A 72,089-nucleotide genomic window follows, 5' to 3' on the forward strand; every position below is an offset into this window, starting at 1 on the left:
CTCGCCCCGATGTAATCATAGGTGCTTGCTCTTCCGCAAGTACCTGGGGCAATCACCCTGAGAGCCATTGCAACTTCCCTATCTCATGACTCCTGAATTCCTGGGTGTCTCCTCCCCTCCCTGAAATAATGTATAAAACTTGCTTGCTGAAGATTGTTAGTGGTTCTTGGCTACCTCCTTGCCTTGAGCCCACTTGTGAGTGTAATAAACTTTTTTTTCTTCTGTTTTACCTACACATTTGAGTCTAGAGTCTTAGTGGTGCGCCCTCGGTCAACATTTGGAGGTTCCACCGAGATTCCGCTTCCTCGCAGACCACGAGACGAATGCTTGATGCTTGGTGAGTGAAACTGGCGGTGGCTGTCAGGCAGGGACGTGAGTCCCTCCTGGCTGCGACCGACAGACGTGTCAGGGGGTCACAGGCCACGACTCCAGGGGACGCCCTGGAGTGTGAGGACGACCAAGGATGCTTGGAAGTCCATCTGCTGTCTCAGACAGAATCTGTAGATTTGTTGCCAGTTTCCAACCGAGCTCGTTGGTCCGGACCGTTAGATTTATTTTTAGTTTCATTTTGCCGATCACGGCGTAGCCGGCTTTGTTTGTCTGTTTTTGTCAGTGTTTTCTTTGTGACTTTTTTTCTGTCTTTCTTTCTCTTTGAAATTAAAATGGGACAAGGTCCTTCTACCCCATTGTCCCTGACATTGTCTCATTGGTCTGAGGTGGATGCCCGAGCCCATAATTTGTCTCTTCTTGTTAAAAAGCGCAAGTGGCAGACTTTCTGTGCCTCCGAGTGGCCCACCTTCGGAGTAGGTTGGCCGACCACTGGAACCTTTCACAAGGACACCATAAAGGCGGTTAAAGCAGTTGTCTTCAATCCAGGACCTCATGGCCATCCGGATCAACAGCCTTATATTTGGGTTTGGGAAGACCTGGCCGACGACCCTCCTCCTTGGGTCCGACCTTTCCTTCCTCCCCCTACACCCTCCCTTCCAATAACCCTCTCCACCACTCCGGGCCCTCCCAGACCTGCTCTAACTCATCCAGACATCTGCTCTATGCTTCCACTCAAACCTCCGGAACCAACGGCGCCTGCTTCATCCCTGTATCCCCCCCTTCCCTCCTCTGTTCTCCCTGAATCTCAAACTGACCTTATTCTTTTTGATTCGGGACTCCCGCCTCCCTATCCCAGGGATGTCCCTGCCAGCGCTGCAGGTCCCCAGCTTGGGGCCCCACATCAGGACGAATGGGGACCATCAGTGGAGGGTCCAGCCCAAGGTACATGGAGCCAGAGAGCACAAAACCCAGATGACATGGCCGTCACCCTGCCCCTTCGACCTTTCGGACCACCTCCCTGACGGCCAAGGGGGAACATGCCGGCACTTCAGTATTGGCCCTTCTCCTCCTCAGATCTATACAATTGGAAAAACAATAATCCGCCTTTTTCAGAGGACCCTGTCAAACTTACTGACCTTCTCGAGTCTCTTATGTTTTCCCATCAGCCCACTTGGGATGACTGCCAGCAGCTTTTAGGTATCCTCTTCACCTCAGAAGAAAGAGACTGAATTCTCCTCGAGGCCAGGAAATTGGTTCCTGGACCTGATGGTCGTCCTACTCAACTCCCCAACCTTATAGATGAGGCTTTTCCCCTGAGGCGGCCTAACTGGGACCCTAATATGCCTGAAGGTAGGCAGCGACTCTTACTCTATCGCCAGACTCTGATGATGGGTCTCCGAGTGGCGGCGAGATGCCCCACTAATTTGGCTAAGGTAAGAGAAGTAATTCAAGGGCCAGAGGAATCCCCATCCAGATTCCTAGAGAGACTAATAGAAGCCTATAGGAGGTACACCCCTTTCGACCCTGAGTCTGAAGAACAGAGAGGGGCACTGGCTATGGCTTTTATAGGACAGTCAGCTACTGATATTCAGAGGAAACTCCAGAGGATGGATGGGTTACAGGACATGGCTCTGAGAGATTTAGTCAAGGAAGCTGATAAGGTATACTATAAAAGAGAGACAGCAGAGGAAAAGGAGCAAAGATTAGAAAAAGAACGTGAGGAGCAGGAAAATAAGTGAGATAAACAGATAAATAAAGAGTTAACGAAGATTTTGGCTACCGTAGTAGGGAAACAAGATAGAAGAGGAAAGCATAGTACCTCGGGCCCAAAACAAAAACCAAAATTAGGACCTAATCAGTGTGCCTACTGTAAAGAAGAAGGACACTGGGTCAGGGATTGCCCTAAGAAGAAGAAAAAGAAAACTGAGGAAATACTTGCCCTAGGAGATTAGGGGCATCAGGGTTCGGACCCCCTCCCCGAACTCAGGGTAACATTCAATGTAGAGGGGACACCAATCGACTTTGAGGTAGATACTGTAGCGTTTACTCCCCCTTGCAGACCCGCTGGGTCCCCTCTCAAACAAAAAATCCTTGGTCCAGGGGCAAATGGATGTCAGCATAGGTCATGGACAACTAAAAGGACAATGGACCTGGGGAGGGGAAAAGTACAGCACTCCTTTCTGGTCATACCAGAATGCCCTGCCCCGCTGCTGGGGAGGGATTTGCTTACCACGTTGGGGACGAGTATTGATTTCAAACCTCAGGGACCAGAAGTAAGATTCAGTAACCCTCTTGTCAGTCAGCCTGTTGTGACCATGCTGACCTTGTCTGCTGAAGATGAGTATAAACTGTATGAGACCCCTGCCTCCGGACCCCATTCAGCAGAAGACAGGTGGCTTCAGAGCTTCCCAGAGGCCTGGGCAAAAACAGCAGGGCCAGGATTGGCAGTACAAAGGCCTCCGGTGGTAGTATACTTAAAACCTTCCGCCACCCCCAAAAGGGTCAAACAATACTACATGAGTAAAGAGGCCCGGGAAGGCATTAGACCTCACATCCAGAGGCTGCTAGGACAAGGAATCCTGAGGCCTTGTCAATCAGGGTGGAACACCCCCCACTACCAGTGAAGAAACCAGGGACAGGGGACTATAGACCAGTCCAGGATTTGAGAGAGGTTAACAGTAGTAATGGACATACATCCAACGGTCCCAAACCCTTACAACCTCCTCAGTACCCTCAGTCCTGACAGGAAGTGGTATACAGTACTGGACCTGAAAGATGCCTTCTTCTGCTTGCGCCTGCATGAGGACAGCCAACCCCTGTTTGATTTGAATGGACTGACCCTGAGAATGGACTCAGTGGACAGCTCACCTGGACGCGGCTACCCCAGGGCTTCAAGAACTCTCCCACCATCTTTGACGAAGCGCTGCACCAGGACTTGAGTGCCTACCGAGCCTCCACCCCTGAGGTAACTCTGTTGCAGTATGTTGATGATCTGTTACTTGCAGTCACCACCAGAGAGCAGTGCAAACAGGGAACTGAGAAACTGCTTGTCGAACTGGCCAAACTGGGATACCGGGCATCCGCCAAAAAGGCCCAGATCTGCCAACCCGAAGTCACCTTCCTGGGCTACTCTCTCCGAGATGGTAAGAGATGGCTAACTGAGGCCAGGAAAAAGACTGTTACTCAAATCCCGCCTCCGAAAAATCGGAAGGGCCTCAGGGAATTCTTAGGCACAGCAGGTTTTTGCAGACTATGGATACCTGGCTTTGTCACACTAGCCGCCCCTCTGTACCCCTTGTTAAAGGATGGAACTGAGTATACCTGGGGAGATGAACAGCAAAAGGCCTTTGACCAAATCAAGAGGGCACTGTTGTCAGCCCCGGCCTTAGCACTCCCCAACATAGAGAAGCCATTCACTCTCTATGTAGACGAGAAGGAAGGGATAGCTAAAGGAGTATTGACTCAGTCTCTGGGACCCTGGAAATGGCCAGTGGCTTATCTCTCTAAGAGGTTGGATGCAGTTGCAAAAGGGTGGCCGGGATGCCTACGGGTGATTGCCGCTGTGGCCCTCCTGGTCAAAGATGCTGACAAACTGACTCTGAGCCAAAAATTGACTGTTGTCACCCCCCATGCCCTGGAAAGCATAAAGACAACCTCCAGACCGCTGGCTAACCAATGCCCGCATTACTCATTACCAAAGCCTCCTGTTAGATAAAGACAGGATCACCTTTGGCTCTCCAACTGTTTTGAACCCAGCCACCCTGCTACCCAGGAAAGAGGGGGAAACTGTCCACCATCAGTGCAGGGATATCCTAGCCGAGGAGGCTGGGATCCAGAAATAGTTACGGGACACACCATTGCCACAATCTGACTTAATTTGGTACACTGATGGAAGCAGTTTTCTCTATGAAGGAGAACACAGAGCTGGGGCTGCAGTGGTAGACAAGGAAAAAGTAATCTGGTCAGAGAGACTTGCCCCAGGAACCTCAGCCCAAAAGGCAGAACTAATAGCTCTAACAAAGGCCTTAGAACTGGCTAGTGGTAAGTGGGCCACCGTCTACACGGACAGCAGGTATGCATTTGCCACTGCACATGTGCATGGGGCAATTTATAAAGAAAGAAGCCTGCATCAGCAGGTAAAGACATTAAGCACAAACCAGAAATCCTAGCCCTCTTAGATGCTGTCATGCTCCCACGGGAGCTGTCCATTGTCCATTGTTCTGGGCACCAGAAAGGGCAAGACCCAGTAGCCAAAGGCAACAGGAAGGCAGAGGAGGAGGCTCAAGCGGTAGCCATGAGGACTGCTTCCAACATCCTCACTATAGAAGCAGAGCCATCCACCACCCTGACCCACTTAAAGGAACCTGAGAATGCTCGGACATTTCTCCAGATGGCCCACTGTCTCACCCACCTTGGGACTGACAAACTGGTACAACTGCTTCAGGATGATAAACATTGACCACCCCCGAGAAGAGGCAAATGGCAAAGGAAGTAGTCAAAGCTTGTAAGGCCTGCCAGATGGTAAATGCCTACCCAGCCAAAGGAACCAGAGAAACCCGTCTCTGAGGCACCAGACCAGGCCAATATTGGGAAGTAGACTTCACTGAGGTAAAACCTGCCAAGTATGGACTAAGGTATCTCTTAGTTTTTGAAGACACCTTTTTAGGATGGGTAGAAGCCTTCCCTACCAAACATGAGATGGCGGTGGTGGTAATTAAGAAGATTATGGAAGAAATCTTTCCTAGATTTGGCCTTCCAAAGGTAATTGGGTCTGATAACAGACCAGCATTTGTGGCCCAGTTAAGCCAGTGGGTAGCCAAAATATTGGGAATTAATTGGAAACTACATTGTGCTCATAGACCCCAAAGTTCAGGACAGGTAGAGAGAATGAATAGAACAATTAAAGATACCTTAACTAAATTATTCATAGAGACTGGCCATAGAGATTGGGTAATGCTCCTACCATATGCTTTTTTCCGAGCTCGGAATACCCCTTCCGCTAAAACTAACCTAACTCCCTTTGAAATACTTTTTGAAACCCCTCCACCTATTCGAGATTTATCCCCCTCTGACATAAATATCCCAAATACCCCCTTGTCTGTTAGGTTACAGGCCCTGGCCAGAGTGCAACATTGCCTATGGAAGCAGTTGTCTGACCTTTACCAGCCAGCAGGAGACAGGACCCCACATCGCTACCAGGTTGGGGACTTCATCTATGTGCGGAGACACCAACACTGAACACTCGAACCCCACTGGAAGGGACCCTACCAGGTCCTCTTCATCACACCCACCACTGTAAAATTCAATGGCATCGCTGCTTGGATCCATACTTCACACCTCAAGCCTGCTCCTGCTCCTGATGACCAGTAGACAGTGGAGAAAACAGATAATCCCCTCAAGCTGTGTGTCTGCCGCTGCAACAAATCCCCACCAACAGATCCGGCAGACATGGCAGGTGATATCGGGGACAAGTGACATAGTATGGGAAGTGAATTCCAATGACCATCCCCCCTGGACTTGGTGGCCGTCCCTGTATCCAGATCTCTGTCAGCTTGCAGCAGGGCTGGAGACTTGGGACATCCCGACCACGGAACTTGATAGACCCCTTCCTTGTAATATGTCTAGGAACCCCGTCTGCCTCAGAGAAGGCCCGATGCCTGCAGACTATTTCAATTTCCTTAAACAGTTCTTATTTGATCCCTGAAAAAGGAACTCGGTGGGGCAAGTGCAGAATGGGCCTGATTCCTTTGTGTCCACTCAGGCCTTTAACAACTCTCAAGATTTTTGTGTAATGGTTAGGGTTTTCCCCCACCTTATATATCATGGAGATGAGGACTTTGAAGAAATGGTTGGGTGGTGGACCAGACATAAAAGAGAGCCTGTCACACTCACCGTAGCAGTACTGCTGGGAGCCGGGGTATTGGTAGGAGTAGGAACAGGAACCGCTGCCCTAGTTGAAGGACCCAGACAAATGGCCTTGCTAGAGTCTGCTATTAACCAGGACTTAAAGACCATAGAGCAGTCGATAGAAGCCTTAGAAATGTCACTAACCTCCCTCTCCGAGGTCGTGTTGCAAAATAGACGAGGCTTAGACTTGTTATTTCTGAAAGAGGGTGATTTGTGTGCTGCCTTAAAAGAAGAATTCTGTTTCTATGCCGACCACACTGGAGTAGTAAGATACACCATGAGCAAATTAAAAGAAAGGCTGAAGGCTAGAGAGAAGAGACTACAGGACCAGCAGGGATGGTTTGAAGGGTGGTATACCAAATCACCCTGGTTGACTCTCCTCATCTCCACCTTGGCAGGACCCCTTATAGTACTACTGCTTGTTGTCTCTATTGGACCGTGTGTCTTAAATAGACTAACCACCTTCCTGCAGGGGCAAATAGGGGCTGTAAAACTCATGATTGTAAAACAGCATTATGAAAGATTAAACCAGGGCTCAGATCTCTAGGATTAGAGATATGCAAGAGAAAGAGGAGGAAATGTAACCGTGAGTGGAAAAATTCTGCTTGATATTTTGACTAAAATTAAAGAAAGCAGGAATTGACCACTCCCTACCATAAACCACTGAGAAATTTGCTTAGAGCTAGTGTAACAGTAAAAATAGAAAATTCCATCTGTCCTTTGCTTGGCTAATCTTGGCTTGCAGAACAAGAACTGGCCTGCCTCGCCCTGATATAATCATAGGTGCTTGCTCTTCCACAAGCACCTGGGGCAATCACCCTGAGAGCCATTGCAACTTTCCTATCTCATGACTCCTGAATTCCTGGGTGTCTCCTCCCCTCCCTGAAATAATTATAAAACTTGCTTGCTGAAGATTGTTCGGGGCTCTTGGCTACCTCCTTGCCTTGAACCCACTTGTGAGTGTAATAAACTTTTTTTTCTTCTGTTTTACCCACACACTTGAGTCTAGAGTCTTAGTGGTGCACCCTCAGTCAACAATATGTTTGCAGTATACTCTCCAAGAGCAAGATGTCAGTGGGGAATTTCAGTGGTCCTGCTTTGGGTTTTGCTGGGGAACATCTGGTTATAATTTGGAGGGATTGGTTCCTGCTTCAGGCTCTTGGGTATATCTGCTGGTACCTTAGATGGACATTAATGAGAACCAAGTAGATCAGGTCCACCAGTTCTGCAGCAGGCCTTCAGAGACATCAGTTTCTCTAAGAGAGGTATTAGTAGGAACTTCATCTGGCCCAGGACTTTTGGAGGTATCTAGTAGGTCTCTCAGTTAAGTGCCAGAAGTGGGGACAACTATTTCTCTCTGTAGGAGGACATGGTGGAGGTTGAGTCCATCTGGGATTAGTCAGTCTCACATTGCCCTGAATAAGTGGAGGTTGAGCTAACCTGGATTAATCTCGCCCTAAACTTCCAGAGACTTCTCTGTGTTTGTTGAGATCTCAGTACTTCTTTTCTTACTTTTCTCTAAAATTCCTGAGTTTAAGTCTAAAGTCCTTGAAGGGATGCAGCCTGGGTACACCTGAGAGGCCATGAGGGGGAGCCCTTCCCTTGTTTATGAAGGTGCACTCATGTGAGTGTGTGTGTGTGTAAGTCTTTTGTCTAAAGTCTAAATGTATATGTTTTAAGGCCTGTCTTAAGTCTTTTGTGTCAAAATTGGAAGCTTCTGACAAAAAAAGCAATCTTAAGTGGGAAATTGTTGTTCTCTTTTTCTTCTCAAATGAGCTTCAGATCACCCTGTTAGCTTTCTCCTCTGAAGGAAATAATTCTCTTCTGTTGGCTTCTTCCCCTTGTTTTGTATAATAATTAATACCTTTATAGTCCAACACCTTTTATTCTGGGTGCTTGTTAATTATCAGTCTTACCTTTCTTGCTTTACTGTTGCACTTATTTCTGGACTCTTCTGAACTAGTTTTAATTCTATAATTGGTGGCCAAGGCCAACAATTAAATAAGGGAGGAGGGTGTACTTTACAAAAGACCCTGTTAGATTTTCTTTGAAAGCACTTTCAAGAAGCTTATGAAGACAACCATGAATATAAAATTAAATGGTCCAAAAAAAGGCTTTGCACTCTCTGTGAATCAGAATGGCCTAGTTTCAAGGTTGAGTGGCTACTAATTGGAACCTTTAATCCCCAGATAGTAAGGGCAGTCTGAAATATAGTAACTGGGTATCCAGGCTGTTTTATTAGTTTCCATATATTGATCAATGGCTAAATTTAAAAATAAATCCACCTCAATGGCTTAGAGCTTGCTCCATACAAAGAGGGTGCCACATCTTTCTAGTCAGGCCAGCTTTGAGTTTGAAACAGAATAAAAGAATAACTAAGGGAATAGTAGCAGCACTTCAACAAACTTTTGAAGGGTGAGGGATCACCAAAGGAGAAAAATAGAGAAGAAAAAATTGAGAAAAAAAATAGGACTCAGCAAGAAAAGAATCAATGCGCTTATTGTAAGGAAGAGGGCCATTGGAAAAATAAATGTCCCATATTACAAGCAGCCACGGGGAAGAAAGAAAAGAGAAGCCCACAAATTGAAAATGTTTATCCAGACTCTAGAGCTGAAAGACTAGCAAATAGGCAGTTTGAAGAATAGAAAACCCAAGCAGGGACATGCGGTGTGCAGAATGATGGAGTTGGGCTGAGGCTGTGGAGAGGCAAATGTGGACATGCCTTTTCCTAGTGGCGCTCCTGCCCTCACCACTACAGTGCACTTAGGCAGAAGGCAAGCCCCACTGCTGCCTCCAAACGCATGGTTAGGCTAGGGTTCAGATTGCTCTGTGCAGAGTGACGGGGAAAGGCAATAAAGTAAGGGAAAGGTGACTAAAAATATAGAAGTGAGACTAGTTTCAAATATCCACCTACAAAACAAAAGAGGTTTTTCCCATTTGAAAAAAAACAGGGTACGAATAGTATTAAAAATTAAAACTTTGCTTTTGAAAATGTTAAAGGAAAGAAAAAGCATTTAGAAGTTAAACCATAGGTGTAAACCTTGCTAGTTTATTGGCAGTTTCTGAAATTAAATTGCAGCTCCAAAAGAAGTAATACAATCATGAGTAATACAATTATAGGGAATAAAATTATTAGAAATAACCCCTCTGTAGGTTGGGATTGTAGCTTGTTGCCCTCCACTGGGGTAAAAAATTATAGAAAAATTTCAACACTCTCCCGCAGGGCCAAGGAAATTTTAAAGTCTCTCCAAGTCTCTCAGTTGTGTAGAGGCATGCAGTTCAAAATGGAGACCCTTTGCATTAGCCAAAATAGTAAAAATTATAAAAAGAATTTTTAGGGAATTGAGGAAAAAATTGGAAAACTCATATAGGCTAAAGCAGCCCACTGTTAGAAAGGTAAATTTATAAAAATTGTATTTTTAATTGCTGCTTTTTTGGTAAGAAATAAAGGAAAACCACTGCTTGGGGGAGGAAAAGAAAGTTGGCTTGGTTTTTAGAAATGCTGGTTCCAAACGCCCGCCCATCCATGCCACCTCTCACATGGAAATCATGTCCCTAATCCGGATGTGAAGGAGAAGGGAATGGGAGCCCTGAGAAAGATGGGCGCCACTTTGGAAATGAGCTCGGAGCCTCGCCGCTGCTGCCATGCTGTGCTTGGCCAGGCTTGGGTTCAGACAGCCCTCAGGTTGTGCAAAGAGAAGCAGGCATGTCGGATGCCTCTTACTTTCCTCCTCTCCTAAGAACCCTGGTTGGCAAACTGCCATTCTCAAAGAGCTTGCAGGCCACATAGAACTTTTAGTCCTCTTAGGTATAGCACTCAAATGAAGAGCCAAGTGTGGGCGCTGCCTCAATAGGGAAGGTGCCTACATATATAATTCTAATTTAAAACTTGGCTCTTAAAAGAAAATTTAGCTATTGTACTGTTAGTAATTGGCTCTATTAACTAATAGGTTTTCCAACCACTAGGTTATGAGTGGTGACTTATTGTTCCCCCACTATTTTTTTAAAAGTATTTCCATGTTAAAAGTATATGTTATTTCAAAGGCCTTTTCTAATTTTTATTTGCTGTTTTATAGCCTTGTGATACTGAAATCTTAGTTTAAATATTAGAAGTTGTTAATAATGTCTTTTTATGTAATATTTAGTTTATTATCATTTTGCAACAATATTGTTCAATGTTAAGTAATATAAGGAGAGGAGTCATATCCTGGAACTCCAGTGAATCTATTTTATCATGCTCTTTGTTTGAAAATTTCTTTTGAATGCAAATGTAAGGAGTTATTTAGCAGCAAAGAGACTCTGGAATCCTAAATGAGACACCAAAATCTGTTTCTCCTGATTTCATCCAGCTAATAAGCCTGCTTTTGTCTTTTTTCAAGAGTTTATATAGAGAGAAAAGGGCCCTCAAATCTCTCAGCAAGATCTTCTGAGCATGGCTTTTAAGGTCTATAATGACCAATAAAGGAGACAGAAAAGGCAAGTGGAGCCCAAAAGAGATCGGGAAAATACCAGCTTCTGGCATATATCCTTAAAGGCTTCAATGCTAAAAAAGGGGCTTCATAGGATTTTAGCAGGGCCCTGCTTCAAAAGTGGAAAGAAAGGTCATTGAGCTGAGGCCTGCCAAGCTTCTCATTCCCACCACAGTATATACCTCTGCTGAGAGAAAAGGGGACATGAGAAGGTAAGCTGCCCCATTGCTCCATGGTGGGAGGGTTCAGTCTCTTCCAACCCTAATCCAGCTACCTGTGACCTGACCTTGCCCAGCCTACTTGGACTTACCATTGAAGGCTAAAAGGTGCCCAAGGCTATTGTCCCCATCTCACAACACCGTTTATGAGCATAAGGTATTTCTTCCAAGTAGCAGGTAAAACTGATCTCATTTCTTGTAAACACAAGGGCCATTTATTATGCCTTGAATGAATAGTTGTTTTATCCCTTGAATATCTCTAATGTGGGTATTAACAGTCTAATTCCTGTCACTTTGTTTAACCTATAGTGTCTCCTATATTCCTCTTTTCTCAATGCCTCATGCCTATTGTAGGCTGGGACCTGCTCCTAATTCCAGCTAGAAACAATTATTAGGGCTTAGTTTCTAGCTGCAAAGTGTAGAAATGTGACCACAGTTCCAGTGCCTTGCATACTTTTCCTGAATATGTATGACTCATGCTATTTAAGACATTTCTCAGACTAAAATAGAAATTAGGTTCACTTGTAAATAATATAAACAGCAATGGTGTCAACATAGATTCAGTGAAATTACATTAACATGTTAAGAACATTTGTGACTGTAACAATTTTATTTTGGATCCTGTTATATTAGTTAGGACTTAGTTTTTTTTTAATTATCTAATAGGCTTTAGTCATTTTATTGTATTAAGATGCTTGTTATATATTTATTAACATTACCTAATTAAATTTTATTGTTTATTTTATATTTTTTTAGTCTGCCTTAAAATCTGGACATAGGAATTCAAATAGATAGAAAGATGCAACCCGGGAGTGACATCATGGAAATGGCGCCATGAGCAGCGCGTCAGACAGCTCTCCCCTAAATCACAACAAATTTATCAACTAGAAACAGAAAAATTTATCCTCGGAGCATTCCGGAGTTCCACACAAACTGATAGTGAAAGGACTGTTATCACTTGAATCTGACAGACGAGGGTGTGGAGGAATCTACCACAGGGACGTTCTTTCAAACCGCAAGGAAGTGCGCCTGTGGTGAGTCAGCCCATATACTTGGGAACCGCGAGCCACCGCGAGCGGCCGACGTGAGCCGCCACCGCGAGCCGCCACCGCGAGCCGCCGTGAGCCACCGCGAGCCACCGCGAGCCCCCACGAGCCGCCACCGCGAGCGGCCGCCGCGACCTGCCACGAGCCGCCGCGAGCAGCCGCGCGTGCGCCCGGTCCGGTTGAGCACCGTTGACGTTCCCAGCGGCCCGCACACAGCGAGTGGGGGTCGCCGGCCACCGGTGCCCGGAGCACCCCATTTGCGCGTGTGCCTTAAGCATTCCATGCGCCCACGGTGCCCTGCTGGCCCGCACACCCAGGGGGCTTCATTATCCTGCGCCTGGTGTGGTCCAGCCGCCAGCGGTGGGGCGAGCGGGAGAGGCTTGGCAGATTCTCTCCGTGGGCGGGGCATCTCACTCAGCCATTCAAGCTAACAATCAAGCGTTGGGGGAGGGGTGCATGCAGGCAGCCTAAAATACCTTCGGAAACACAGCTGCGAACCAATCACTGAAATTAGCTTAACTCATGAAATCTGCGCACCCTCGGTTCTAATTGATAAGATCTCTCTCAGTTCAGCGATCCAAAACAAGAGGCGTGATGTTTTTTAGTGCCTCTCCCTAAAGGGGCGGGGGCAACTTCTGATTGATAGAGCCTCCATATTCAGGGATAAACGCTAACAAGAAGGACTTGGCAGATAATAAGGTCTATACTACACTAGTCGTAAGCAGAGACTAGTGCCTCTTCTTCCCTGCAAAAACAGGCTACAAAGTGTGGAAAGCCTGGGTTGAGAGGTCCAAATAAATGATAGGCGCTGAACAGTCACCTTGACAACAATTGACTCCCACCCCCGCCTGATTACACTGGAGGCCCTGACTGTCAGAGCCTTTTCCAAAGCCTTGCACTGAGTGGGGATAGAGTGGGGATTTCCCAGCTCTTTGAGCCTCTTACTCCCCAGGCAGAAGCAGTTGCAACCTTATAGCTGGATCACCAGGCTGCTAATTCAGAAAGGGGGGACTAGGAGAGAGAATCCAGGAAAGCAAACTCTCTCATCGTTGGACCCTGCAAACGCCAACAAGCCTTTACTTCCAGCAAGACTAAAGCCAATTATATGACATTGCCATAGAATCCCATCAACTGCAAATCCCTACCTAAGAGTGACATAGGGGCAGAGCCTGGGGTACAGAGTCACCGACCAGGAAGAGGGAGAGAAAAGAAAAAGGAAGAAGTTAACCTCTCAAAATCAAGAAAAACCCACAGACTTTACAACTTGATCACCTAATTTTTTGTTGTTGTTGTTGTTTGTTTCTTCTATCTTTTTGCCTTTATTTCCTCCACCTCGGTCCTTCTATTCTCTGCCCATCTTATGCTTCCCCTTTCTTGAACTACACTACCCATGAGTGTTGCATTTTATTTTTCTTCTTCATCCTCACCCTTCTCTAAGGTTATACTCCAAAACACTTAACTCTCACTCTCTCCTCTTTTGTTTTTTTTTTGTCTTGCTTTATTTTGTTTTTTTCTCTTCCTATTTTATTTCTTCCTTCGTTTTTCTCTTTTTCTTATTTTTTCCTTTCTATTCGTTTGTTCTTTTCTCATTTTACTTTCCTCCCATATAATCCTCAATCACGAACAAATTAGTTAATTTGGGACTCAAGGCTTTTTTTGGCTTTATTTCTCTTTTTTGCTTTTGTTTTTATTTTTTTTTCTTGTTTGTTTATTTTTATGGCATTTTGGGTCCTCCCAACCCAAGGTCTCCATTGTATTTAGTCTTCGCTCCACTTAATACAAGAGATTTTACTTATTATTTTTATTTTGTCTTCTTTATTATTCTTTTTTGGTCCTTCTTTCTGGTTACCTCTTATCCCTCTCATTATATCTCTTAGTTGACCATCACTTACAAGCAAATCATCTTATGCTTGTCTAAGATTTTCTTTTTTTTTTTTTTTTTTTGCATTTAGTAGGTCCCTACTCCCTTTTTTTTGCCCCTTGAACTCTTCACCCCAAATCAGGCCCTCCATTATAGGCACGATATTTCCCTGAGGAGGGGAGAGGAGGGAAAGAGAAGAGAGAAAAAGAAAGGGGGAAATAATAAATTATTACTTTTTTTTTTTTGTGGGGTGTTTTACCTTTTTTTTTTTTTTTACTTTTTACTCTTTATTAATTCTAATTAGTGCTATCAATAAGACCACCCTCAGATGCCGTTAAGAAAGAGGAAATCGAATATTATGGGTACAAAAGAAAGAGAGGTAACACAAATAGATGTGGAAAAATCTATGGACAAAAGACTTAACATATTGGAAGCCTTGGAGCTAAATGACAGAGAATTTAAAATAGAAATCTTAAAAATACTCAGAGATATACAAGAAAACACAGAAAGGCAATATAGGGAGATCAGAAAACAACTCAATGAACACAAAGAATATATTACCAAGGAAATTGAAACTATAAAAACAAATCAAACAGAAATGAAAAACTCAATTCACCAGCTGAAAAACGAGGTAACAAGCTTAGCTAACAGAACAGCCCAGATTGAAGATAGGATTAGTGAAATAGAAGACAAACAACTTGAGGCACAACAGAGAGAAGAAGAAAGAGACTCAAAAATAATAAAAAACGAGAAAGCCCTACAGGAATTGTCTGACTCCATCAGAAAGAATAACATAAAAATAATAGGTATATCAGAGGGAGAAGAGAGAGAAAATGGAATGGAGAATATACTCAAACAAATAATAGATGAGAACTTCCCAAGCTTGTGGAAAGAACTAAAGCCTCAAATTCAAGAAGCAAACAGAACACCAAGTTTTCTTAACCCCAACAAACCCACTCCAAGGCACATCATAATAAAGATGACACAAACCAATGACAAAGAAAAAATTCTCAAGGCAGCCAGGGAAAAGAAGAGTACAACATATAAAGGAAGGCGTATTAGATTATCATCAGATTTCTCAGCAGAAACTCTACAAGCTAGAAGAGAGTGGACCCAATATTTAAAGCCCTGAATGAGAGGAACTTTCAGCCAAGAATACTATACCCATCAAAGCTATCCTTCAAGTATGAAGGAGATATAAAAACATTCACAAATACAGAAAAGATGAGAGAATTTATCAACAGAAAGCCCCCACTCCAGGAAATACTAAAGGGGGTTTTCCAACCAGATTCAAAGAACAAAAGAAAACAACACCACAAGTAACAGCTCCACCAAGAACACAATAAAACCAAACTTAAACTGTGACAACAAAGGATAAAAAGGGGGGAGAGGATGGAGATTAACAGTAGCAAAGGATGATGAAGTGCAGAAATACTTATAAGATAGGGTACTACAATGAATATGGTAGGTACCCTTTTCATTACTTAATGGTAACCACCCTTAAAAAAACCACCACAAAAACACTTGACTTAAAAAAGGTAGCAACAGAGAAAAGAAGTATGAAACACAAACAAACAAAAACAAATGATAGAAAAACAAAAGAGAAGAATCAAACTAGATACAAAACTAACAGAAAGCAATTTATAAAATGGCAGTAGGGAACCCACAAGTGTCAATAATTACACTAAATGTAAATGGATTAAACTTACCAATAAAAAGACACAGAGTAGCAGAATGGATTAAAAAAGAAAATCCAACTATATGCTGCCTACAAGAAACACATCTAAGCAACAAGGATAAAAACAAATTCAAAGTGAAAGGCTGGAAAACAATACTCCAAGCAAACAACACCCAAAAAAAAAGCAGGCGTAGCAATACTCATATCTAATAATGCTGACTACAAGACAGAAAAAGTACTCAGAGACAAAAATGGTCATTTCATAATGATTAAGGGGAAGTTGAATCAAGAAGACATAACAATCCTTAATATATATGCACCAAACCAAGGAGCACCAAAATATATAAGACAGCTACTTATTGACCTTAAAACAAAAACTAACAAAAATACAATCATACTTGGAGACCTCAATACACCGCTGACGGCTCTAGATCGGTCATCCAAACAGAGAATCAATAAAGATACAGTGGCCTAAAACGAAATACTAGAACACCTGGATATGATAGACATCTACAGGACACTTCATCCCAAAGTGACAGAGTATACATTTTTCTCTAATGTACATGGAACATTCTCAAGAATTGACCATATGTTGGGCCACAAAGACAATATCAGCAAATTTAGAAAAATTGAAATTGTACCAAGCATATTTTCTGATCATAAAGCCTTGAAACTAGAATTCAACTGCAAAAAAGAGGGGGAAAAAACCCACAAAAATGTGGAAACTAAACAACATACTTCTAAAAAATGAATGGGTCAAAGAAGAAATAAGCGCAGAAATCAAAAGATATATACAGACAAATGAAAATGAAAATACGACATATCAGAATCTCTGGGATGCAGCAAAAGCAGTAATAAGAGGAAACTTCATATCACTTCAGGCCTATATGAACAAACAAGAGAGAGCTGAAGTAAACCACTTAACTTCACACCTTAAGGAACTAGAAAAAGAAGAACAAAGACAACCCAAAACCAGCCGAAGAAAGAAGATAATAAAAATCAGAGCAGAAATAAATGAAATAGAGAACAGAAAAACTATAGAAAAAATCAATAAAACAAGGACCTGGTTCTTTGAAAAGATCAACAAAATTAACAAACCCTTGGCAAGACTCACCAAGGAAAAAAGACACAGGACTCAAATAAATAAAATCCAAAATGAAAGAGGAGAGATCACCACAGACATCATAGATATACAAAGAATTATTGTAGAATACTATGAAAAATTATATGCCACCAAATACAACAATCTAGAAGAAATGGATAAATTCCTAGAACAATACAACCTTCCTAGACTGAGTCATGAAGAAGCAGAGAGCCTAAACAGACCAATAAGCAGGGAGGAAATAGAAAAAACTATTAAAAACCTCCCCAAAAATAAAAGTCCAGGCCCAGACGGTTATACTAGTAAATTCTATCAAACATTCAAAGAAGACTTGGTTCCTATTCTACTCAAAGTCTTCCAAAAAATTGAAGAAGAAGCAATACTTCCAAACACATTTTATGAGGCCAACATAACCCTCATACCAAAACCTGGCAAGGATGGCACAAAGAAAGAAAACTACAGACCAATATCTCTAATGAATACAGATGCTAAAATACTAAACAAAATACTGGCAAAGCGAATACAACAACATATTAAAAAAATAATACATCATGATCAAGTGGGATTCATCCCAGAATCTCAAGGATGGTTCAACATACGCAAAACGGTTAACGTAATACACCATATCAACAAAACAAAGAACAAAAACCACATGATCTTATCAATAGATGCAGAAAAGGCTTTTGATAAAATACAACACAATTTTATGTTTAAGACTCTCAACAAAATGGGTATAGAAGGAAAATATCTCAACATGATAAAGGCCATATATGATAAACCATCAGCCAACATCCTATTAAACGGTATAAAACTGAGGACTTTCTACCTTAAATCAGGAACAAGACAGGGTTGTCCACTCTCTCCACTCTTATTCAACGTGGTGCTAGAAGTTCTGGCCAGAGCAATCAGACAAGACAAAGAAATAAAAGGCATCCATATCGGAAAAGAAGAAGTAAAGCTATCACTTTTTTGCTGATGATATGATCCTATACATCGAAAATCCGAAGGACTCCACAAAAAGATTATTAGGCACAATAAACCAATACAGTAAGGTCGCAGGATACAAAATTAACATACAAAAGTCCATAGCCTTTCTTTATGCCAACAATGAAATATTAGAAAATGAACTCAAAAAAATAATCCCCTTCACGATTGCAACAAAAAAAATAAAATACCTAGGAATAAACATAACAAAGAACGTAAAGGACCTATATAATGAAAATTACAAAGCATTGTTAAGGGAAATCGAAAAAGATACAATGAGATGGAAAAATATTCCTTGTTCTTGGATAGGAAGAATAAATATAATCAAAATGGCCATATTACCCAAAGCAATATACAAATTTAATGCAATTCCCATCAAAATCCCTATGTGATTTTTAAAGAAATGGAACAAAAAATCATCAGATTTATATGGAACTATAAAAAACCCCGAATAGCCAAAACAATCCTAAGGAAAAAGAATGAAACTGGGGGCATTACAATACCTGACTTTAAACTATATTATAGGGCCACGATAATCAAAACAGCATGGTATTGGCAGAAAAATAGACACTCAGACCAATGGAATAGAATAGAAAGCCCAGAAATAAAACCACATATATATGGTCAAATAATCTTTGAAAAAGGGGCCAACAACACACAATGGAGAAAAGAAAGCCTCTTCAACAAATGGTGTTGGGAAAACTGGAAAGCCACATGCAAAAGAATGAAACTCGACTACAGCCTGTCCCCGTGTACTAAAATTAATTCAAAATGGATCAAAGACCTAAATATAAGACCTGAAACAATAAAGTACATAGAAGGAGACATAGGTACTAAAATCATGGACCTGGGTTTTAAAGAACATGTTATGAACTTGACTCCAATGGCAAGAGAAGTGAAGGCAAAGATAAATGAATGGGACTACATCAGAATTAAAAGTTTTTGCTCAGCAAGAGAAACTGATATCAAAATAATCAGACAGCCAACTATATGGAAACTGATATTTTCAAACGACAGCTCAGATAAGGGCCTAATATCCAAAATTTACAAAGAACTCATAAAACTCAACAACAAACAAACAAACAATCCAATAAAAAAATGGAAGAGGACATGAACAGACACTTCTTCCAGGAAGAGATACAAATGGCCAACAGATATATGAAAAGATGCTCAGCTTCATTAGTTATTAGAGAAATGAAAATCAAAACTACAATGAGATACCACCTCATCCCTGTTAGATTAGCTATTATCAACAAGACGGGTAATAGCAAATGTTGGAGAGGCTGTGGAGAAAAAGGAACCCTCATTCACTGTTGGTGGGACTGTAAAGTAGTACAACCATTATGGAGGAAAGTATGGTGGTTCCTCAAACAACTGCAAATAGAACTACCTTATGACCCAGCAATCCCTCTACTGGGTATATACCCCAAAACCTCAGAAACATTGATACGTGAAGACACATGTAGCCCCATGTTCATTGCAGCACTGTTCACAGTGGCCAAGACATGGAAACAACCAAAAAGCCCTTCAATAGAAGACTGGATAAAGAAGATGTGGCTCATATACACTATGGAATACTACTCAGCCATAAGAAATGATGACATCAGATCATTTACAGCAAAATGGTGGGATCTTGATAACATTATAAGGAGTGAAATAAGTAAATCAGAAAAAAACAAGAACTACATGATTCCATAAATTGGTGGAACATAAAAATGAGACTAAGAGACATGGACAAGAGTGTGGTGGTTACCAAGGGGGGGGGGAGGGAGGACATGGGAGGGAGGGAGGGAGAGAGTTAAGGGGAGTGGAAGGTACACAGAGAACTAGATAGAGGGTGACGGAGGACAATCTGACTTTGGGCGAGGGGTTTGCAACATAATTTGATGACAAAAAACCTAGACATGTCTTCTTTGAATATATGTACCCTGCTTTATTAATGTCATCCCATTACCATTAATAAAAATTTATTAAAAAAAAAAAAAAGAAAGATGCACCCCAAAACCAGTAGGTTCTTGGGATTCTTATTGACAAAGGTTTATTCAAAACCAATTAGAAAAAGATTTTACCAACAGAAAATGAATTTTCCCAGGTAAACATTTAGAAATTCATTTTAATAAAATAATTGACAATTGTTAGGAAATTGCTATATATAGTTCTTTTCAGATTTAGCTTGCCCATTCTAATATTGGACCTGCATTTGTGTCTACAGTCTCAAAGCTAGTAGAAAAGAAACCAAATATAAATTAGGAACTAATTTGAAGTTACATTGTGCCCACAGGTACCCAAAGGTTCAGGGCAAATAAAATGCATGAATCAAATAGTAAAAGAAATGTAACCACTCTTTCCCTAACTATTTGCAGGATTTACAGGTTACTCAGCAAACTGTTCAAAAGGCTGTTTAAGAGGTGCTTCCAGAATTACCAGGAGATCAAGTACATCACTCAAGGACTGACTTTCACGAGGATGGGCCCACACACCATGATCTTGACCACTCCCACTGCTGCTAAGGTGCAAGGATGGCATGCTCTACTTCAACCACAAACCAAATGCTGGATGGTTTATGTATGGTAAATGCATGAAAAAACTTACTAAGGACTTTCTTTTAATTAGACTTTGGGAAAAGGGAAACTAGGGTAAAAAAAGTCAACTTAATTGGCACTAAATATTAAAGAGTTCTGATAAAAAGTAAATTGTTATAAAAGCCAATTAATTTTATGTAAGTTGCAAAAATTTGTACAATTTTTTGAAAATCAATCAGTAATGTTTGTTTCTTTAGTGAATTGTATTGCTGTTTCTTAAGTATCTATTACATGTTATAAGTTAATATCTTCTACACAACAGCTTCATGCTCTTTAGTAAATTAAGTAAATGATTTGATTTAGGAAATAAAAACAGTAGGGATTGTTGTAAGGTACCAAAAGCTACAGAATTAATATTAATATTTTAAGGAGCTTAAAGAATACTTTATTAATTTGGGCTATGGATGCAGAGAGATTTTGTAAATGATCCTTGTACTTGTGTGATTAGCATCATAGTGGGATGACCAATAGCATATTATTGTAAATGCAGAGGGAAGGAAATTTGAATTCTCTGACCTCTCCTCACACCAATAAGTAAGCAAGTGAATAGCTATCCAGGTGTTGTAAGAAAAAATTAAAATAAACCTTATATTAATGAACCATTTACAGCCATTTGTCCCCATGGAAACTACCTCTCCCCTCCTGAAAAGTGTGTAGTTAATGTATGTATCTTTAGACAAAGGAATAGCAAATGAACACTAGAAAATACATTTTAATAAAATAATTGACAATTCTTAGGAAATTGCTATATATAGATCTTTCCAGGTTTAGCTTGCCCATTCTGATATTGGACCTACATTTGTGTCTACAGTCTCAAAGCTAGTAGAAAAGAAACCAAATATAAATTAGGAACTAATTTGAAGTTACATTGTGCCCACAGGTAGCCAAAGCTTCAGGGCAAATAAAATTCATGCATCAAATAGTAAAAGAAGTGTAACCACTCTTTCCCTAACTATTTGCAGGATTTACAGATTACTCAGCAAACTGTTCAAAAGGCTATTCAAGAGCTGTTTCCAGAATTACCAGGAGATCAAGTACATCACTCAAGGACTGACTTTCACGAGGATGGGCCCACACACCATGACCCTGACCACTCCCACTGCTATATATAGTAATGTCTTTTAATATGTAAAGTGACATTTTTTTGTATTTTTCTGAAGCTGGAAACTGGGAAAGACAATCAGACAGATTCCCCCATGCGCCAGACCGGGACCCACCCAGCATGCCCACCAGGGGTGATGCTCTGCCCACCAGGGGGCGATGCTCTGCCCCTCTGGGGCATCATTCTGTTGTGACCAGAACCACTCTAGTGCCTGGAGCAGAGGCCAAGGAGCCATCCCCAGCACCCGGGCCATCTTTGCTCCAATGAAGCCTCAGCTGTGGGAAGGGAAGGGAGAGACAGAGAGGAAGGAGAGGGGGAGAGGTGGAGAAGCAAATGGGCGCTTCTTCTGTGTGCCCTGGCTGGGAATCAAACCCGGGACTTCTGCATGCCAGGCCAATGCTCTACCACTGAGCCAACCGACCAGGGCTGTAAAGTGATATTTTTACCATTGTGTTGCCTTGTAAGTTTTAATGTGTAGAAGCTTGAATTATGAATCCTATAGACACAGATGTTATAAACTTGTTAATGAATTGTGTCCCATTCCCTCCCTCATCCTTTTCTCAAACCTGTATAGGAGAAAACGAAGGTTATAAGCTTATGCCGTGATGTCAGGATTTTTCCCCACCCACGTATAATTAAGTGTATATAACCAGCACCTATAATACTATAGATTCACATGATTTAAGCCTGCTGCCCTCTGTAAGCTATATGTGGCTGACATATGTGGCTCAAGCACGGGGTCACTCAGTCTGCTGAAGGCCTATGGTCAAGGCACATATGAGAAAGCAATCAATAAACAGCTAAGGTGTTGCAATGAGAAACTGATGATTGATGCTTCTCATCTCTCTCTGTTCCTGTCTGTCTTTATCTATCCCTCTCTTTGACTCTCTCTCTCTCTCTCTCTCTGTCCCTGTAAAAAAAAATCCTCTTTTTTGATGACGTCAGAGTAATGGTGGGGTAGGAAGCGATACTGATAAATTTCCCCCAAAACTCAACAAGATCTTCAACCAAAAACAGAAAAACCTATACTTGGAGCCTCCCGATGCTTCGCAATACACTCAAAGGTATGGTTGAGTGAAAAATTGGCTAAATATATAACCAAACCCCGAAGGAAATAGGAAGTAAAAAATGCTCTGCCTTCCTCACTAACCTAAACAGAGTGGCTTTCTATGGTAACTGTGAATATAGAAACTGAGGCAGGTAAAGGGGGTGAATAGATCCAGGCCATGGCACAAATGGCCAAACCAAGCTGTGGCATGAAGATCCAAGCCAAGGAAAAACTGATCCTGTGGCAACCCGGGCAATACAAGCTAACACTCGCGCCAAACCCAAACAAAGAAAGACAAGCGGGGCAGCCATTTTACCCGATCTCCTGGTCGGTGCGCAGTTAGTGGGCAAGAGATTTCTTCCTAAGCCCCGGATGTGGGTGCCCCTGTTACCCCACAGAGAGGCAGAGTCAGAGGCCTTTCTGTGGTCTGAAAGCAGAATCTCTGGGAAGCCTCAGTGCCCTGGGAAAGCCGCGCATGGGAGGGAGCGAGAACTAATTCCAAGGATGGAAATTTTCCATGCTGGTGGGAGTTTCACTCAGAGGGAAACGCGGCCGGCCTCATATCCTGGTCTGCGTGCGCAGATAGTGAATGAGAGATTCCTCTGAATGCCTCGGCAGTGCACGCCTGTGTTATAGCACAGAGGGGCAGAGTCATGGGCCTTTGTGTGGGCCAAAGCAGAATCTCGGGCCACCCCAGAACCTTGAAAAAGCCGCGCATGTGGACGGAGCGAGACTCAATTCCAACGCTGCAACTTTTCCATGCAGTTGGGGGTTTCACTCAGAGCGTGAGACTGCTGGCCGGATATCCTGGTCTGCACATGCAGATAGTGAATGAGAGTTTCCTCCAAGCGCCCTGGAAGTGGGCACCAGCCTGTGTTACCAGACAGAGTGGCAGAGCCAGAGGTCTTTGAGTGGGTGGAAAGCCCGCCTGATTATGCTAGCAGCTCTGACTGACTGAGCCTTACCCAGAGCCCTGTGCTGAGTGGAAATAGAGTGGGGAGTTGCCAGCTCTTTGAGCCTCTTACTATCCAGGCAGAGGCAGCAGCAACCCCATAGCTGGATTATCAGGCTACTAATTGAGGAAGAAAAGATTAGGAGAAAGGCTCCAGGAACATGGATTCTCTCACTGTCAGAGCCTATAAATGCTAATGAGCCTCGACTGCCAATGAGACTAAAGCACAATACATGGCATTGCCATAGATACTTATCAACTGCAAACATCTACCTGAGCGTGCCAAAGGGGCAGAACCCGGGGTACAGAGTCACCGACCAGAAAGAGGTAGAGAAAAGAAAAAGCAAGAAGATAACCTCTCAAAATCAAGAATAATCTTCAGACTTTATAACCTATCCCATTTTATTATATTTGTTCATTTGTTTCTCTTATCTTCATTCTTGATACTTTTTTTTCTCCTCCAATTTGGCCAATTAACTCTCTGCCAGTCTTACTCTCTCCTCTCCTTGAACTACACTACCCATAAGTGTTACATCTCCCATTATCTTTTCTCTCCACTTCCTTTCTCTCTATGAGGGTTGCACTCCAAAACCCTTAACTCTCTCTCTCTCTCCTTTCTTTTTCCTTCTTTTAGTGGTTCCCTCTTTTTTTCTCTCTGTCTCTTTCTTTTCTCTCTCTATATTAGTTTCTTCCTTTCTCCTTTACATCTCTTTCATTCAAACCTCAATAACAAACAAAGTATCTTATCTGGGACTCAAACTTATGTTTGTGGCATTTTGGGGGTTTTTACTTCACCTTTTTAACTCACTAGCAGTGCTCCCATCACTGGCTCTCCATTTTATCTAGTTCTTGTTCCACTAAATACAATAGTAATTTTTTAATTTGTCCCCCTATTTTTCTGTTTTCCTCTTATTCCTCTCATCATAACTCTTAGACAACCAACACCTAAAAGCAAATCATTTTATTCTTGACTCAAATTTTTTCCTTATTTGCTTTTTGTGGGTCCATACCCTCTTTTTTTTTCTTTTTTCTTTTTTTTGCCCCTTTATTACTGTTCCCCAATTCAGGCCCTCCATCACAGGCATTGTTTGTTATAATTCACAGTTAACCACAAGATTTTCTCAAGAAAAAGGGGAGAGGAGAGGAGAGGGAAAAAGGAGGGGGGAATAATTTCCTTTACTTAAAAATTTTTATTTTATTTTATTTTTCTTTATTTCATTATTAATTTTTTTAAAACAACAAGTTTTTTTTTTAATAAATTTTTATTAATGGTAATGGGATGACATTAATAAATCAGGGTACATATATTCAAAGAAAACATGTCTAGGTTATTTTGTCATCAAATTATGTTGCAAATCCCTCGCCCAAAGTCAGATTGTCCTCTGTCACCCTCTATCTGGATCTCTGTGCCCCTTCCCCTCCCCCTAACTCTCTCCCTCCCTCCCTCCCATGTCCTCCCTCCCCCCATATGTAGACATGACCCCATGGTCACTGGCTTGAAGCCAAAGGATGCTGGCTTGAGCCCAAGGTTGCTGGTTTGAGCAAGAGGTCACTGACTCAGCTAGAGTCCCCTAGTCAGGGCACATAGGAGAAAGCAATCAATGAACAACTAAGATGCTGCAACTATAACTTGATGCTTCTCATCCCTCTCCCTTCCTGTCTGCCTGTCACTCTACTTAAAAAAAAAGAAAAAAGAAAGAATAATTAAGCACTAAATGCATAAATCAGTGGAACAACAAATCAATATTACTCTTTCACTCTCTTCCCTTCTCTCTCTCTGTATTGGGGCTGCTCCATCAAGTGCATAGCTTCAGAGAGAAATGAGAGAGAGAAAGAGAGAAGGTGGAGCCAGGCAGGAGCAAAAAGTGGCAACTTGTAGTAGTTGCTTCTTGTATGTACCTTGACCAGCAAAAAATGGGGTTATGAATTGTTGACCTTAGTGTCCAGGTCACTGCTTTACCCACTGTGTCACCACAGGTCATGCAAATTTTTTAAAAATTTACAAAAAGAAAACAGAAAGGAGAAAGTGTTATGTTAAAGAAATGGACTTTCTGCACAGTGAAGTGACTTTATTATATTTTTGACATGAATGGCTAATTCTCTTTCTTTTTTTTTCTTATTTTAGTGAGAGATAGAGAGAGGAAAGGACAGACAGGGACAGAATGACTGAGAGAAAGAGACATGACACGCATAAATTCTTCATTGCAGCTCCTTAGTTGTTCATTGATTGCTTTCTCATATGTGCCTTGAATGGGGGGCTTCAGCACAGTGAGTGTCCAATTGCTCAAGCCAGCTACCTTGGACTTGAGCCAGCAACCATTGGTCATGCCTGTGATCCCACGCACAAGCTGGTGACGCTGTGCTCGAGCTGGTGAGCATGCCAAAAGCAGGATTAGCCCGCACTGAAGCCAGCAGCCTCAGGGTTTCAAACCTGGGTTTCAAGCATCACAGTCCATCCTGGAGAAGCAAGACCCTCTGGACAACACTCTAGATGAAAATTGGATAAGAGAAAATCATTTGTAAATTTCAGTTCCTCTGAGTCCTCTAGAAAGGCTAATAAGTATGGCCTAGGTATGTGGGGTGGACTTTGGATAGGCCTGGATTTAAGCTCTACTAAACTGAGTGAATTTAGCACTGGAGCTTTAGGCAAATCTTACAAATTCTCTGAGCTCTTGAATGCTAATGTGTAAGGTGAAGATATGTGCATATATTCTTTGACAGTATTCAATTCAATTTATTTCTTTGTGTATGTATGTATTTATTTTTTAGGTAAGACAAGGGGAGATAGTGAGGCTGACTCCCATATGCACTCTTACCAAGATCTACCTGGCAACCCCAATTCTCGAGTACTGAGCTGTCTTTTAGCACCTCAGGGTGATGTGCTCTGGCAAACCAAGCCATACTCAGTGCCCAGGGCCAATGCTCGAACCAATTGAGCTACTGGCTGCAGGAAAGAGGGAGCAAAGGGGGAGAAGGAAGGGTGGAGAAGGAGATGATCATTTCTCCTATGTACACTGACTAGAATCAAACCCAGGACATACACCAGGCCAACAGCTCTATCCACTGAGCCACTGGCTAGGGCTTAAATTCTATGTAAAAGAACTGACACATACATGTTGTCCAATAAATACATCTCTCATAGTAGCAACTGTATGCTGTTGGTGTGGTATACCAGGCCTTTCCTCAATACCTTACATATACTGTGCCCTTAATAAATATTTTATGAATAACTAAAATTTGAGAATTAAACTTCATAATGGGAAGATCTACAAACAAAAATAGAATTGACCATCAGTGTAAAGGCTTACTATTACAGAGGCTCTCTGAGCCAATAGTTGAAAAAGGGAAATACCAGAGTACATAGAAGGACAGGTGATAATTTGATGGGAGGAGTCTGTGTGTTTTCTGACAAAGTAGGGACTAACACTCCAGACTCCACCAAACTCACTCTTCTCCAACTTAGAACTCAGGAGAAAGGAGACTGAAGTAAAGATGTATAGCCTACGACAAAGAAAAGGCCATGTGTACCAGAAAGTCAGCGAGCCCCAGGATGATGACCACCTCTGTAAGTTACTCTCACAAAGAAGCGTGTTATGCCTTCATATAATAATTTTATCTGGTCATTTGGCTGTTAGAGAATTCCATTCTCTTATGGACCTGCACTACAGAATTGGGTTCAATGATGTGAGTTCCTGGGCTCTCTCTGAAGCTCTATATGTCCAGGAACATGCACTATACCTTCCCTAATCCCTGTTGCTCTCACCGCCAGATTGTGAGAAGTGTCAGAACTTCTTCATTGACAGTTGTGATGTGCATGGACCCCCTACATTTGTAAAAGACAGTGCAGTAGATAAGGGGCATCCAAACCACACAGCCCTCACTATGCCCCCTGGGTTGAGAATCAGACCATTGGGCATCCCTGAAGTTGGGCTTGGCATGTGGAATGAGGCATCTGCTCTGCCAGTGGGTCTGCACTTTGGCCCTTATAAGGGCCAGATCACAGAAGATGAAGAGGCAGGCAACAATGGATACTCCTGGCAGGTGAGAAGTATTTACCTTGTCCTGTCTTGTGGCTTCCCACATTCCTCCCATGGCTTGGTGGGACCTGCCTTTCTACATACTAGGACATGGATGGAAACAATATGATTAGCTCTGGGTACTTAGTGGACTTGGCAGAGTATTGAACTCTTGTTGAGGATCACAGGTTAAGTGGGAGCACAGTGGTACAGACACAAAGTAATGCCTTCTCCCATCTCTGAGTGAACAGGTCAACTCAGATGTGATGAGGAAGAAAAATATCATGTAGTCCAGAGTAGCAATGCATGCAAGCTGAAAGAGCTTTCTTGACAGTAAGGTAAAAAATTCTTCTATTACCTCCTCATCCAAAAACAGCCTTTATATTTTCTTCCTGAAATGCAGATCACCAAGGGGAGAAACTGCCATGAGTATGCGGATGGGAAGGATGAATCTTGGGCCAACCGGATGAGGTAAGGCCAAGAAGTTTTGGGGAGTCATGAAGAACACTCATCCCTCTCAGGCCCATACATCTTTCCATCTCATCATGCCTCCCTCAGTGGTCTCCCTCAATCCTCTCTTTCTCTTTTTTATCTCTATTTAGTGCTCTTTCAAGGAAAGAGGTATTTACAGAAAAAAAGGCAATAAAAATATAGCGTTATGTCCTCAAAATATAAATCTCTTTCCTAGAAAAAATTTAGTCACTGGAAAAAAACTTTCTTTGAGGGCCTGGGTTACACTTTAATTGATCTAATGAACATTATTTAAGCCCTTTCTATATTCAAGTTTAGTTGAAGGTATTTATTACTTAAGCAGATCATATAACCCATCTTCTTATGGAGTAGTAATTGAAGACAGAGTGAAACAATTGATTTTAGAAATATTTAAATATATTTTTTCATTTTTTGAGAAGTGCACAGTGCCAGGATACCTAAACCAAGGATAGCCTAAACTACTGCTTACCAAACTGCAGCTTGCAAGCCACATGTATCTTTGGCCCCTTTAGTGTGGCTCTTTTACAAAATACCATGTGTGGGTGCTACCTTGGTAAGAAATGTACCTACCTATATAGTTTAAGTTTAGAAAATTTGGCTCTCAAAAGAAATTTTAATCATTGTACTGTTGATATTTCACTCTGTTGACTAATGAGTTTGTGACCACTGGCCTAAACCTGTGAGAGCAGCAAGTTATCCCAGCCTCCCTTCTAACTAGAACTGAGTTCCTTTTTCTTTTTTAATAAATTTTTATTAATGGTAATGGGATGACATTAATAAAGCAGGGTACATATATTCAAAGAAAACATGTCTAGGTTATTTTGTCATTAAATTGTGTTGCATATCCCTCGCCCAAAGTCAGATTGTCCTCCACCAACCTCTATCTAGTTCTCTGAGCCCCACCCCCTCCCCATAACCCTCTCCCTCCCTCCCTCCCATGTCCTCCCTCCCCCCACCTCTGGTAACCACCACACTCTTGTCCATGTCTCTTAGTCTCATTTTTATGTTCCACCAATATATGGAATCATGTAGTTCTTGTTTTTTTCTGATTTACGTATTTCACTCCGTATAATGTTATCAAGATCCCACCATTTTGCTGTAAATAATCTGATGTCATCATTTCTTATGGCTGAGTAGTATTCCATAGTGTATATGTGTTAATCTTCTTTATCCAGTCTTCTATTGAAGGGCTTTTTGGTTGTTTCCATGTCTTGGCCACTGTGAACAGTGCTGCAATAAACATGGGGCTACATGTGTCTTTACGTATCAATGTTTCTGAGGTTTTGGAGTATATACCCAGTAGAGGGATTGCTGGGTCATAAGGTAGTTCTATTTGCAGTTGTTTGAGGAACCACCATACTTTCTTCCATAATGGTTGTACTACTTTACAGTCCTATCAACAGTGGATGAGAGTTCCCTTTTCTCCGCAGCCTCTCCAACATTTGCTATTACCTGTCTTGTTGATAATAGCTAATCTAACAGGGGTGAGGTGGTATCTCATTGTAGTTTTGATTTGCATTTCTCTAATAACTAATGAAGCTGAGCATCTTTTCATATATCTGTTGGCCATTTGTATCTCTTCCTGGAAGAAGTGTCTGTTCATGTCCTCTTCCCATTTTTTTATTGGATTGTTTGTTTGTTTGTTGTTGAGTTTTATGAGTTCTTTGTAAATTTTGGATATTAGGCCCTTATCTGAGCTGTTGTTTGAAAATATCATTTCCCATTTAGTTGGCTGTCTGTTTATTTTGATATCAGTTTCTCTTGCTGAGAAAAAACTTTTTATTCTGATGTAGTCCCATTCATTTATCTTTGCCTTCACTTCTCTTGCCATTGGAGTCAAGTTCATAAAATGTTCTTTAAAACCCAGGTTCATGATTTTAGTACCTATGTCTTCTTCCATGTACTTTATCATTTCAGATTTTATAGTTAGGTCTTTGATCCATTTTGAATTAATTTTAGTACACAGGGACAGGCTGTAGTCGAGTTTCATTCTTTTGCATGTGGCTTTCCAGTTTTCCCAACACCATTTGTTGAAGAGGCTTTCTTTTCTCCATTGTGTGTTGTTGGCCCCTTTATCAAAGATTATTTGACCATATATATGTGGTTTTATTTCTAGGCTTTCTATTCTGTTCCATTGGTCTGAGTGTCTACTTTTCTGCCAATACCATGCTCTTTTGATTATCGTGGCCCTATAATATAGTTTAAAGTCAGGTATTGTAATGCTCCAGCTTCATTCTTTTTCCTTAGGATTGTTTTGGCTATTCGGGGTTTTTTATATTTCCATATAAATCTGATGATTTTTTGTTCCATTTCTTTAAAAAATCTCATAGGAATTTTGATGGGAATTGCATTAAATTTATATATTGCTTTGGGTAATATGGCCAATTTAATTATATTTATTCTTCCTATCCAAGAACAAGGAATATTTTTTCATCTCATTGTGTCTTTTTCTATTTCTCTTAATAGTGCCTTGTAGTTTTCATTATATAGGTCCTTTACATTCTTTGTTATGTTTATTCCTAGGTATTTTTTTTTTTTTGTTGCAATCGTGAAGGGGATTATTTTTTTGAGTTCGTTTTCTAATATTTCATTGTTGGCATATAGAAAGGCTATGGACTTTTCTATGTTAATTTTGTATCCTGCAACCTTACTGTATTGGTTTCTAATAATCTTTTTGTGGAGTCCTTCGGGTTTTCGATGTATAGGATTATATCATCACCAAAAAGTGATACCTTTACTTCTTCTTTTTCGATGTGGATGCATTTTATTTTTTTGTCTTGTCTGATTGCTCTGGCCAGAACTTCTAGCACCACGTTAAATAAGAGTGGAGAGAGTGGACAACCCTGTCTTGTTCCTGATTTAAAGTAAAAAGTCCTCAGTTTTATGCCATTTAATATGATGTTGGCTGATGGTTTATCATATATGGCCTTTATCATGTTGAGATATTTTCCTTCTATACCCATTTTGTAGAGAGTCTTAAACATAAAATTGTGTTGTATTTTATCAAAAGTCTTTTCTGCATCTATTGATAAGATCATGTGGTTTTTGTTCTTTGTTTTGTTGATATGGTGTATTACGTTAACCGTTTTACGTATGTTGAAAAATCCTTGAGATTCTGGGATGAATCCCACTTGATCATGATGTATTATTTTTTTAATATGTTGTTGTATTCGGTTTGCCAGTATTTTGTTTAGTATTTTAGCATCTGTATTCATTAGAGATATTGGTCTGTAGTTTTCGTTCTTTGTGCCATCCTTGACAGGTTTTGGTATGAGGGTTATGTTGGCCTCATAAAATGTGTTTGGAAGTATTGCTTCTTCTTCAATTTTTTGGAAGACTTTGAGTAGAATAGGAACCAAGTCTTCTTTGAATGTTTGATAGAATTCACTAGTATAACCGTCTGGGCCTGGACTTTTATTTTTGGGGAGGTTTTTAATAGTTTTTTCTATTTCCTCCCTGCTGATTGGTCTGTTTAGGCTTTCTGCTTCTTCATGACTCAGTCTAGAAAGGTTGTATTGTTCTAGGAATTTATCCATTTCTTCTAGATTTTTGTATTTGGTGGCACATAATTTTTCATAGTATTCTATAATAATTCTTTGTATATCTATGATGTCTGTGGTGATCTCTCCTCTTTCATTTTGGATTTTATTTATTTGAGTCCTGTGCCTTTTTTCCTTGGTGAGTCTTGCCAAGGGTTTGTCAATTTTGTTGATCTTTTCAAAGAACCAGCTCCTTGTTTTATTGATTTTTTCTATAGTTTTTCTGTTCTCTATTTCATTTATTTCTGCTCTGATTTTTATTATCTCCTTTCTTCGGCTGGTTTTGGGTTGTCTTTGTTCTTCTTTTTCTAGTTCCTTAAGGTGTGAAGTTAAGTGGTTTACTTCGGCTCTCTCTTGTTTATTCATATAGGCCTGAAGTGATATGAAGTTTCCTCTTATTACTGCTTTTGCTGCATCCCAGAGATTCTGATATATCATATTTTCATTTTCATTTGTCTGTATATATCTTTTGATCTCTGCGCTTATTTCTTCTTTGACCCATTCATTTTTTAGAAGTATGTTGTTTAGTTTCCACATTTTTGTGGGTTTTTCCCCCTCTTTTTTGCAGTTGAATTCTAGTTTCAAGGCTTTATGATCAGAAAATATGCTTGGTACAATTTCAATTTTTCTAAATTTGCTGATATTGTCTTTGTGGCCCAACATATGGTCAATTCTTGAGAATGTTCCATGTACACTAGAGAAAAATATATACTCTGTCGCTTTGGGATGAAATGTCCTGTAGATGTCTGTCACATCCAGGTGTTCTAGAATTTCGTTTAAGGCCACTATATCTTTATTGATTCTCTGTTTGGATGACCGGTCTAGAGCTGTCAGTGGTGTATTGAGGTCTCCAAGTATGATTGTTTTTTTGTTAGTTTTTGTTTTAAGGTCAATAATTAGCTGTCATATATTTTGGTGCTCCTTGGTTTGGTGCATATATATTAAGGATTGTTATGTCTTCTTGATTCAACTTCCCCTTAATCATTATGAAATGACCATTTTTGTCTCTGAGTACTTTTCCTGTCTTGTAGTCAGCATTATTAGATATGAGTATTGCTACACCTGCTTTTTTTGGGGGTGTTGTTTGCTTGGAGTATTGTTTTCCAGCCTTTCACTTTGAATTTGTTTTTATCCTTGTTGCTTAGATGTGTTTCTATAGGCAGCATATAGTTGAATTTTCTTTTTTAATGCATTCTGCTACTCTGTGTCTTTTTATTGGTAAGTTTAATCCATTTACATTTAGTGTAATTATTGACACTTGTGGATTCCCTACTGCCATTTTGTAAATTGCTTTCTGTTAGTTTTGTATCTTGTTTGATTCTTCTCTTTTGTTTTTCTATCATTTGTTTTTGTTTGTTTGTGTTCCATATTTCTTTCCTCTGTTGCTACCTTTTTAAGTCAAGTGTTTTTGTAGTGGTTTTTTCAAGGATGGTTACCATTAAGAAATGAAAAGTGTACCTACCATATTCATTGTAGTACCCTATCTTATGAGTATTTCTGCACTTCATCATCCTTTGCTACTGTTAATCTCCATCCTCTCCCCCCTTTTTTTTCCTTTGTTGTCACAGTTTAAGTTTGGTTTTACTGTGTTCTTGGTGGAGCTGTTACTTGTGGTTTTGTTTTCTTTTGTTCTTTGAATCTGGTTGGAAAACCCCCTTTAGTATTTCCTGGAGTGGCGGCTTTCTGCTGAAAAATTCTCTCATCTTTTCTGTATTTGTGAATGTTTTTGTATCTCCTTCATACTTGAAGGATAGCTTTGATGTGTATAGTATAGAACTGAGTTCTAAAGCCTGCAGAGCAATGATCATGGGCCACTTCCCTGAGGGGCTCTTTTATCAAGGTTACAAAATGTGAATAAGCTATTATTGTTCTTTATGATTTTGCTAAGACAAAGAGACCTCCAAGTCTGGCCAGTTGGCTCAGTGGTAGAGCATCAGCCTGGCCTGTGGAAGTCCAGTGTTTAATTCCAAGCCAGGGCACACAGAAACACTCATCTTCTTCTCTACCTTTCTCCCTCTTCTTTTTCTCTATCTCTCTCTTCCCCTCCCACAGCCAAGGCTCTATTAAAGCAAAGTTGGCCCCAGCACTGAGAATGGCTCCATGGCCTCTGCTTCTGGCACTAGAATGGCTCCAGTTGCAATGGAGCAACACCCCAGATGGGAAGAGCATTGTCTCCAGGTGGGCATGCCAGGTGGATCCCGGTTGGGCACATGCAGAAGACTGTCTGTCTGACTCCCCGCTTCTCACTTTGGTGGGTGAGAAGAGACCTCCAGGTTTTATAAAAACCTGGGTGAGGCATCAAATGCTACCTAAATAAATTTTAAGGAGTATGGAGAAAATCCTTTCAAGAAAAGATGAACTTGGGCTGAGTATTGAATGATATGAACTAATTTAGACACTGATTTGAACATCAAGAAACCAGTTCTGTGATATAAAACAGGACTTGAGTTAGTTTGGAAAAGCTAGAGGTCACTGGGTTTTATGGCCAATTAGTGTGAACGTTATGTTTGGAATTGGCTTTGGAAAATGGTATTGGGCAGGATGAGCACCATAACCAGGACTTGTAGATAGGAAGTTGTATGACATCATGAGAGGCTCAGACATTGAAAAGAAGGTTCTCCAGGAGCACTGGGGGAGTGGTTGACATCAGAGCCTCAGTGTCAGGTGCAGAGCTGGACATAGATCTGAAGGTACTAGGAACTCATTGCCTGTGTGTTTATTTTCTTTCACCTGCCATAATCCCAGGTATGTGAACTGTGCCCAGGGATGATGAAGAGCAGAACCTGGTGGCATTTCAGTATTGCAGGCAGATTTTTTACAAAACCTGCTGAGTCATCAGGCCAGACTGTGAGCTGCTAGTCTGGTATGGTGACAAGTATGGCCAGATGCTGGGAATCAAGTGGGACAGCAAGTGAAAGAGTGACCTCGCAGCAGCTAGAGGTGAGCACAACCATTCTTCAAAATGGAAAGGAAGGAGAGAACTCACCTTAGAAATGTTCATGGTACACTCTAAAGTTAGTAAGATTTCTTATCAGATGCTTCAGAAATAAAGGATTCATTTTATATGCCTTTGGTTTTTAGGAAAAATCTTTATATTTTTTTACTTTTGATTTAAGTTTTTTTAAGTGAGAGAAGGGGAGATAGACAGGACAGATTCCTTCATGTGCCCCAACCAGGATCCACCCAGCAAGTCTGGTCTGAGGTCCATGCTCAGAGTACCTGAGCTATCCTCAGCCCCTGAGCTCAACACTTGTACCAACTGAGCTATTGGGCTGAAGCTAAAACCAATTGAGCCACTGGCTGTGAGAAGGAAAGAGAGAGGAGGGAGATGAAGGAAAAATGAAGCAGACAGTTGCTTTTCATGTGTGCCCTGACCAGAGATTGAACCTGGGACTTTCAAGTGCTGGAAGAACACTCTATCCACTGAGCAAACCAGCAAGGGCCTGTTTTCTGAGGGCCTCTCCTGTCTAGCATATAGGGTAAGAGCAGAGGTTGAATAGATACCCAGCAGCCTGAAAATGAAGTGCTGTCATCCAAGCTGAGACTCTGGAGACCTTCCTGAGTGAGGTGAGACAATGGTCCTGTTCTCTACTACAGGGTGGCTTATTCTCTAAGAGTTGCTTTGTTAATTTTTGAAAAATGTACTTTAGTGTGAAATCCTCTCAGAGATTACTTCATCTCCAAATGAGAGAGGATGGTGGAATAGCTGGAGAGAGATAGAAATCAGGCATGTAAGAAGTATGGTTGGGCCCTGGCCAGTTGGCTCAGTGGTAGAGTGTCAGCCTGGCATGTGGAAGTCCCAGGTTCAATTCCCAGCCAGGGCACACAGGAGAGGCACCCATCTGCTTCTCCACCCCTCCCCCTCTCCTTCCTCTCTGTCTCTCTCTTCCCCTCTTGCAGCCAAGGCTCCATTGGAGCAAAAGATGGCCCGGGCGCTGGGGATGGCTCCTTGGCCTCTGCCCCAGGTGCTAGAGTGGCTCTGGTCATGACAGAGTAACACCCTGGATAGGCAGAGCATCGCCCCCTGGTGGGCATGCCGGGTGGATCCCGGTCAGCGCATGCGGGAGTCTGTCTGACTGCCTCCCCATTTCCAGCTTCAGAAAAATACACACACACACACACACACACACACACACACACGAAGTATAATTGGAGGCCCGGCTGGTTAACTCAGTTGGTTAGAGCACCATCCTGTAATACCAAGGTTGAGCCCAAGTCAGGGCACATATAAGAAATGACCAATGACTGCATGTCTAGGTAAAACAACAAATAAATGCTGCTCTCTCTTTCTCTTTCTTCTTTTTCCTTCTCCTCTTTCTCCTCCTCCTCCATTTCTTTCTCCTCCTATCTTTGTCTTTCTAAAATCAATCAATTTTTAAAAAGTACGGTTGGGGAAATATTTTGAAACAGGGCTTTCCATTGTCTATGAAATGCACTGATACCAAATAAAATCAAGCATATATATTTAATGTGATATTTGAGAAAGGGCATATTTTCAGTTTATCATCTGTGGGAAACTATGAGGGAAGCAATTCCTAGTTGGGGCCAGTGGTCATTCTAAGAAACTGTGTTAAAAGCTACATGTATATAGAAAAGGTCAGCATTGTTCCACCTATACAAGGGGTGAAAGTGCCCCTGATGCTACTCACAGTCTCTCATCTGGCAGTGCATAGAAAGTACCCTAGATATGGGCTTTCTGGATTTCCAAAGAAGATATAGTACATAAAAAATAAAGAGAAACAGACTGTAAAAAAACACATTGTGGGAGACAAAGATTACGCTTTCAACCTTTTAAGAATGACTCATGGGACAGGTCTTAACAGCAGACAAAACATATAACCCAGCAGCCTTGTCAACATTTGCCTTATCAATATTTTCTCTTTCAGCAAAACCACAACCAGATATAAACCCATATCACTACTGCTCTCTGACCTTCTCCATTCTGAAATTCCTTAGTCAAAATGTGGGATGCAATCACCCCTCTCAGATTCTCCCAGGAATATCTGCAAGAAAACACCTCCATTCAGAGGATCCTTGCCCTGAGGATGCAAATTAGCAGCAGCAATATACTGATACACACAGCTGGGATGACAAAGCTGAAAGTAAAAAGGTAAAAAAAAAAGTCAAAACATTTGCTTAAAAGGACCAGGTTGAGGAAGATTTCAAGTGCCTTTTTAAACCTCCCAAAAGACACATGGGAAGCTCTAGTGACCAAGAGAGAATGATGCAGGATGCACCCAGCAGAGGCCAGAAAGTAAATTCGGTGGCCACAGAAAAATTATCTATAAGAATAACAATGTCAAGAATTGTAGCTGTCAATTATGGAGAGTGTGAGCAAGGCTTTGATGATGGATCACATCTCCTCAGACACCAGAGGACACACTCAGGGGAGAGGCCCTATGTTTGCAAGGAGTGTGAACAAGGCTTTTGACTGAAGTCAACTCTCCTCACACACCAGAGAACACACTCAGGGGAGAAGCCCTATGTTTGCAGGGCAGTGTGAGCGAGGCTGTACACATAAATCACATCTCCTCAGACACCAGAGGACACACTCAGAGGAGAGGCCCTATGTTTTCAGAGAGTGTGAGTGAGACTTTTCACGGAAGTCAACTCTCTTTACACACCAGAAGACACACTCCAAGGAGAAGCCCTATCTTTGCAGGGAATGTGAGTGAGGCTTTACATGGAGGTCATATCTCCTCAGACACCAGAGGACACACTCAAGGGAGAAGTCCTATGTTTGCAGGGAGTGTCAGAAAGGCTTTGTACAGAAGTTATCTTTTCTCAGACACCAAAGAACACACTCAAGGGAGAAGCAGGGAGAGTGAGTGAGGCTTTTCACTGAAGTCATCACTCCTCACACACCAGAGGACACACTCAGAGGACAGCCCTCTGTTTGCAAAGAGGGTGAGTGAGTCATTAGCATTAAATTGCATCTCCACAGCCATAGCTGTTAAACAGGTCATATCCCAGCTCTGAGGGTACTTTAGAAGGAGTCTACTGACCCCTTACCCTCCCAAGACTTATTAGTACAGAAGTAACTGGTTAAACAAGTTCTTCACTTTCAGGATAAGAGATGAACTAGACAAACAGTTTCTTAAGTGCTATGGGAATGCCAACACCAATTATTTCCATGGTCTCTTGGCCTCTGTTCTAATAAATCTTTCTCCATAAAACTAGGAATCCCACATACCTCATTCCCCCCTTCCCATCAATGAAAGCAGAGAATTCTCAGAGGGCCACAGAGAACTCACACTATCAGGCACAGAAGCTCAACCCCTGAAAACATGGAAGACTGAAGTCAATCTACTTAGCTTACTGCCCAGAGAGAGGGATTTGAGACATACTCACCAGGAAAAGGGATATTCTTTACTCCCGGGGAGTGGAGACGTCTCTCCTAGTAGCCTTACTAACCTCTTCCCTTGGCTATTCTTGGCTCCTGTCCTGGTTTCCTCTGACTTCTGTAGAATCAGAGGTGAAAGCCAGGGAGAAATAATTGCATGTGCATGTTTATGTGGCTGGCTAATTATGGGTACATAGTCTCCCTCACTCTCTACTCACTGCCCCTTCAGGGTGAGAATCTTATGGTGTACACCATATGGACTCCAGATAATTCCATGGGTTTAAATCTCAGCTCTGCCCTCACCAGCTGTGCAAACTAAGGCAACATTCTCAACTTCTCTGTGCCTGTTTTTTAATCTATAAAAAGGAAATGGTGCCAGATCAGGCAGTGGTGCAGTACATAGAGCATTGGACTGGGATGGAGATGACCCAGGTTCAAAACCCCAAGGTCGCTGGCTTGAGCACAGGCTCACCAGCTTAAATTCAGGGTTGCTGGCTTCAGTGTGGAATTATAGACATGACCCCATGGTCACTGGCTTGAAACCTAAGGTTGCTGGCTTGAGCAAGAAGTCACTCGCTCTGTTGTAGCCTCCTGGTAAAGGAACATATGAGAGAGCAATCAATGAACAACTAAGGTACCTCAAAAAATAATTGATGCTTCTCATATCACTCCCTTTCTGTCTGTCACTATCTGTCCCTCTGTCTCTCTCACAAAAAAAGAATTACTTTTCTTTCTCCACACTCTAACATGGATAAAGTAAATAAATAAAAAACCTGGACTCACCTGATTAATGCAGATGGGAGTTGATGGGTCCTGCTCCTCTCTCTTCTCTCATCTCTCTATCTCCACTATTCAGAATGAATTTTTAAAATAAATAAATAAAATAGAAATTGCTTCACTATCAGTCTGCAGGATTGGAGATCTTCATTCCAAATGTTTGGAGCCATTTTGCCTCAGATAAACCCTTAAAAACTCCCAGTTTTCATGTTTCTAATTTCAACAAGATCAAGTACCTAACCTTGTAAAAATAAGCTCTGCCTGATATATCGTTATTAAATGGCAAATTCACACTACTACAATATGGCATTCACATCTGTTAGAACTGCTAAACTCCAAATATGACAGTACTGTACCAATGTTCTCATGCATTCATTATTTCTTACATGTCCCCTGACTGAGGGTTGAGCCTATGACCATGGTGTATCAGAATGATGCTCTAACTAACTGAGCTACTGGGCCAGTGCATAACCATGGGTTTCATCCATCTCTCTCATTTAGGGATAAAAAACAACTTTTTCAGAACCAAGATTACCACAAAAAAAGAAAATCAGTAGAGATAGAAAACTTACTTAACATAAGCAGGTAAGTGGATCAACTGAGGAAGGAGGGGCATGTCCGCTCCTCCCTGAGGAGGAAGAAACAAAAAGAATGCAAGAGAAGAGAGCCTGCAGGGGTAACTGAGTCAGCCAGTTATAGATTAACTACTTTCTATAGTTCTCTGAAAGGGTGCCTGGGGCAACTTGCTACACAGAGCAAAAAAAGATAGAACTCATCTAAAAACCCCTTCCCCTTTTCTTTTCTCAAAAGATTTTTTTTACAGAGACAGAGTGAGAGTCAGAGGGATATATAGGGGCAGACAGACAGGAATGCAGATAAATGAGGTGCATCAACCATCAGTTTTTTGTTGTGGCAGTTTAGTTGTTCACTGATTGCTTTCTCATATGTGCCTTGACTGTGGGGCTACAGCAGACTGAGTAACCTCTTGTTCAAATCAGAGACCATGCATCCAACCTGGTGAGCTTTGCTCAAACCAGATGAGCCCACACTCAAGCTGACAACCTCGAGGTCCCAAATTTGGGTCTGCTGCATCCCATCAGATGCTCTATCCACTTCACCACCACCTGGTTAGAAGTTTAAGTCCTAGTGATCACTGCTTCTAGCTGGAATTTGCAGCAGTTCCTACCCTACAATAGACATGGGACATTGAAACAAGAGGAATAAAGGAGATACTATGCATTAAATAAAGCAATAAAATGAGTCTGTCAATTCTCCTCATTGATATAGTAGCCACACTTTTCCTGTAAAAAGAGACAGTCGAATATTGGAAATAAGAGCAAATCAGAGCAGAAGCCTGTTGCTGCAGCCAAAATCAAACTTTATTTAAGAACTTTCCAGTAGGTCCAACATAATGGCATATGTGGATGCTGGGCTTGCACCATCCCCAAAACCCATCCAATGTATCCCCTTTACTTAGAACAATTCCTCCTAAAAGACAACTGAGAAACAATTAAACAGCTTCAGCACAACAAGCTGGGGAGAGAGAGAGAGAGAGAGAGAGAGAGAGAGAGAGCACAGAGAAGGCTGAGGAAGTATGAGAGCTCTGCAGGAGGGGAAGGAAGAGCTCAGGACCAAAGAGACCAGTGAGTGCCACTGTGTACACCTCCTGGGCATGTGGATAAAATATGGGAGCTCCATGCAGGAGCTATGGCTATGCGCAGGGTGCTGCAGCACATCCCCAGCCAACCCTCCTGGAAATAAATACAACAGAATCATGAGGGCAGCATAGCTTGTGTAAAGAGAGCTCCTCTTCCCAGATATCAACCCAGCAGGAAGGTATGGCAGGGAAACACTTTGCCCACTGAGCTGCCTGTGCATGTGGGGCTCCCCCACCTAGAGAGAGTGCAGAGCTAGCAAAACACTCCTGTACCAGCTGCAGGACTATTCGACCCAGAGAAAGAGCAGAATTAGTGGGTCACTACTGGCATTACTGTAAGGTCAGTGGATAATGGGATATGGTCACTTGGGGAACTCAGACCCCAAGTGACCCAAACTTTGGCTAGGATCACTCACAGCCAAGTACGCCAAGGGAGGCTTCACAGGAACCCTTTGGAAAAAAGTGACTGTCTGCCAGCCAGTGAGATTTCACCACATCATATTAGCTCAACTTCCCTAGAGGGACCCCTTTAAATATCTCCCACATGGTTTAATCCCTGCAACTTCCCTGGCCTCCATCTTATCTCAGGGCCAGGGAACTTTGCCAGGCGGGATTCATGCTCTATACTCAATAAAACCTTTTGTTATTCCACACTTTGTGGCTCTGAGCCCTCTTCCTTCCTTCTCGTTGGGGAAAAATACCTTACATTTTGGTGCCAAAAACCTGGAAGGAGTTAGAAGTCTGCAAGGACCTCTCCTCTTCCTCATCCCCTCTAAGAAAGAACCAGGATCTCCAACCTTCCACCCACTTTGGCGCACATTGTGGTAAGTCCCCTGCCTCCAGCCTTCCTCTCAGTTCTTTCCTCCGAGACTCCCTGTCCGAAACTGTAGCCACATCAGGGAAGTCTTTTCTGTCTGTCCAAGTGCATGTGCTGTGGAGAACTCCCCAAGCACATCCACTTTACCTTTTCCATTTGTGGCCAGACCTTGAGTTTTTAGGAGGTTAATACTCAAATCTGACCACTCCAAGGACTGAGGGCAGCTGTGGGGGCACAGAAATCTGCTTCCCTAAAGAAGAAGAAACTGTTCTTCTTCTCCACTGTGGCCAGGCCACAGAACCCACTGAATTAGCCTCCTGAAGGGACTTTCAGTGTTAACACCCTCACCAATTTAACTATCGCCAAAAAAGCTGGGAACTGATTGGAGATCTCTTACATACATGGCTTCTAATTATTTGCACACCCATCCTTAATCTTTGTGCTGCCTTTTCCATCACACAGGCACTTTTCTGGCCAGAGACCTCCCCTAAAACCTCCACTCCTGATCTTTCCTTCTCTGCAGACTCTCAACCCTCTCTCCCTCCTGTCTGACCCCTGGGGGCATCCCTCTCTCAGGACTTTTCTCTGGTCTCTCTGCAGATCTCTTTTGTGCTTGGGTCTTTTCCTCTTTTCCCTCTAAGAGCCCCTTCTCCTCCCTTCACAAAAACCTGTTTCTTATCCACCACTACCATCTCTTTCTCCTCCCCTGATGGCCAGGGGCCCCTCCCTTCACTGTGTTCTTAAGTCCCTCCTCTGTCAGGCCTTTCTCAGTCTGGCATTGGCTCTTACACTGGTTTTCAGGACATCCAACCCCAATTTTCTTGCAGAAAGTTCTGGCCCTGTCCTGCCTTTGGCTCCAGCATTTCCTGTGGGCTCTGGGTGCTGGGCTCCATACTAGCCCTCCTCCTTTTATTCTCAATCCCCTAAACCCCTATCCAGAACCTGTGAACATGGCATTTAAAGTTTTTAACAGTCCCAAGCAGTAGAAACAGGCCAAGGCTGTTTGCCAGGCCCACATGCAGCAGAAGGTAATGCTCTAAATCCAGACTCTTTTGGCAATCCTGAGACCAGAAGAGCCACCAGCAGCTTACTTTAATTGTGGCAGGCAGGATCATTGGTCCTGGCAGGGCCCCTGCCCGTGGCTGCCCATTGAGCCCTGCCCTGACTGCAAGCAGCCCAGTAACTGGTGGAGTGATTGCCCCTTTGGGCAACAGGTTTTTCCTCAGCACCTCTACATGAGAGACAAGCTGCCCAAATGGGAAGGCCAATCCAGTTAGGTGGGTGTATCACTCAAACTCCTAGGACATGGCCTGGACTTGGAGAACTCAGGGTATGCTGCAACAAGTGGGTAAGTCCATCTCATTTCTTGTGGACACAGGGGCTACTTTCTGTTTTGCCATCACACTCTGGACCTCTAGTTCCCTCACAGGTCTCAGTTATGGGAATGGATGGGACCCTCTTCCTTTCCCCTTTTATGCCACTCCTGACATGCAGTTTTGCCTCATTTTCCTCTTTACAGGACCACTGGCAGTCAGAACCACTGGACTCCATACATCTCCAGCTCATCAAAAGGCTGGACCCTACAAATCCCCCTATTACTCCTCTTTTTAAATCCTTACAGGACCACATTTGCAAAGTTTCTCAACTCAGGGCCACACAGATGTTCCTCCTGACACCCCTCCAAGCCACTACTTTCTGATTTCCCTCTCCCCACGATGCCCCTATTCAGCAGGAAATAGCCAGATGAATAAACGGTGCCCCTTTTTCTATTTAACACAAAAGGTCAGAATGTAAGGTCGGTGGATAATGGGGAATGATAACTTGGGTAACTCAGACCCGCAAACTTTGGCTGGGACTGCCCACAGCCAAGCACGCCAAGAGAGGCTTCACAAGAACCCTTTGGAAAAAAAGTGACCATCTGCCAGCCAGTGAGATTTCATCACGTCATATTAGCTCAACTTTCCTAGAGGGACCCCTTTAAATATCTCCCATGTGGTTTAATCCCTGCAACTTCCCTGGTCTCCATCTTACCTCAGGGCCAGGGAACCTTGCCGGGCAGGATGCGTGCTCTGTACTCAATAAAACCTTTTGTTATTCCACACTTTGCAGCTCCAAGCCCCTCTTCCTTCCTTCTTGGTGGGGAAAAATACCTTACAATTACCCCTCCTGGAAAATGGGGAGCCAGTAAATGGGCTATGGTTTGTACACCAGACTGCATAATCAGAGAAAGTGCAGAGAATGGGGGTGCTGCTGCTCACACTGGTTGGGCTGCTCTACTCAAAGAAAGCACAAAGCTAGCAAAACCTTGCTGCCCAGTGTGGAGTGAGGGATGCCACATCCACCCATGGGAGAAGGCTGTGCACCAGGGTTGTAGAGCTCCATCTGTGCGCAGAGGGAGACTCGAGGTCAGCAGGCAAAATGTAGAACAAGCCATTCTCAAAGAGACAGATCTGTGGGCTCCTTCTCATGAATTCCCTAGAGTGGTCAGCTTCCCTGAGACAGGGGACAATGGTGGCAACAGGGTCTGCAGTCAGTGGTGCCAGGAGGTCTGCATGACACAGGAGAAGACTAGTGTGTCATAGAAACAGCGGCAGTGCTACAACATGACAATGCCGAGAAAGGTTGACAACGATGGCTGCACAGAGTTCGGAGGGCCTCAGGGCTGCAGAACGCGATCTTCAGTGCATTACTACACGGCTCACCTCACATGCATCTGACCACTCAGAAGATACAGATTCCTGACTGTAAGGACATGAGTCCATCTAAGATGAAACATCCTGAGAACTGTAATGGACCAAGGACAGGGCATTCCTGCAAGACCACCTTCCATCCAAGGGCATTATGCTAATTGGATGCTCACCCCCCACATGTCACATGATATTCAACCAACTTAAAGGTCAGAAGAACTGGAAATGCCCCCAGTGACCCGTCCTTTGTTTCCCTGGAAGCTTCATCTCCTAAGGCAGAGAAGTTCCCTCACTGAGTGTTCTGAGGATCTGCTTATGGACCGGATGATCACAGCTGAATTTCAGGTAGGTTTCCTTAATATTGTCTTCCTTATTTTTATTTTTGGGATATTTCCTGTCACTTGGGTTTTTATAAAGTTCAAAGAGTAGGGAATGGAAAACTAGGGAGTGACAGGGCTTTAGGCAGAGGAGTGAGGATTCCTTAAGTTTCATAGTAAATCTGAGCACAGGGAAATTCATCATCTTCAAATGCTATTTAACCCCAAAGTAAATTTCAAATGAAATGGACTCATCACTGGGATGGTGGGAGCCTGTGGGCGCACTGTAATGGAGAGAGGGTGGACCAGCCTAAGAGCACGTAAAGCCAGGATGACTGATTTGTTCAGACTCAGTTCTAACATACTCATCTCACATTCATTGCAAACTGGTTAATTTTAGGCAGTGGAGATAGAAAGATAAAATAGAATAAATAGCCCAGACCCTGATCTGTGAAGCTCCGTGTCTAGGAGAGGAGAATATAACTTTGCCTCAGAGAAGATGTACTTGGAAGTTCTTGTACTTTCTGTTCCTGGGAGCTTCATATTTTAGAGGATAGCATACTTTAAATTTTCTCTTCTATATGAGGGGCTCCATATTCATGCAGCACTGAGGATGGTGTCAGTCTGGGGAAATACTGTCTTACTTTGTCCTGCTCTGATGGGTTGGGATGGACCTAATCAAACTCTCTTAAATGACTCATCAAAACTCACCAGGTTAGCCCCCAGTGTTTATGTTTAGGGTCCTGCCCAGGGGGCTGGTAATTATGGGAGCCTGGTCCAAAGTCTAAAAATGAGGTCTCTGAAAGAGAGACAGCAGTTTTTCTGTGATCATGCTGTCCCATCTTCCCTATGTGAAAGAGAGGGTCAACGAGGAACTGGTTTCTATGTGTGATTTGAAATGTGGAGTTTATTTATCTCTCTCTCTTTCCTCAGGAATTTCCTAATTCCATAGTTCAAAAATACAGAACTCAGATTTCAAGGTGGAGTTGGAGATGGTGGGTACTTTCCACAGTGTGGGCCCTGCAGACCCTTGATAGCCCAGAGAGGGAAGAAGCAACAGAGGGCCCCAGTGGCACACAAGAACTTATTGAGAAACCCTTCTTTATTAGGAAAACCTTATACAAATAGATATTATACAACTGTTGTTAAGATTTAGGGCAAAAATTATCACTACAAACAGTAGCACTTCTGTTTGGCAGATAAAATATATTATGCTCACTTTGTTAAAGATAACGCTGCCCACGTGGAGGCCATTGCCCAGGTGATATTAATGTATGTTGGGGGCAGGCAGGATTGTTATAGCCTGGGGCTTGGTTTTGGGATTAAGCCTTTCCCACCCTTTTTCATGTGGGGCAGTACAATCCAATCATGCCTTAGAGAAGTGACTTTGTAGTAGAGACTTCCCTATTTTGTATATTGGATTAAAGGTTATGGATCTACACTATAAAAGGGGGGCAGAACAGGAGCTTACTCTCTTGGTTCCTGGGATGATTAGCATGAGAGAGCAGAGGGAACAGAGCAGAGAGCAGAAAGAGGCCATGTGGCCAGGAGAAGCAGCCAAGATGGCGGAGTGCTGAGTGTGATGCCAGTTTGTTCAGAGTTTGTAACTGGGATAAGGAAGGAGATGGGGAACTGAGGAGAATAAGGCTGCTGTGATAGGAGCCCTGGCTGTGCCTCCTGGCTTTACATTTGGCATAGACGGCAGGATTTGGAGATCGGTATGGAGCTGTGACCTTTGAGCGGTGGAGTAAAGGACTGGCTGCTGTTAGGGTAACCCATGGCTGTCCTTTTGGGGATCGTAGGCTGGCTGACTTTTACAGCCATGTGTGAGAAAACCAAGAGCTCTGTGGAAGAGGTTGCCCAGGACCTGCAAACTGAGAAGTTGAAGGAGCTAGAGCAAATGCGGGAGAAATAGATGCTGACCCTGGAGCTGGAGGAAGTGCTGGAGGACAAGGCCAACCAGGTTTGTGAGATTCACCTGGAAATGGAGCAAACGCTGGAGGAGAATTAGAGGTTCATGAGTTTCAGCTTGCCCTGGATGTTGCAGAGAGCCAGCAGTGGCAGGAGGCCAGGGCTGAGGCTGGAGCTGCAAGGTCTGCAGAGCAGAAGGCTGCAGCAGCCCGGGGCTCTAGCCCAGCAGTGGGAGCTGATGTTTCCAGTTCCTCTTTAAACATTGAGGAGAATCGGGTTGGAGTTGCAATCCGCAGTCTCCATAAGATGAGAGCCCAGCTGGAAGGAGCATCTACTATGGCCCTGGTAGATCTGCAGTTTGGGGACATAGGGCTGGACATGCTTTCCAGAGCAGAGATGGAAATGCTGACTGCCATTGCCATGTGCCCCTCTTTGGGAGAGTGTAAGATCTGCCAGGACAGCAGGGATAAGGGGGGTGGCTGACGCCCCATGTGCACGGACTGATTTCCTGGACTACAACCGGAGTGGGCATTGGCTCCTTTGTTGGATGGATTTACGGATTATGGATTTTGGGCAATGTGAAATACCCTGATGGGGTTGGGGGGCGGCTTCACTGGAAGCACTCCCCTGCCCCAGGAAGATTTTCCCATGGCTAGAAAGAAGGCCGAGGACATTTTGCGCTTTGGGCAAAGTGCTCAGAGACTGGTGAAGTGTACCTTTGTGATTGTTGAAACTGTATGATTTGTGCTGTTGTAATTTGTATAATGTGCTAATTTCCTTGCACAGGGATGCCAGTGATGTAGGTTGTGGGTAGTAAAGTGAGCATAGGGGTGGATTTTTGGGCAGATAGAATATATTATGCTCACTTTGTTAAAGATAACGCTGCCCACGTGGAGGTCATTGCCCAGGTGATATTAATGTGTGTTGAGGGCAGGCAGGATTGTTATAGCCTGGGGCTTGGTTTTGGGATTAAGCCTTTCCCACCCTTTTTGATGTGGGGCAGTACAATCCAATCATGCCTCAGAGAAGTGACTTTGTAGTAGAGACTTCCCTATTTTGTATATTGGATTAAAGGTTATGGATCTACACTATAAAAGGGGGGCAGAACAGGAGCTTACTCTCTTGGTTCCTGGGATGATTAGCATGAGAGAGCAGAGGGAGCAGAGAAGAGAGCAGAAAGAGGCCATGTGGCCAGGAGAAGCAGCCAAGATGGCGGAGTGCTGACTGAGATGCCAGTTTGTTCAGAGTTTGTAACTGGGATAAGGAAGGAGATGGGGAACTGAGGAGAATAACGCTGCTGTGATAGTAGCCCTGGCCATGCCTCCTGGCTTTAAAATTTCCTATCAATAAGCTTTAGTCACTTGGTGATTCCAACTTTTCCTGTACTTAATATAAACTCAATAACATAAACTGCCACTTACATCACAGTTACAAAAAAAAAATTAAAACTATCATTGAAACATATTCAACACATCTCTCATTCAGAGACGGATCATCACTCCTTCAAAAGTGATAGCCTGCTTCAAAAAAATCAGTTTAAGGCCTGACCTGTGGTGGTACAGTGGATCAAGAATGGATCTGGAACACTGAGGTCGGTGGTTCAAAACCTTGGGCTTGCCTGACCTGCGGTGGCGCAGTAGATGAAGCGTCAACCTGGAAATGCTGAGGTTGCTGGTTCAAAATCCTGGGCTTGCCTGGTCAAGGCACATAAGGGAGTTGATGCTCCCCCCTTCTCTCTTTCTGTCTCTCTCCTCTAAAATAAATAAATAAATAAAAATTTAAAAAATTAGTAAGAGCCCTGGCCGGTTGGCTCAGCGGTAGAGCGTCAGCCTGGCGTGCGGGGGGGACCCGCATTTGATTCCCGACCAGGGCACATGGGAGAAGCGCCCATTTGCTTCTCTACCCCCACCCCCTCCTTCCTCTCTGTCTCTCCCTTCCCCTCCCACAACCAAGGCTCCATTGGAGCAAAGATGGCCCGGGCGCTGGGGATGGCTCCTTGGCCTCTGCCCCAGGTGCTAGAGTGACTCTGGTCATGGCAAAGCAATGCCCCAGAGGGGCAGAGCATCGCCCCCTGATGGGCAGAGCATCGCCCCCTGGTGGGCGTGCCGGGTGGATCCCGGTCGGGCACATGCGGGAGTCTGTCTGACTGTCTCTCCCTGTTTCCAGCTTCAGAAAAATACAGAAAAAAAATCAGTAAGGACAGAACAAACCTTATGTCAGTGCTCATCAACCTGGTGCCTTCCGCCCACTAGTGGGCATTCCAGCTTTCATGTTGGGCGGTAGTAAGTTGTTTTATAAAGATTTATTCTGCCAAACTTAGTGAAAATTCGACATAAAGTATTTGGTAAATAATTATTATTATATGCTTTAACTTGCTGTAACTCTGCTCTATAAATTTTATAAAGTAAAGTTACTTCCCTATTTTATAAATCACCATTACTGTGGAACCGGTGGGAGGTTAGAAAATTTTACTGCCAACAAAGATACAAAAGTCAGTAGTAGGTATAAAAATGTTGACTACCTCTGCCTTATGTGCACTCCGCCTTGGTAGACGGTACACTCTAGAGCGCACCTGCGCTACGATGTCATTCCCGAGATGCCCACACGAGGGCGCCAGGCTTTCGCGCTGACGGCATATTTGAGAAGAACTGCATTAGACTAGACACAGAGGTATCACCATAGAAATGGTTTATCTTCTTCTCCTAGCCTTCCTCTAGAAATTGCCAACAAAAAAGTAACTACAGAGCTCTTCTTGCTACAAGTTACCAAATGAAGTTCTCAAAATCACAAAATAAATTAAACTGGCAGTCACAATGCCACTGGAACTGAAACATAATAAAAAACACTGCGCACGACACACAGTCTTCACTGCACAGATGAGCAAGAAAAAAAAACCTGATGGTCCCCCACTTTCTCACTTTCCTTCAGAACCTATGTTACCACATCGAACGCACCTCATCTTCACGTCGCCTCGACGACCGCCTCCCTCAGAGCCCGAGTGGCTGTCGCCATGCCTCTTTCCACTGTGGGTCCGGGCTGCACTGTACTGAGCCCGCCCCGCACCTCTATTCTCGCTGCCACCTCCTGACATCTTTCCTCGTGCCTCGGGGACCCGCCACGCCCCTCTTGGTTCTTCTAGGTTTCAGGGACCCATCAAAATAGAAAAAAACAGGGACTTTATAAAATTAAAATCGCCTATTTTAAAAAAACTGTTCACATAATAAAAACACAAGCCAGAAATGGAAAGAACATCTTTACTCACCATGTACCTGATGAAACATTTCTGTTCCATAAACTGACAAAACCACAATGCATTTCTGATCTATATTCACATAGCACTCTAAAACAAATAACCCCACTGAAAATGAATTCGTATTTAAACAGACTCCAGGTGGAGGAACACAGTGTGGACCAGAAAGGGTTCAGTGGAATGGGACCTCCTCCTGATTCGATAGAAATTCATGAATTGAACAGGTCGAGGTGGGAACTCACAACCCTGGCAGATCACTTCTTTACCAAAAGACTTCTTTTTGCCATCACTGAGCTGTGTCTGGCCACTCTTTGCATCAATAGGATCCTATTTTTTACCTGCCCCTGACAGTCCCCTCCTGCAAAACGATGACAGCACAAACTCTTTTCTAATTGCTCATCCTGTTTGGCTCTGGCTCTCAGGTCCACGTGGAATCTTCTGTCCTTTCTTTTATTTCACATGCATTAAAGAAATTACCTCTCTCTCTACCCTCTAAAATAAATAAAACAAAAGAACAAACAAAAATAATTAAAATAAAAAGACTGGACTTGCCTGGTCAAAACACAAATGGGAATTAATGCTTTCTGCTCTTCCCCCCTTCTGTCTCTGTCTCTCTCTCTCCACTCTCCAAAATGTTTTTTTAAATAAAGAAACAAATTTAAAAAATTGTTACAATGAGAGCCTCTGCAAGATTGGAGATTTGTTGAAGTAATATAATGTTATAGTAATTAAATATATAAAAATGAAAAAATATGGAAGATATATGAAAGTAATTAAGATATAATATTTGAAATAAGAAAATTAAATAAAGTTATGCCATCTGGATAGGAATTGATATAGTGTGTGTAGATGTAATAAACAGACTCTGACTTTCAAGCAAGGCCCAGTTAGTGTGTGTATAAAGTTATACATAGATAAGAAGTGGCTTGATGTCATAACTTTGTAAGTTAACTGTTGTAGTAATATAATGTTATAGTAATTAAATATATAGAAATATAAAAAAACAAAAATATAGAAGATATATAAAAGTAATTAAAAATAATATTTAAAATAATTAAGAAAATTAAATAATTTTATTTAATTAATATAGTGGGTGAAAATGTGATAAACAGACTGACTTTCAAGCAGGGCCCAGTTAGTGTGTGTGTGAAGTCATAATTAGATAAGTGGCCTGGCGTCATACCTCTGTAATGTAATAAACAGACTCTAACTTTTTAGCAGGGCCCAGTTAGTGTGTGTGTGAACTTATACATAGATAAGAAGTGGCTTAGTATCACAACTTTGTAGGTTAATGTAAATAACATCTTAAAAAGTGGTTTGATGTAAACTTTTCAGATTAACATAAAAAGAGTTCCCTGCAAGGAACTCTCAAAATGGTGGTATGAGCTAATAATCCTGTAGATTGACACCTGTTAGAAGGCATTGGCCAGAAAAGGTAGTAAAGCTGAACGGACCCCTGCTGCAATAGTCGCCCAGACTCCAAGGTTGATATGGACTGTCTTCATGCCACTCTGAGCTCTCACCAAAGCCAGCCAAGAGGAGCACGTTGATGGGGCCCCCTTAAGCTGTACCCAGGCATGCCAAAAACATTTGTGAGTAATAAATTGCCTGTGTGATTATTGCAACTAACTCAGTATGGAGCTGTTTTCAGATCCCAAAGTGACAGCGCTGGGGCCACGCTCCACTGCCTGAGGGGGCAAAGGAAAGAGGGAGAGGAGAGGAAAGAGGAGAGAATTGGGGGGAGAAGCAAATGGTCCTTTCTCCCTGTGCCCTGACCCAGAATGGCACCTGGGTTGTCCATACTCCGGGCAGACAGTTTATCCATTGCGTGAACTGTCCAGGGCTATCTATGATTTTTGTTCATTAAACTTTAGGTCTGCAATTCTGGTTGGTCCTGGCACTTTGCAACTGGCTGTGTCCCTGAAAGATAATGAACACACGAGGGCTGTGAAGGTTGTGGAGGCCAGAGGTGCACGGGGAGGACTCGAGAGGCGGGGAGAGGCGAGGTGCAAGCAGGCGAACTCAGGAGCAGCGCAGTCCGGACGCGCGGTGAGAAAGGAGCCCCAGGACCACAGCTCGGGCTCCAGGTGTTGCCATTGTCTAGACCGCGTGAAGGTGAGGTTCCCTGGAGTTACTCAAGTAGGTGGTGAAGAAATGTGAAATAGTGATAAAGGATCAGGTTTTCTTCTTTGCTCATGGGTTTAGGTAAGACTTAGAATTTCCTGTACGTTTTGGTGAACGGTGTTAATTACGTTTCAGTTGCAATTATATTGTAAGTGCCCTTGTTATTAGTCTTGGGGTTTATTTAAAAGTATTTGACAACTTGCGAGTAGACGGACTGTGCAGTTACTTTTTGTTGCGGATTTCTAAAGGAACCTTAATGAGAGGAAGATACATAGTTTCTATGCATCACCGCAGGTGTGGAGCAGAACGCAGTCGTCTTTACAGCCACCGTCCGCGCGATGCCCTTGAGCCCTCGTGTGGGCGTCTCGGGGAATGACACCTTAGTGCAGGTGCGCAGAGAAGGTTCAGCAGAGTGGGTCCCCTACGAAGGAGGAATCCACTTTGCTGTTCACCTTAAGTGTTTTCTCTTCTTACAGATAATTTTGAAGGAGATGGGGGGAAGGTCCTCTCGTTTCTGAAAAAGAGAGGTGTGATTCATCTATTTTGATGATAAATTTTTGTTTTCTCTTGCAGTTCTGCTGTGTTTCATTGGGAGCTTTTGTTTCCGAGTTTGTGTGCAGTGCATGGAAGGCAGAAACTCCCACGTACATCCACCTCAGCGGTAGGAAGCGCTGGTCTTTGCAGCCATGGTTTTTGCCCTCTGCCATATTAAGTGTTGTATAATGTCCATTTGTATGACATTCGCATAACACAGGTGGGTTCCAGAGTAGGTTTACACAATGTGGAAATTGTCCTTTTCTATTTATTAAGTTACTATAATATTTTTCATAGAAAGCCCGTCAACCTTTATCCCCCCCCCCATAGAAATTTTCCCACTATTTCCCTTGGAATCTGAGTGTTCACTGAGGGTTTTTGCATTTCAGAATGTCTCCCTTGTGGTGGTACCAGTTATGATTTTGAAAAGGTGTCTTTTCTATTGTACTTTTAAATTTTATGAAGTGTAAATGAATTTATTTTGCTAAGGTAAACGTGGATGAGTGTCCCTGGTTCCTGAGTGTTTTTCATGTGAATGAGCCAGAAAAAACTAAAGTCAGGTGTGGGCGGGGGGCACCGCAGGGCAGTCGATTGCGATTATGGCAAGATGGGAGGTTTTGTGTTTGTTGTTGTTCAGGTTTAATTTTGAATATCTATAAAGATATTTAAAGAGAGAAATTGTATTTCAGAATTAGGATTTAAAATGACTTGCTTTTTGTATTCTTAGTTTATACTTCTTGTTGTTCAATGTAGATTAGGGTCTGTGTTTTGAGCATTGTGGATCTTTTGGGCTGAGTCCATCTTTGTTCAAGTGAAGGGCTGTGCAATGTAGGTGCTCATGTGCTTCTGGTTGTTCTAGTCAGTGCTTACAGATAACACCCAGCGCTCAGCATTCTTTACAATACACAATGGCACTATTGTGGTTGTGGTTTGCTTGGTTAAGAAACCTGCCATAAGTATCAAATTTCGGGGGAGCAGAATGATAGGAATGCAGCACTTTTCTTATTTCTGCATTGAAAGTATTTCCTAATTTTACCAGTGATTTAATGTTAGGGTTTGTGAGTGTTTGTGTGTGTGTTTAAAGATGTGTCTTCGAAAAAAATGTAAGCATGACAATGCTGTTATTATCTTTACTTACAGGTTTCTAGATGGGTGGTATGGTGAGCCATAAAGAGAGCATATGTAATTGAAGTGAATTGAAATGTCTAGAAAGGTGGTATATTTTCAGTAGGATCAGTTTTTAAAGAGTTATAAGCATTCTTGGAAAGCATGTTAGATGTATTGTCTGAGATGTGAAATAGTTATGTATCTTTAATTTTATTAATAAATTAGAGGTTTTTCTTTATATCTTTACTAATTTTTTTGTGGGGGCTACATTGGTTTTGAGAGGTGTCCATATCCCTGAATGAGAGAGGTGTCTTAAGTCGTTTTCTGTAATTATGGATTTTCTCATTTTCATTTTAGGTCTGTGATTTATTATTCGAGTTTTATTATTCTAGATTGTTATGTATTGCATTGAAGTTATATATTTGCATTCATTGGAATGTATTAAAATGAATTTTGGTCCACAATATGTAAGACCACCTTTTGCTTTTCAATGTAGATCAGGGTATCCAAATATGTTTTGGTTTTGTTTCCATTTCTTTTTTTTCTACTCTGTCCTGGTGTAGGTGGCTCCAGCATTTTGTATTAGTTGTGCATGTCTGTTAACATCTACAGAAAGTGGTTTTTGCAAATAGTAGAATGTAGGGGTGTTCCTCTTTTTCTCACATAGCTGTTGGGACATCAGTTATTTATGAAGAAAACATTTTATATAATGTAAAGAGAAACCTTTATGGTATAAGAATAGAGACGAGTTTGCATCTGGTACTAAAGGTTCCATTCGAAGAAGTAGGCTATGTATGTCTATCAGTAAGGAAAAGGTATTTTATATTTTAAAAGTGATGTAGTGTACTTTGAACTAAACTGAGGATCAGGGTTCAGGAATATAGGTTTATTTGTTGTTTGTTTTGTATTGTAGAGGAACTGAAGCTATGTTAAACTGTTAGATAGCAGTGTTCTGTGGTCTCTTCAAAATTGTTTTGAGAAGAAGTGTATTTTTAGATAGAAATCCGTGTTTAATTTTACCAAAGCAAAAGAATATCAGTCTAGAAACAGAATGCTGGATTGTAGAAAAATAGAAAGAAAAATTGTTAGTGACATTCAGAAAAAGTTGTGAAAAATTGAATATCGGCGCTGGCAGGTTGGCTCAAAGGTAGAGCGTCGGCCTGGCGTGCGGGGACCCAGGTTCAATTCCCAGACAGGGCACATAGGAGAAGCACCCATTTGCTTCTCCACCCCCCCTCCTTTCTCTCTGTCTCTCTCTTCCCCTCCCGCAGCCAAGGCTCCATAGGAGCAAAGATGGCCCGGGCGCTGAGGATGGCTCCTTGGCCTCTGCCCCAGGCGCTAGAGTGGCTCTGGTCTCGGCAGAGCGACCGCCCCGGAGGGGCAGAGCATCGCCCCCTGTTGGGCAGAGCATCGCCCCTGGTGGGTGTTCCGGGTAGATCCCAGTCGGGCGCATGCGAGAGTCTGTCTGACTGTCTCTCCCCATTTCCAGCTTCAGAAAAATACAAAAAAAAGATTGAATATAGTTGAGTCATGAGGAGAAGTGGAGATCGTGATATTGCCAGTCTGGTTTGTCAAAGAGTGATTCAGTGTCGAAGTTGTGAGATGTTCCTTGCCTCTTGGATTATCTCGGGCATCATTGGAGGCTTAGATCCTATTCAGACATTTTTGAAGATGGTTTGGATTTTTTTTTTTCATCAGGTGTCTGCTTCCAGGTGGGTTGGTAAATCAAGAGAGTCAAAATTTGTGATCTATGATTCCAACTAACCTGCTGTTAGTGTTCTACATTTCATGAGGTGCCATATAGAGTAGGTCTGATTTCTGAGTAGCGTTGACCTTTGGGCTGGGTCATTCTTTGTCCTGAGGGAACATCCTCTGCACCATTGGTGTCAGGGGCACTTGTTCATTCTATGCACTGCTCACAAGTAATGCTCACTCACCTTCAACCCTCACCTCTAGTGGGGAATGTAAAACTCCATGCACTGCTCACAAGTAATGCTCACTCACCTTTAACCCCCACCCCCTAGTGGAGAGTGTGAAACTCCATGCACAGCTTACAAGTCATGCTCACTTTCCTTCAACCCCCATCCCTGGTGGAGAATGTGAAACTCCATGCACTGCTCACAAGTAATGCTCACTCACCTTCAACCCCCATCCCTGGTGGAGAATGTGAAACTCCATGCACTGCTCACAAATAATGCTCACTCACCTTCAACCCCCATCCCTGGTGGAGAATGTGAAACTCCATGCACTGCTCACAAGTAATGCTCACTCACCTTCAACCCCCATCCCTGGTGGAGAATGTGAAACTCCATGCACAGCTCACAAGTAATGCTCACTCACATTCAACCCCCATCCCTGGTGGAGAATGTGAAACTCCATGCACTGCTCACAAGTGATGCTCACTCATCTTCAACCCCCACCCCCGGTGGAGAATGTGAAACTCTGCAATCTTGGCCAAGTATGTCCTCAGGACAAATTCCCTTTTGGTCTAAAGAAAGCAGTGAAGCTGAAGCCTTTACTGTTTGTGGAATCAGAAACGTTCATGATGAAGCAATTTTGTTACCTTTCTGTTCAAAGTACTTTCTAACTGTAGTAGTGATTTATTTGAGGAGCTTATTTTAGACATTGATTTGAAAACACATTAGTATAATGATACTGTAATGACCTTTTCTTACAGGTTTGTAGGTTTAAGGTGATGAGAGACACCCAGAAAGTCCATGGAACTTCAGGGAACAAGTGTGGGTTGCATATGAGGAATGAGGAGCAGTAGAGGGAGCATAGGTGGAAAGCGTCATGAGATCGGAGGCAGCCAAGTGTCCCAGGGAGAGAAGTGATCCTGGGTGGTGTTGTTTTCACTGAAAGAAATGGAGGAGCCTTGTGAGACAAGGTGGGACAGCTAGAAGGGTGTGGTGGATGGTGACGAGGTAGGACATGGATTTGAAATTATAATCACATAGTTAATGGCTTTCTGGGACTACAGGAAAAATCTGTGTGATGGGTTGAATGGCTTTTGTGCCTGACAGGGAACTAGCTGGTAGCCTGTGAACACCTTGGCTCCCCTGAGAGAAAACAGTGAAGGAGCAGTGTCACAAGAAGGAGAGGGAAGGGGTCCATAAAATCAGTCAGTGGGGATCAGACTTACCACATCCTTCTGTCCGCTAGGGTTCAGAGGGGAAGGCTGAGTGTCTCCAGCAGAGAGGAAAGAGTTTTGTTACTTGTCATTTTAAATGAGGTGCATGATGGTGATCGTTCGTTGGACTATGTGCCTGACTCACAGGTCTCCTCACTGGTAGTAGGAGAGAGTGTAAGGAAAAGAAGTCTCTGGGATAGAAGTCCTCCAAGGATGCTGGCATGAAAAAGGTATGGGTTCCAGTGGGAGGGGGTAGAGTTAGTGTTGTGTTTTAGAAAGTTTACCAGGGTTTGGTAAGCTCTGTGTGTATTTGGAATGAAGAGGTTAGGAGAACTCTTTCTAAATGTTTTCTTTTTTTTGATGAAGGCATGGTTGTGAATTAAGGTAGATACTGAAAAGGCAGACAGGTTTCAGGCAATATTAGGCTTTTCAACTGTCAGATACCTTAATGTGAGGACGGAATATGCATTCATAGTGGTACAAGTGTATGGTATACTGGAAGGAAAAATGGGAAAGCATAGAAACCTGAGATTTGTCCTGTTATAAACACGTCAGTGTTGATATCTCATTTTCACCAGCTGAAAGAACATGCTTCAGGTCCTGGCAGAGCAGTTCGATATATATAAAGCATGAGTCCTATGAAAGTTCTGGATTGGATTCACATTCAGGGTATGAAAAAGAGGAGCCATGTGTTCCTCAACTGCTCCCTCTCCATGGTTCTGTTTGCAGCAGGTGGACAGTGGCTGTGCCCATTGGAGAGAAGGCAGTGAGCATACCTCAGATGATGCATGTGTCAGCAACAAGTGGGGAAAATAGGTCCTTGTAATTGAGCATCATTCTCAGGTGGGGTTGCCAGGAATCTCCTTGATGGTGTATGTATGTGGCATTCTGTGTCAGTGTTTTTTTCACCTGCCACTTAAGGATAACAGAGCCCATAGTCCAGGGCAAGTGTGATCACAGTGTGTTGCTATAGAACAGGAAGTGAGGCGATGGTACATGAACTCACCTGGTGACGGTGGATCATGGGGTCACTGAATAATAATCATGTCTGCTGGGTACAGTCCATGAAGGTGGTCCTTGGCTGGGTTACAGTTTCAGTGTTATCACGGAAAATGATGTAGTCAGGTGTGGTGGTGTGAGCCTGAATCCACTCATGCTCCGTAGGAGTGACAATGTGCAGGGTTCCTGCGACCTTGGGGTTGCAGTAGGATTGTCATTTACGTGAGCATTATTGGACGTGTGCGTGGGGGATGTGTCAGGCTGCGAGTGCAGGCATTGCACAGTCTCTATTCTTCACACTTGGGGTCAGAGGAAGAAGGGTTGTGGTTTAGGATCGAGGGATGATGAGAGTCTGGATGGGACAGCTGTGCCTTTCTGGGAAGTAAGTGAGAAGGGGGATGTGGAGTCCATTTTCTGTGAAAGGAAGGACGCTGTCCACCATGCGTGTGATGCATTTGGGTCCCAAGAGAGGAGAGGAACAGCTTTCAGGCTAAGTGGTAGTTAAAGAGGAGAGTGAGGTGGAATGAGGGAGAGAGAAGGGGAGGGAAGGAGCTACATCAGTTGGTCTTGATCGTGGATTGGGTTAGAAGCGACAGGACAGGGCCCCTCAGGTAATTTTCTTGTTGCCCATAGGATGGTTGTGTGGGCCAATGAGTCCTCTTCAGTAGGGTACAGCTCCATCATGAGGATGGGTGGAACAGGAAGGAAACTGGCAGCTGTTCCAAACCCTAATAGGGAATAGAGTGTGTTCTGAGCTGCAGGTTCTATTGTTATATTTTATGAAGAGTGTCACCTAGTGGCGCCCAGAGGAGGAGCAGGGAATGGAGGTCTGTTTTCCCAAAATGTCCCCGTGGCTTCCTCCGGGGTTAACTTTTTTTAGAAAGAATTTGTTTTAGCATAGCTGCGTTGAAAATATTTTAGAATATGCCTCTGTATCTGTTGTCAGGTTCTGAGGTTGTGGAATTATAAAGTGTAGTATAGATTTTGTGTGTTAAGAAGTGCTAGGAGGGGGTGTGGTTCCCATGAAGGTTCCATGAACAGTTGCTATAAGAATCGAGAAGGTGAGGATATATATTTGGAAGCACACAGAAACCTTAATTGTTTTTGTTGTGTTATCAGTGGCAAAGGAGAGAGGGAGAGGAAAGCTTACTTGTTTTGTCGCCATGTGGTTTCTGGTATCCAGTGATAGGGGATTGACACGGTGTCTCGTGAGCCTCATTCCTAAGGCGCAGGCACAGGCACTCATTGTGAGAAACCTGTAATGGAAGTTGGCAGATGGATCAGCCGACCTTGTTTCATGGCAGAGGAGTTGTGCAGTGGGAGGGAAAGAGAGGGTGAAGGCCACACTGGTGTAGTGTGTAATAGTGTACTAGTGGATGCTGTTTGAGATGTTCATTTATTAGGTTCAAAAGAACAACAGAAATGTCAATGAAAGTTCTGTTAAATTGTAGTGGAGAGGTGGAAAAGTTAAAGGGAAGTAACCATGTGGGAGGAGAGAGAGACAAAGAAGAAGAAGAAGAGGATGAGGAGGAAGAAGAGGAGGAGGAGGAGAAGGAGGAGGAGAAGCAAAGGGTCAAAGAGGAGGGTAGACGAGGTCATTGTGGCATACAGTGAAAGCAGAGCCAGGTCACCCAAGGACTGGGACTTTGTTTTCTGCAGTGCGGTCTGCTGTTTACCTAGAAGGCTCAGAAGGAGAGTTTGAGTAGGTATGGGAGCAGATTCTTCATATGTAGTTGAAGTGAGTTAAATAGGTCCAGTTTTTTTTTTAATTTTTTTTTTACATAGACAGAAATTCATAGAGAGGGATAGACACTGTAAGGTATTTTTCACCGCTAAGAAGGAAGGAAGAGGGCCGGAGCCGCAAAGTGTGGAATAAGTAAACTGCTTTATTGAATACAGAGCACACACCCCGTGTGCCAAGGTTCCCTGGCCCCAAGGAAAGAAAGAGAGATGGAGGTGCAAGATGGAGGCTAGAGAAGTTGCACGGATTAAACCGCATGGGAGATATTTAAAGGGTCCCTCTAGGGAAGTGGAGCTACTATGACGTGGTGAAATTTCACTGGCTGGTGGATAATCGCTTCTTTCCAAATGGTTCCTGGGAAATTTCCTTTGGCAGGCTTGATTGTGGGCAGTCCTAGCCAAAGTGGGCGGGTCTGAGTTACCCACGTGACCATCCCTCATCCACCGACCTTACATTCTGACCTTTTGTGTTAAATAGAAAAAGGGGCACCGTTTATTCATCTGGCTACTTCCTGCTGAATAGGGGTGTCATGGGGAGGGGGAGATCAGAAGGTGGTGGCTTTGAGGGGTGTTAAGAGGAACATCTATGTGGCTGTGACTGGAGAAACTTTGCAGATGCAGTCCTGTAAGGATTTAAAAAAAAAGAGAGGAGTAATAGGGGATTTTGCAGGGTCCAGCCTTTTGGTGAGCTGGAGATGGATGAAGTCCAGTGGTTCTGACTGCCAGTGGCCCTATAAGGAGGCAAAGTTGAGGCAGAACTGCATGTCAGGAGTGGCATAAAAAGAGGAAAGGAAGAGAGTCCCATCCATTCCCATAACCAAAACCTGTGAGGGAACTAGAGGTTCAGAGTATGAAGGCAAAAACAAGGAAGGCAGCCCCCAGGTCCACAAGAAATGGGATGGACTGACTTACCCACTTGTTGCAGAACCCTGGGTTCTCCGAGTCCAGGCCATGTCCTAGGAGTTTGAGCGATGCACCCACCTGGCTGGAATGGCCTTCCATTTGGGCGGCTTGTCCTCCACGTAGAGGCAATGAGGAAAAAACCTGTTGCCCAAAGGGGCAATCACTCTGGCAGTGACCGGGATGCTTGCAGTCAGGACAAATCTCAGTGGGAAGCCAACAGCAGGGGCCATGCCGGGGCCAGTGGTCCTGCTTGCCACACTTAAAGCAAGATGCTGGTGGCTCTATTGGTCTCAGGGTTGCCACAAGATCTGGGGTTTAGAGCATTACCTTCTGCTGCATGGGAGCCTGGCGGACAGGCCTGTTTCTACTAGTTGGGACTGTTAAAAACTTTAAATGCCATGTTCACAGGTTCCGGATAGCGGTTTGAGTGTTTGGGAATAAGAGGAGGGGGCTCATGTGGAGCCCGGCTCCCAGATCTTGCAGGAAAAACACTGGAGCCAAAGGCAGGACAGGGCAGGAACTTCCTGTAAGAAAATTGGTTTTGGACTTCCTGAAAACCGGTGTAAGAGCAAATGCCAGGCTGAGAAAGGCCTGACAGAGGCGGGACTAGATAACACAGTGAAGAGGGGGCCCTGGGAGCAGGGGAGGAGAAAGAGTTGGTAGTAGATGGCAAATAAAAAACAGGTTTTTGCGAAGGGAGGGGACGGGGCTCTCAGAGAAAAGAGAGACGCGAGCACAAAAGATGTCCACAGAGGGACCAGAGAAAAGTCCTGAGAGAGCAAGAAAGAGAGAGAAAGAGTGAGGGAGAGAGGCACCCCCGGGGGTCAGGCAGGAGGGAAAGAGAGTTTGGAGTCCATGGAGAAGAAAAGATTAGGAGTAGAGGTTTTAGGTGAGGTTTCTCTGGCCAGAAAAAGGCCTGCGTGGTGGAACATTCAGCTCAGAGATTAAGGACAGGTACACAAATAATTACAAGCCGTGAATGTAAGAGATCTCCAATCAGTTCCCAGCTTTTTTGGTGATAGTTAAATTGGTGAGGGTGTTAACACTGAAAGTCCCTTCAGGAGGCTAATTGAGTGGGTTCTGTGGCCTGGCTACAGTGGGGAAGAAGAACAGTTTATTCTTCCTTAGGAAGGAAAATTCCTGTGCCCTCACAGCCGCACTCAGTTCTCGTAGTGGTCAGACCTGAGCATTAGCGTCCTACAAACTCAATGTCCAGCCACGGATGAAAGTGGATGTGCTTGGGGAGGTCTCCACAAGCACACACTCACTCAGATGGACGGAAAAGACTTCCCTGATGTAGCTACAGTTTTGGACAGGGAGTCTCAGAAAGAATTGAGAGGAAGGCGGAGGCAGGGGACTTACCACACCATGCGCTGAAGTGGGTTGGAGATCGGAGATCCTGGTTCTTTCTCCTGGTTCTGTCTCGGAGGGGAGGAGAAAGGAGTGGTTTTTGCAGACTTCTCATGTCTTCTGGGTTTTTGGGACCAAAAATGTAAGGTATTTTTCCCCGCCAAGAAGAAAGGAACGGGGCCTGAGCCGCAAAATATGAAATAATTAACAGCTTTATTGAGTACAGAGCGCACATCCTGCCCAGCAAGATTCCCTGGCCCCGAGGAAAGAAAGATGGAGGAGAGATGGAGTTGCAAGATGGAGGCTAGGGAAGTTGCAAAAATTAAACTGCATGGGAGATATTTAAAGGGTCTCTCTAGGAAAGTGGAGCTACTATGACGTGGTAAAATTTCACTGGCTGGCAGACAATTGCTTCTTTCCAAATGGTTCCTGGGAAGCTTTCTTTGGTGGGCTTGATTTTGGGCAGTCCTAACCAAAGTGGGCGGGTCTGAGTTACCCACATGACCATCCCTCATCCACCAACCTTACAGACACAGAGAGACAGACAGGAATGGAAAGATGAGAAGCAACAATCATTAGTTTTTTGTTGTGCATTGCAACACCTTAGTTGTTCATTGATTGCTTTCTCATATGTGCCTTGACCGTGGGCCTTCAGCAGACCAAGTAGCCCATTGCTGGAGCCAGTGCCCTTGGGCTCAAGCTGGTGAGCTTTTGTTCAAACCAGATGATACCTCGCTCAAGTCGAAGTCTCGAACCTGAGTCTTCCACATCCCAGTGGGACGCTCTATCCACTGCGCCACTACCGGGTCAGGCTAGGTCCAGTTTTTATGGCTTCCAGTACAGAAACAGAAGGGAGCTGGCCACATTACTACCGGCATCTTAAGTAGAGAAGTGTAGAAAAAGGGGCCACAAATTTCATCTCATATTTTTGGAGGGATCATGCAGCACCGTGGGCAGAAGAGCGTTTGTGAGGAGGTCCCATTGGAGTCCCGCCTCCTTGTCTGCGAAGCCCTTGTGAAAGAACGGCATCTCTGCCGCTGACCTGGTGACAAGGATGGGTCCCTCATTTCTAGAAGTTGAAGTCCAGCGAAAGCCATGAGGGGTGTGGACAGTCGTTGGGGAAAGCAGCGGGAGGACTGCAAGCTGCGAAAGGGGGTCTGGGAGCGGGAAGGACCAAGGTGGTTTTGCTGAAAACGTTTGTGGAAGATTTTACCAGCTGTGGATTCGTGTAAACAGAACTGTCAGTAGAGGGGGTGCTGTAAAAGGGTGAGATGTTTTCTTTCGGAAGCATGTGTGGGCTGCGGTCACAAGAGCCACATCCCAGTCGGCTACCAGGGTAAGTCTCGGTCACCTGCCGTCCCAACTCGGCCTCCCTGGTGCCCGCCCGGTGCCCAACAGGTGCCCAGGAAAGAGCTCACCTTTGGGTGTGTTTCCCCAGGAGCGGGATGTCAGGGTGCAGGAAGTACAGAGCAGAGACGGCCTCTCCCGGGAAAGGTGCTCTCCACGACCCTCACTCTCGTGCGCGGCTGTCCCCGAGCGAGTGGGCTGGAGGCTGCGCTTCCTTTCCCTCGGCCTCCCCTATGAAGGGCTGACCTCCCCTAGTCGCAGCCGGGATTCCAGCTGAAATTTAGCCTGGGGGGTCGGTTAGAGGAAGGGAAGAGGAGGTCCCAGAGCTTTTCCTTCTTACTCAGTTGTGTTGAGGCTTGTGCTCCCCGATGTCCTGCCCATCACACCCAAAGTCGAGTCCTGCATGAGCCTGCATGCGTGGAGGGGTTGGAGAGCACTTGTACTTCACCATTTTCCCAGAGTAGGTCAATAAGCGTGAGGGGGATGAAGTAGGATGTACTTATGAACAGTATTTTGTTTTTTCTGTAGGAGTTTTGGGAAAAAGAGGGGTGGGGGAGGGTTTAGGTCCTAGATTTCAGTGACATGGCCATGTGTGACTTCTTTTAAAGTGTGGCATGAGAAAGGTGCATGATCTCACCCTTCAGTAGGAAGGTCAGTCAGGAACTGAAAGGTACCTCACTGGTCCCCATTGCAAAGGTAGTGAGGATTCTGTGCCAGCGCAGGGCAAACAGACTCAAGCCGAGTATTTGCAGGTGTAGCCCGCTCAGGAGTGTTGCGTGGCCTTCTCAATTGGAATTCATGGCCACTGAGTCACCTGGTCACCTCCCTTAAAAAAATAGCATCTTCATGTGGTGTCAGGAAGTGTAAACATTTAGGTTTCCTGTCTGTTTAGGTCTGCTCCGGGTGTGTGGTGTGTCTGAGTCTGGTGGAGTTCATATGGGAGATACTTAGTAGTTTGGATCCCAGAGATTCAGAGACAGTGTTCATTCCATGTAGGAGTGAACACTGAAGGAAGGCTTGGGACATGGGGAGGCATAGTGCCCAGGCCGAGAGGCTGAGTCTCTGAAGAGGAGCCCTGCAATGGCGATGGCATTGTAAATGGGGAGGAGTGAGGTGACCCGCAGCTTTGTCCAGACAGGGTCAGAAGGTAGGGCTGCATTGGCCTAGCAAGGCACCAGGTTTCCCGAATGCAAGGAAGGTGGTTATTGGCATGTGTGCTGAGTTTGGTTATCTCTGGAGAGAGGAGGACAGAGCAGCACATGGGGCAGCTGAGGTCACTCGAACAGGGAGCTGGGCTGCATCAGCGTCAAAGAAGGGAGAGGGTCAGAGTCATCTTGAAGTGAAGGGGCCGTTGGGTCCACACTGACCCGATGCCAGTCTGTAGAGTTCTGGAGTGTATTCTTGTGGGCGCATGGTTGGCTGTGAGGAGGTCTAAGTGGAGATGATATAGTTCCTGATGAGTGGCCTCTGTCTTGGAGCCTTATTTTCTTGGGTGATAGGAGGAAAGAGAGTGGAGTGAAGGGAGGTGAGGTTGATCTTAGGAAAGTAATCAGGTGAAGGAATGGGAATAGTGATTGGAGACAGAGCTGAGGGTTCCTTTTTACATATTTTTTGTTGTGTGTGTACTGGCTGCTTGGTATGTTAGAAAGAAGTGTTTTGAGAACAGCCTTTTCAGGCCTTTCTGTGACAGAAAATGTATTTCATGTCTCATGGCCATTGTGATGAAGAAGTAGAATTTCTGCCCTCAGTGAAATTGGAATGTAGAAATAGGGAATCCTTCAGTGGCAAAGACAGCTTATTTAAGAAAAAACATGCCCTGGATTAGGATGAGAAGGTTGTGAGGGGAGAGAAACGTCGCGTCGTTTACTTTCCGTTATTTTTCCGTTTTGGGTTTGACGTTTTCTGTCAGCTCTGGTCTGTGTTTGGTTGAAGCCCACCGGGTGGATGCTTTCCATGGCCCCCTGTCTGTGAGGGTGGACACTGTGCACATGAAGACAGAAATTTGTCATGTCCCAGGAGGTGCCCGTTGGTGTTCTTAGAACCGGTTCTTAGTCTAAATTGAGGTAAATAGCTCTGTGGGAATGAGGATGAGAGTATATTGGGCTCTGAAAAAACCTTATACATAAATAGGGGCTCTTACTTTTCATTATGAAGGTATGGAGTTTTCAGGAAGGTCGTTCATTTTTGTTTGGGGGAATGGCGCCCTTTTGGGGAGTCCTCAGTCATTAGCCTAGGGGGGGATGCGTTCTTGCAGGTCTGTCCGAGTGGGGCCTGCTGTTCCAGCTGGCGTCATAGACCCATCGCGGAAACTTTGCGGTGGAGTCAGGGTGGTGCCCAGGGCATCCCTGTGGGGAGAGAGAGCCGAGGAGGGTTTTGGACATGTCGAGGGAGGACCCGGGGAGTCTGTGGGGGCCGCCGTGGCTGAGTGGGGGAGTCACAGGGAAGGGAGCTCGGAGAAAAGATCAGAGGGAGCCCGGAGATGGGGTCAGAGGGAGTCCAGAGCACGGTGCCCATGCCCGCTGCTGGCCTGGGTGCGGGTCCTGTGGGAGAAAGGAGAGGAGAGGCGCCTGCGCAGTCCATCAGTGTTCTCAGGAGGGGAGCAGCGGGGTGTCGCTGTAAGGATGGTTATTAAGGGGCTGGGTCAGGGGGCAGCTCCTAGGGCGGAGCCTCATAGAATGTTGAAATGAGGTGACCCCGGGAGGCTGTTCTCAGCTGGTTGTTCGGCGGGATTATGAAATGGTGACTTAGATACTGTCTTTGGGCATAGGGCATTGTGCATCTCGGTGTCCACTGCGGGTTTTCCCTTTTTTAACTCTTACACAAAGTTTCCCCACTTTGCGTGTCAAGACAGGATCTTCAGTTATTGGCTCCGTGGCCGTATCCACATAGTGACTTTTAGTAGGTTTGCAGCTCTATTCGCTGTGCAGTGGTGCCTCCATGTCTGATGCTGTGATGACGACATGATTCCTGGGTCACTGTTAATGGCAGTGGGTGTCCAAGTAAAAGTCACATAGAAGGGAGAACTTGGGAAGGCTGCACCCAAGGTCTAAAAGGGATCCTGGGAGCCAAGGTGAGGGTAGGCCATTTGGGATTTGTATCTCCAGAGTGAGACATTGTCTTCCATGTAGGTTATTTCAGGTCATGTGAATGGAGGATGAAGGAAGGAGGAGATTGTAAGGGGCTGGGAGAGAGCAGGTGTTGAAGTGGGGTGCACCGCAGTGAGGATTGCTGGAGTGGACAGTCACAAGCTGGGGACCACGAGGTGGATTCTCTAAGGTGTGTTCTATTGCATTCCCATCAGTGATGATGGGTATCAGTTATGGGGAGGATAGTTAATTCAGTTAGGAAATTGTATGTCTGAGTCATCGCTACCCACATCTGTTGACAGATTTTGAAGGTCAGCATCCCATGAATGAGAGACTATTTGCTGTTGAGACTGTTTCTTTGTGCACAGCAAAGCATTGCTGGCACCTGCCTGTGGTACTTCATTTCTTTCAGGATGGTCTTTATTCAAGTGACCGTGGTTGGCTGTAGGCAAGTTTATGCTTTCTTAAGATTTGTGTTTAGGCAGCACAGAGTAGTAATGTATTTACTTTTGACATCTCTGTTGCCATGTGTGTGTGTTAGGGGGCCTGTCATGAGGCAAGGTGTACGTGAGAAGACAATAGAGCCATGATTTGTGCCCCCTTTGTGGGCCTTTTTTTGGTTTTTGTCAGTGTGTCCTCACCTGGTGTCACCCTCCCCTCCTCTTTTTTATCATATTGTTTGGTGCTGCAAAGTTTGTGTAGTGTGGTGACACAGGACTTTCTGTGTTTTCAATATTTATGTTTGAGTCCTGCAGGTGCTGTCAGAGCCCATTGTGTGTATTGAATAAATATGCCCTCACCCAAAGCTCCATGTTTGTATCATTCCTGTACTCTCCACTTATAATCACCCCCATTGAGTGTCTGACAGTGGGCTTTTCCTACTTTGTGGATACAGGATTCTGTAGGACAGAAGTGTGTGGGCGATTGCCACCATCAGAAGGCAGCGCTGAGAGCAGGGAGGGTACTTAGAGATGTGTGTGACTCGATAAGGCTTGAGGAGTTCAGTGTTTTTGTCTATGTGTTGCGATTTTGAGCTTGTTGTTATGGATGAATGTAGGTGGAAGATTTCAAGAGTTAAAATGGAAATTTACTGAAGTGTTCAGTTGTTTGCTTGTTCACATAGGATTTTGAGTTGAATGGATAATGGATGACTCAGACAAAGTAGGCTGAGAGTGGAGCTATTCGAAGTTTGTGGACCCTGAGCCAGAGTGTGTGCTTCCAACCACGTGATTCCTGTAGGGTGAATGTGGTGGGACCTGGAGGCAGACATTTCAGGATAGAACAGCATATCTCCTGGGTTGGATCTCTTGCCCATTCTTTTTATGCAGTTTTTGTATTTCAGTTTGGTGAGGTAGGGAGGGGAGGAGAAGTTGTAGGCAGTCTAAGGATCGTTGGGTTAGCCATATATACTGCTAGGAAAAGGAATGGAGAGTATCTTCCTATCATTCCTTTTGTTTGTGCTTGGTGAGTCAATTAGGGAAAAGGACAGGGACTGTACAGGGGAAGAGTTGAGGTAGGGATTTTTCAAGTAGACATGGGGTAGATTTCTAATGTACAGGTCACAGTGCATGGTGATGTACAGTCATGGTGAGGGTCTCTGTGATTCCATAGTGAGGGTGTGTTTTCCTTGGTTTTGAGTGCCTGTCTTTACCTGCCAGAACTTGTGAGGAAGGGCAGAGGAGGCTGTAACAGGTGTTCCCGTTTTTACTGGCAAACGTAAACCTGGCATTGTGAAGTAGGTTTTCATGCTTTCTTGATAATGGGTCTCCTCTTTTCCTGCTGCTGATATGGATGGACAGGAGTATCTCTAGTTGTGGAGTAAGGTTGGGTGAAGGTAAGAGCATTCTATTGACTGTGGGAGATTTCCTTTAGAGTGTCTAAAGGAAACAGGAAGAAGTGAAGTGACTTGAGAATGAAAGTTGCTATTGTGAGTCCTTTCATGCCTAAGTTAAAATGTGGTGTCCTTCTTGCAATGCAAAGAGAGGTAGGAATTTGTTGTGTGGTGTTTCATAAGTCATGGCAAGCTTATTTCCAGAGAATGTAGCACATGGGGACAATCTTAAAGGGTGGGCCGCATGGTTAAGGTTTTAGCTTTGGAGGAGCAATGCTTTAGTCAATAAGATTTACAACAGAAATGGTCCAATGGAAAGGTGTATAGTGGAAAAGGTGTCACAGAGTCATATGTTAGGTTCAAAAAGTGGTGGTGATTTTTCAGTATGTCCTGTGGTTTGCCATTGTGTTACATAGTGTCCCAAGTGGCTGTGTGTATCCAATATCATCCAGTCTATCAGGTGGGTCATCAGCCCAGAAAAGGAGTCCTCATTATTTTCAGGGTAGTTTAGATCTTGTTTCTGAGGTCTCAGCATGCAGGGTATTTGTTGTAGGGGGAGGTACTGTTTCTGATCCAGAGTGTGTGATGATGCCTCCTTTGTATTCCGATGGACTCCTTTCCAGCTATTCTTCACCCAGAGGTGCTGTCATTCAGGCATCATTGTTTGCACTGTATTTAGTGATCATCATCCTTTACTCCTGTCTCCTCCCTTAAAGTTAGCCTTATGATAACCCCAAAACATCACGGAGGAGTGTTAAATGTTTCTTGGGAAAAGTCAGGACTGATAGACATACATAGACTTTGATGTTTCCATGAGTCCTACCATATAAAGTGGTGGGGCCATGTCCTAGTGTGATGTTACTGTGGTTTTCTCCAGTTAGTATTAGACATGTATGTGTCATGCATTCCTGGGGGTTGCTGTGAGGTTTGTGGCAAAGCTTTTGTGTTCCTGGAGGTACCCTTTGGAAGGAATTGTGTAAATCTCAAAGGAAGTTTTGTCAGTGCAGAGAGAGGGTGGCTTCTAGTATGGGGAGCATTTTTGTGTCTAGATGTGTAAAGCGAGTAGCAAGGGCTACCATCACAGCTGCCTGGCCCATGCAGGTTTGCATTGGATTTGGATAGTTGGTAAAAAACAACAGAGCCAAGAACTGATGGGCCATCATCTTTAATCCTAGCTTGCACCCGGCGGGCAAGTAAAAACACACTCTGGTCCCCAAAACCCACTCACATTCAGTGCTCATAAAGCTACTGACTTATCCAAGTTTCCTAGAATCAAAGGTTTCTACCTCACTAGACTTATTCTCCTCTGTTCCCCATCTCCTTCCTTCTCCCTGCAGAAACTCTGAACTAACTGGCTTCTCACTCAACACTCCACCATCTAGGCTGTCTCTCTTGGCCTCCTCCACATGGCCTTTTTCTGCTCTCCTATCTGCTCTCTTCTCTAATGTTAATCTCAGGAATCAAGAGAACAATCTCCCAGTCTGCCCCCATATTATAGTGTAGAAATCAAAGACATGAAAGTACTTCCCCTTAAGTATTTCCACATGCATAGCATGCAAGCTGCTTTTCAACAGATAAAGCATGAAAACTTCCACACACCCAAAGACCACACACTTCATGGCAGGCTGGGAAAGGGGGTGCTCGGGAGAATGGGCTTGGTACTTCAAAAGGACTAATTAGGTTTTGTTTTTCACCTTGGTCCAGACTTCACTAAGAACAGGGAAGCACCCACACCTCAGAACCTAACATCAATGTTTGTCATTAATCAAAACTGCAGTTAAAACAATCCAAGTGAGAACAGGACCGGGACCCGTGTGCTGTGAGCACTTCCCAAGAGGGGCTGGTGTCAGAATGGGCAGGTCTGTCGTGGGCACTAAGTCCGGAGCTTCCGGGGAGAAAACTCCAGCCAAGCATTCTTTCAAGTCTTGGAGAGAGCTTGTTGCTGTTCTACAAATGTTTTTATGCAGTTTTTTCTAGTGTTGTTTCACCTACAGAAACACAAGCAGCCTACAAAGGCTTCCATGATGCCCACAGTGTATTGGCTCCCCTCATGACCTGAGGTTTATATATTCATTTTTCAGGTAGTCACAGGTTTCTAACTTTCCAATTAGCAAGTGACCAAATAGGGCTGGAAAGGTATGCAAGCCACACCTCCTTTGCCAGACAGACCCCCAGCCAGCCCGGTTTGTAGAGCAGCAGAGCCTTCTTCTTCCTAAACCTGAGCCAGCATCAGCTCCCGCTTTGAGGATGGTGCCTGTGAGCATGGCCTGCACCACATTTGAAGAACATGGCTTCCCTGACACACGACCTAGCTTGAGCTCTTAGCTGTGCATGCCCGTTCTGTGGCTCCCACCAGAACCACAGCTGCAGGTGCCCTGTCCTCACGTGGGGGCGTGGTGTGTAGACAAACCTCCACTTAGCTTTTGTGCCCATGGGAGGAGGTGCTTTCTAAGATCATGGGAGTATCTAAAATGCCAAAGTTTAAGATTGCACAGAAAATTTTGGAATACAAAATTTATTGTGGCACATAAAAAAATAAAATGACACTAATAAAAAAATCTTCCACACTCACATAAATTAAGGCAAAGCACTAAAATGTCAACCTCTGAATATCATAAATTCTTCAATAGATTTTCCACTTACAGCCCCAAATGCAATATATTGCAAAGTATTAGCATGCAGCACAGTGCCGATCAGAGATAGTAATTCTTCCAAAAACATCTCAGCCATTTCTTATCTTATTTATCTTTCCATATCTTCATTAAGTCCACCAAGAGAGCTTATTGAAGACCTACTTTTATTCTGACTTCAAGTGCTTCCAGCCCGTAACAACAAAACAAACTACAACTGATATTCACATACATATGGGGGGAATGAATAGTTTTCCGAGGGAAAAACAAGGGTGGAGGAAAGTGGGCGTGGTTATCCTGTGCCTTGCCCTGATGATAGATCTGCAAGTCCCACCCCGCGCCCTCTGCCACGCCATTCCTGCTCCTTGCAGCCACGCCCCGCGCCTTGCTTCCTGCGGGGAGCCACACTACTGCTGTGCTCGCAGCTCCACGGTGTCTGCCCCTCAGGCCGTCCGCGCACCTCGCTGCCCCCCCCATAGTCCCCGCCCCTGGCTATCACTGCACCGCGCCATCCCTGCCCTCAGCCGCCCGCCCCGCCCCATGCTGTCTGCCTCTGGCCTCTCGCAGTTTCCATCTAAGGCCATGCCTAAAACAGAAGTGTGCAAAATAATTCAAAATGAAAATATGGAAACAGACACATCGGTGGTGCAGAAGTAAGTTGACAGTGTTGGTTACATGCACTCAGCTTTTTATTTCAAATTGTACACCAGACAGCAGCAGAGGACACAACTTTCTGCTGACTCTTACCTAGCTGTGATTCTCAAGATGCACACGAGGTGGCAGCAGAGAAGCGCGCTTGGAACACATTTACCACAGACAGTCCTGTATGTTCTTTAAGTAAGTTTCAACAAACTTCAAACCTTTGAATTATATAAAGCATGTTTCTTGTTGTCATTACACTTAATCTAGAAATCAGTAACAGAAACTAACTAGAAAACCCTTACATTTTAAAGAAATTCACTCCTAAATAACCTCCCTCAAAATCACAATTCAAGATACAAAATACTTTAAAATTAATGGAAATTAAAACTACATAAGAAAACCTATGGGTTGGCCCTGGCCGGTTGGCTCAGTGGTAGAGCATCAGCCTGGCGTGTGGAGGTCCTGGGTTTGATTACCAGCCAGGGCACACAAGAGAGGTGCCCATCTGCCTCTCCACCCCTCCCCCTCTCCTTCCTCACTGTCTCTCTCTTTCCCTCCCGCAGCAAGGCTCCACTGGAGCAAAGACGGCCCAGGCACTGCGGATGGCTCCTTGGCCTCTGCTCCAGGTGCTAGAGTGGCTCTGGTCACAGCAGAGCAACGCCCCAGAGGGGCAAAGCATCACCCTCTGGTGGGCAGAGCATCACCTCCTGGTGGGCATGCGGGGTGGATCCTGGTAGGGTGCATGTGGGAGTCTTTCTGACTGTCTATCCCCATTTCCAGCTTCAGAAAAGTACAAAAAAAAAAAAAAAAAAGGAAACCTATGGCATAATATAGTGACGAATACATTTTAGAGGGAAAAACCTTAAAGCTTTTCCACCCATACTAAGACCCAGGATAGTAAATTAAATCCAGAGAAAGTAAAAGAAAGAAATGTTCCCAGAAACATCTGGACACTGTATACCGTACTTCTCCATGTATAAGACTCGTCAGTTTTTGAAAAATTTCGGGTCTAAAAACTGGGTGCGTCTTATACATTGGTTGTAGTTTTTACTCTTGCATTTCCCGCTTATTCACATTTGTTATCTTTTTCTCAAATTTTGGGCCCCCAAATTAAGGTCCGTCTTATACATAGGCATCTTATACATGGTATACATGGAAAAATATGGTACTTTACAACCTTATCAGTTTTTTTCCTCAGAGTGAGATTTAAAAAAATTAACTTATTCCTCTGTACAATTTAAGCTGCAAAAACAACAAAAAGCCATCATTTTTTTCTTTTTTAATTTTAATTATTAATTTTAGAGGAAGGGAGGGAGACAGATAGTCAGAAACATCAATCTGTTTCTCTATGTGCCATGACCCAGGACCAAACCTATGACATTAGTGTGCGGGTGTGATGCTCTAACCTACTGAGCTCTCTGGTGAGAGCAAGCCATTGTCTTTTAGGGGAAACATATACTAGAGAAAACCTGAGGTAATAAAAAAATAAAATAAGAATCTGTCTGCTGTGGTGACAAGACCAGAAGTCTTTCCTTTGCTCTTGACAGTTAGGGGCATAAACACTATCTCTAATTGTTTAGC

General features: G+C 43.7%; 1 protein-coding gene and 1 pseudogene across 1 annotated transcript; both read left to right on the forward strand.

Moving 5' to 3' along the window:
• Positions 1-662: 662 nt before the first annotated feature.
• LOC136318215 (uncharacterized) lies at positions 663-20,000 on the forward strand. Its single transcript, XM_066250620.1, is given in 5 exon segments — positions 663-2,940; positions 2,943-3,009; positions 3,011-3,150; positions 3,153-3,295; positions 19,959-20,000. Coding segments are annotated over 5 exon segments (2,670 nt in total).
• A 6,771-nt stretch (positions 20,001-26,771) lies between these two features.
• Positions 26,772-36,399, forward strand: LOC136318216 (histone-lysine N-methyltransferase PRDM7-like; annotated as a pseudogene).
• The last annotated feature ends 35,690 nt before the right edge of the window (positions 36,400-72,089 follow it).

This window comes from Saccopteryx bilineata, unplaced genomic scaffold (genome assembly GCF_036850765.1).
Source record: "Saccopteryx bilineata isolate mSacBil1 unplaced genomic scaffold, mSacBil1_pri_phased_curated manual_scaffold_14, whole genome shotgun sequence".
In the NCBI taxonomy this organism is placed as follows: Eukaryota; Metazoa; Chordata; class Mammalia; order Chiroptera; family Emballonuridae; genus Saccopteryx; species Saccopteryx bilineata.